Genomic DNA, 72089 nt, shown 5'->3' with positions numbered 1-72089 from the left:
CCAAATCAATACAGAAGTCAATATCTCTATCGGGTGGCATCCCCGACAAATTTGCAGGAAATACTTCTGGAAATTCACGAACAACTGGTACTGAGTCCATAGAAGGAGCATCCACACTGGAATCGTGAATATAAGCCAAATAGGCTAGACACCCTTTCTCTACCATACACCGAGCTTTCATATAAGAAATAACCCTACCGGCAGAATGACCAGGAGTTCCTTTCCACTCTAACCGAGGTAACCCTTGCATAGCTAGGGTCACTGTCTTGGCATGAAAATACAATATAGCATGATAAGGGGACAATCAATCCATACCCAAGATGACATCAAAATCTACCATATCAAGAAATAGAAGATCCAAACTAGTCTCAAGATTATCAATAGTAACCACACACGAATGATAGACATGATCTACTACAACAACGTCTCCCACCGGTGTAGATACACACACAGAAGCACTCAGAGAATCATAAGGCACAACCAAATATGAAGCAAAATAGGAGGACACATAGGAATACGTAGATCCTGGATCAAATAGAACTGAAGCATCTCTATGTCAAACTGGAATAATACCTATGATCACAACATAAGATGAATCGGCCTCAGGCCTAGCTGGAAAAGTATAAAATCGGGGCTGGGCCCCACCACTCTAAACTGCATCCCTGGGACGACCTCTGAGTGGTTGGCCTCCACCTCTAACGATCTGACCTCCACCTCTAATGGATTGACCTCCACCTCTAACTGCCTGACCCCTACCTCTAGCTGGCTAAGCAGGCGGTGAAGCAACCGGTGCTGGTATGATGACACGAGAATCTTGCCGGGATCTATTACTCGCCAGTCTAGGGAAATACCTCCTGATATGACCAATGTACCCACACTCATAACACCTATCCTGATGACGTGGCTGCTGAAGCTGAAGCTGACCCAAATGGGCCGGATAACCGCTGTAGTAACTCTGTAGTGGTGATGCACATATAGGAGCTGAATGTGCACTGAATGTTGGCTTCCCAAAGTAAGGCATAATAGGACCGTGACTCCCTGAAGCACCGGGAGATACATGAAGTGATGAATGAAACGGTCTAGGAGGATGTACCCTACCAAAAGTACCTCTGCCTCCAGATGAGGTACCACTGAAACTACCGAACTAACGAGGCCTCTTATCGGACCTCTGCCCTCTCTCCTGTGAAAGAACCATCTCGATCCTCCTTGTGACATTAGCAGTCGCTTGAAAAGAAATCTCACTTCCGGTCTCCTTGGCCATCTGAAGTCTGATAGGGTGAGTGAGTCCCTCAATAAACCTACTCACTCTCTCTCCCTCTGTAGGTAGTAAAAGAAGAACATGACGGGCCAAATCTAAAAAACGGGACTCATACTGAGTAACGGTTATACTGCTCTGCTGTAGACGCTCAAATTGCTTGCGGAATTCCTCTCTCAGTGTGATAGGGAGGAACTTTTACAGAAATAGCTGAGAGAACTGCTCCCATGTAAGTACAAGCGATCTGACTGGTCGGGTCAATGTATAATCTCTCCATCACCTCTTGGCGGAACCCGTCATCTCAAATATTAAAAAATCAACCCCATTGGTCTCAACTATACCCATGTTCCGCAGCACCTCATGGCAGTGTTCAAGATAATCTTGTGGGTCCTCAGAAGGTGTACCACTTAAGTGAACTGGAAAGATCTTGGTAAACTTATCCAGTCTCAATAGGGCCTCAAAAGACATGGCGGGCCTATCACCGATCTGTGCCGCAACAACTGGCTGAACTACCCCAACTAGCGGGGCTGCTAGAGCCTGATTCTGGGGAGCCATCTACTCCAGAACGGGAGTAGTGGGAGTTTGTGCTCCTCCCCCAACATGTGAGACGACTGGGGCCACTGGAAATGTACCATTCTGGGCCACGCCCTCCATAAGACTTACCAAACGGACTAGAGCGTCCTGAAGTACTGGAGTGGCTATGAATCCTTCTGAGACCTGAACTGGTCCAACTAGTACATTCTGAACTGGAACCTCCTCCTGAAGGTCAACCTAAGGTTCTACAACAGGTGCAGCTCCTCGAGCTATGGACTGAGCTCTACCTCAGCCTCGGCCTCTAACACGACCTCGGCCTCGACCTCTACCCCTAACCATAGTTACCACCAGGGGTCATGCTCTCTGTCCATCGATAGAGGTATTACGTGTTCTCACCATCTGCGAGAGAATAAGAGTAGAATGGTTCAATCATCGATGATGGAATAAAATCGCACGACAGAATAAGAAAGAAGTGATATTGTTACTAAACTTCATAGCCTCTGAGAGATAAGTACAGACGTCTCTGTACCGATCCTTCAGAGTCTATTAAGCTTGCTCGTGACTCGTGAGACCTATGTAACCTAGTGCTCTGATACCAACTGTCACGACCCGAAAATTCCACCTTCGGACCGTGATGGCGCCTAACATTTCACTTGCTAGGTAAGCCAGCGTTAGAATAATATTATCCATATTTAAAATAATTTTAAATTTATTAATAACAAGGAAACAAATGCGGAAGCAAAGTTTGAAATATAGTGAAATAATCCATAAAAATAACGGTGTCTAATTACCATCCCAGAATTGATGTCACAAGTGCACGAACTTCTAGAATAAATACAAATAAAGGTCTGAATAAAATAAAGTTGTCTGGAAATAAACACACAATAAAAGTAAAATAGATGGGGACTTCAGAATTGTGGACGCCATGCAGTTATACCTCAAGTCTCCTCTTGTAGCTGAAATCCGAGCAAGTCTATGGTACGCCACTCGGACCAACTCCAAAATCTGCACAAGAAGTGCAGAGTGTAGTATCAGTACAACCGATCCCATGTGCTGGTAAGTGTTGAGCCTAACCTCCACGAAGTAATGACGAGGCTAAGGCGGTTCACTTACATTAACCTGTACGCAATATTAATAACAACAACAAATAATAGAAATAAATCAGGTAACTCATTTATAATAATTGAAACCAACCCAGTAGTCATAATCCATTATTATTTCAACCAATTCTGTTGCAGCATTCAACCCGCTCTCACAATATATTCACATTCAATTATGTTACAGCGTTCAACCCGCTCTCCCAATATTTTTCTTTTAATCAAGTCTGTCATATATTTATTTCAATCAAGTATATATATAGACTTTTAAATAAGTCTGTTGCAGTGTGCAATCCGATCTCCCAATATTGAATTTTCAATAAGTCTATTGCGTTGTGCAATCCGATCCCCCAATATTGAATTTTCAATAAGTCTATTACGTCGTGCAATCCGATCCCCCAATATTGACTTTTAATAAGTCGGTTGCGACGTGTAACCCGATCCTCCAATATGGACTTTTTAATAAGTATGTTGCGGCGTGCAACCCGATCATCCAATATATCATTTTCAATCAATTCTTATAGAAGAAATTTCCCCAATAAATGCAACGATTAATATAAAATTATAAGACAACAAGCATACAACAATTATGATTTAATTATGAAATAAATAATGACAAATAGCAAATTATTATAGAAATCAGGGAAAAAATAGGCAGTTTAATATTTAATATGCTAAATGTAAAAATAATAATTAAAATACATAATTCAAATAACATGTAACAATTAATGCAGGAATTCAAGAATTAATATTTGGCAAAGAATAGGAGAGAAACAACTATTATAATAATTAATTTATGATTTTTCAAGTAGCAGGCAAACAATTAATTTGACGACGTATAGACACTCGTCACCTCGCCTATACGTCATTCACATGCAATTCACATAACAAATAATTTAAGGGTTCTATTCCTTCAAGTCAAGGTTAACCACCATACTTACCTCGCTTTGCAAATTCCAATCAATTACTCGACCACAACTTTTCCTTTTAAATTTATCTCCAAAAGCTTCAAATCTATTCACAAATAATTTGATATACTCAATACGAATCATAGAAATTAATTCCATATGAATTTATAAATTTTCCGGATAAAAATCCGAAATTCAGTAAAATATTCGGCAATGAGACCACATCTCAAATCTCGGAAAAACTTACGAAATTCGAACACCCATTCCGAGACAATTTCAACCATACAAAATTTGTCCAATTCCGATATCAAATGGACCTTCAAATCTTAACTTTTCATTTTTGAAAGATTTTATAAAAAATCCAACTTCTTCAATCTAAATCCGAAATAAATGGTGAATATAGACATGTATTTATGAAATATAATCACTTTTGGTTAAAGAACACTTATCCAATTCAAAGTCGTGAAAATCCCCCTTGAAATCGCCCAAATCCGAGACTTGAAACTCAAAATGAGTAAAAATGGCTAAGACCCGATTTTATGTAGTCTGCCCAGCATTTTCGCATCTACGGGCTTTTTTTTCCGCACATGCGGTCATGCATTTGCGAGAAAAATCACGTATTTTGCGAAGTAGGGCTGCCAGGCGAGGTTCCGCATCTGCGAACATTTCTATCGCACCTGCGACGTCGCAGAAGCGAGCAAACGACCGCAAAAGCGGTCTCTTCCACATAAGCGATTCAGCCATCGCAGAAGAGGACGCGCATTTGCACCCCATTTCTCCGCAGACACGACCCAAATGGCCAGTTCCTAGGTCGCAGAAGATACCAACTTCTCGCAGATGCGGTTGCGCACCTGCGATCACCATTGCGCAGGTGCGATTACACTAGGTTCTGCCAAGAACCTGTTGCTTTCAACATGCTCTAAACAATCCGAATTTCGTCCGAAACTCACCCGAGCCCCTCGGGACCTTATCCAAATATCCCTACAAGTCCCATAACATAATACAGACTTACTCGGGGTCTCAAATCACATCAAATAACATTGAAATTGTAATTCACACCTCGATTCGCACTTTGAGTTTTTCAACTTTTCAATTTGCAAACCTCGTGCCAAAACATATTAAATGAATCCGGAATGACTTCAAATCTGGCACACAAGTCATAAATGACATAACGGAGTTGTTCAAATTTCCATAATAGGATTTTGGTTCCAATATCAAAAAGTCAACCCCGTGATCAAACTTGGAATCTATAGCCTTTAAATTGCTAGTTCCGTTAAATGGTCATAACTTGAGTTAGGGACCACCAAATTAAATTTCGGGCATACTCCCAAGTCCCAAATCACGATACGGAGCTATCGAAACTATCAAAACACCGATCTGGGTCCATTTGCTAAAAACGTTGAGCAAAGTCAACTCAGTTGAGTTTTAAAGCTCTATTTCACACTTTAACCCATTTTTCACATGAAAACTTTCCGAAAAATTCTATGGACTGTGCACGCAAATCGAGAAATGATAAATGGTGCCTTTTCGAGGTTTTAGAATACATAATTATTTATTAAATTTAAATATGATATTTTTGGGTCATCACATAGAAACTTGTGACTTATTTCTACCGGATTTTGGGAGTTGTAACTATTTTGAATCGCGGTTTGATTTATTTTATATGTTGAGAATTGAGTTTCAGTTTTGTATTATGCTATTCTGTAAAAATTGTTAGGCTTGCCTAGTCTTAGAGATTAGGTGCCATCACGACATCCTATGGAGGAAAATTTGGGGTCATGACAATACCTTACCCCTACCTTATGAAGATAGAGAGACTGTTTCCGGTAGACCCTCGACTCAAGAATTGACGTAACTTAACCAGTTGTATCAAATTAATTAACATCAGCTTCAAAACTAAATATTTAATAGAAAAACTTACTAATGATGCACTATCTATATATCATATCTTGATTGTTTCATTCCACAAACACTGCAAGATTGGCTTTCTAGCTTCTTTTTTCTCCTTTTTTGTTTGTAAGTGATTGGAGCAATGTATAACAAGACTATGTTAATTGTTTCATTCATCATGTAGATGAATTGTTGCCACTATATATGGGAGTTGGGATGGCCAAACAACATCTCCATTCTTTACAAATAGAGATGGAATCATAAAAGTTTGTTCAACTTAACAATAACATGATTTAGATAGTTGTTACATATTGTATTGTATTCTATTTTTACTTTAAATATAATATTTATTTTGATTGTTACTTAATTTTTATTGTATTATATCGTTTAATCCGTTGTTACGTAACAACGAAAAGTGCTACTTTATGTAACTACTAATTTGGTGTGGTCACGTCGTTACCTTGTTTTTCTCTCATATTGTGTTTGCTTATTATTAAATAATCCTATTTTATCCTTTACCCTACCTTTTTATATAATAATTCTACCTCGCACCTTACTTTTATTTTTTGTAATATTGTATATTTATTCTTCATATTGTTGGTGCATAACATTATGAAGCGACGACAAACAATACAATCTATCCAAACATTATATACATCAAAACTATACATTACAATACTATACAATACGATACTAGATATTATGAAACGATACATAACAATCATCCAAACAAGCTATAAAGAGAGATTGTAGTAGAGCAAGATTAAGGATTCTCCAGGTACAAAGAGTAGATGAAATACTACTATATCCTTTAGTCATGTTGAGCTGCAAAACTAAGTTGCAAAGCTAATTTCCTAAACATCCATTCCACAATAACTTAACTCATACCTTGAAGACTAATACGAATGGGGGTATCTTTGTCCAATTTGATGAAAACAAGAGAGACACATTTGAAGTACGTGTTGCTAAGTTTTTCCATAGACGGGTGTTTTAATATGCTAAATTAGCTATATAATGCCATGAAAGGGCGGATGTAAAGGCTTAAAAATATGGGTTCAGCATAACTCAATTGCTTCAGCCGAAGCCTCTAATTTATTAAAAGATTCACTAAAATATGTAGAAAAATTAAATTTAGTGTCACACCCCAAACTCGGAAAGCGCGACCGGCGTTCAACCGAGTGAACCCGGCCGAGCAAGCGTATCTGATTTTCTTCTACCCAAACTCATCCATAAATAAGGATAATACATACTTTTGTTAATTAGACAGTAGGGAGATCATGTACACAATACTAAATCATTTCATTTGTTACCTCATTTAATAATTCTCAAAATAAATAAACACACACACACACACACACACTTTCATGGTTCAAAGTGGAACGAAGTAAGGACATAATTAGAAACAAAATAGGAAACAATCGCATCACACCAAATCGGTTGTTTCATAAAATGGGGTTTTTGGTCGTTCCGGAATAATGGATTTAACAATACGATACAATCAATTTTAAATAGACAATCAAAACAAACATTATTTTAGGATAACAATACAATACGATACAATGGGTAACAACCATTCAAATAAGCTGTTAGGGATACAGAAAAAGGGACTCGTTTTTTCTATATAAAAAAAAAACAATAGGCCATTGTATCAGGGGTGCGGTAAGATGATTGTGATATCTCTACTCTTAACTAGAAGCCAGGATTCGGCCTTAAAAACAAAGAACCTTTTGGTAGGGATGGTTTTACCCTCTTAGCGGACCTATACCATAGAGTTACAGATTAGTCAGGTTAGTGAGTTTTGAATATCGGGTATCTAGAGCAAACAAAAAATAAAAGAATTTTATTTAACATATTTTATCGGTCGGTCAAAAATAATTACAACCGCTAGTTAAATATACAAAAAAAATATTTACTGATTATGTGTAAAATATGTATATTACTGATTAATATATAAAAAATATACATTGACGACTATTATTTCGAGGAGCGGCTATATTGTCTAAATTTTTCAAAATAATTAAATAAGCCATTCGAAGGAAGTATATTATTATGATTCTCACTAACTTTCAAAATCTTTTCCTTAAACCCAACTCCTCTCGAGTAGTTTGTGGTCATATATATATAAGTTGGCACATGGCATTCTAAGAAATCTATCCCGCTATTCTCTCTCACTTCTAATAAACTTCACATGAACATCACATGTCTGTTTTTGACTATGAAATTAAATAGTAGTGTTCTAAATTCCACTGAAAAAATCACGTCCTGGTCACTAATTAAGACGAAAATAAAATACTTTCAAGTCACTCTTTGTCCAAACTCTCATTCCAACTTAACTAAAAATATTTACACTAATAAGTAATAATAGAAACAATATATGGACAATTAGTAGTGAAGGTTAAAGCACTTTTAACGACTGAATTTGCTATGGTAATTAAAAGATAAAACGACCGGAATGATAATTAAACAAAGGAAAAATTTGATCGCTAAAAGGTTGTATAACGACGGGATTTCTTGTTGTCGCTAAATGTTCTATAACAACTTAACTTTTAACGTTCTTTAGGGACCAACGACAACTGGATTCTTTTCATCGTTATAGCAATCATATTAAGACTTTTAGCAACCAGATATTCCCTCGCTAGAGGCCTAGTTTCTTGTTGTGACATGTCAAGAGATAATTTATTTTCCGCTCTTTATAATTAAAAGAAAAGAGGGGTGAAACGCCCGTTTGTCTTGTCTCCGCTGCATCAAAGAGTACCTATGCACTATGTTCCGATTCACTGATAAGGAAGGATTTTCTTTTACTTATTTGTACAGTATAGTTTTTCGATGAAAGATATTTAAAAACGGAGGAAGGTTATAGATTCTAGAGGAGGTGTTTCAAAGCTGATTACCAAAAATCCTTTTAAGTTCTCAATGAAAACAATCATATTTCATCAAAAAGACAATGCCAATAAAGTTTAACTCTTCTAAAAAGAAACTTGTTCTTAAGAAGAAGATTACGAGAATCAAGCTTTAGCACATGGTAATTAAGACTAATCATATCTAGGAAAGCGTTCAATTAGACTAATTTACATCACTATCCTTTCATTTTCCTCCTTTTTAAATTGTTTCTTCAATTATAATTCTTTGGTTGTACTTTTATCACACAATAATATTTTAATTAACAAGAGTGGCACTATTAATTAATCATTATTTCAGAAACTTACATGGCGAGTTTAACGGGTCTTGCACCAGATGAGCAATCAAAACTGCAGGACCAAAACACTATATATATTAGTAGTACAAATAATACAAAAAATATCAAACTCTACTTCCCTAACTATTACATCCTTAGCCCATTTTCAGCCATGAAAATCTTGAAAATCCTTTTGGTTATTTTTTCTATACTTGGTTGTTTTTCATGGCCTAGTATGCAAAGCGATTCGGAGATATACATAGTTCAAGTTGAATCACCAGAAAGCCGAATTAGCATTCAATCAACAAGAACGAATTTGGAAAGCTGGTATAGTTCTTTCTTGCCAAAAACCATAGCAACTACTGGCTCAAATGAAGATCAACCGCGGTTGATATATTCGTATCACAATGTGATGAAAGGTTTTGCAGCTAGATTATCTGTAGAACAAGTGAAAGAAATGGAGAAGAAACCAGGCTTTATATCTGCACGGCCGCAGAGGATATTGTTTTTACACACAACACATAGTCCAAGTTTTCTTGGATTGCAACAAAACATGGGCTTGTGGAAGGATTCTAACTATGGTAAAGGTGTGATCATTGGAGTTTTGGACACTGGGATTTACCCTGACCATCCATCATTTAGCGATAAAGGAATGCCTCCTCCTCCTGCTAAATGGAAGGGCAAATGTGAATCGAATTTCACTACAAAGTGTAACAACAAGCTCATTGGTGCGAGGACTTTTGCACAAGCTAGTGAATCGCCGCTTGATGATAATGGACATGGTACACATACGGCTAGTACTATTGCTGGACGTTTTGTGGATGGTGCTAATGTGAATGGTAATGCTAATGGCACTGCAGTTGGGATTGCTCCACTTGCTCACCTCGCCATTTATAAGGTTTGCGATTCTTTTGGTTGCTCTGATAGTGACATTCTAGCTGCAATGGACGCGGCTATTGATGATGGTGTTGATATCCTGTCGCTTTCCCTTGGGGGAAGTAGTAAGGCATTCTATAATGATCCAATTGCACTTGGCGCGTATAGTGCAACACAAAGAGGTATTCTTGTAAGTTGCTCAGCCAGTAATAATGGTCCGTATGATAGCACATTATCAAATGAAGCTCCCTGGATTATGACAGTAGGCGCAAGCACTATTGACAGAAAACTTAAAGCCACTGTTAAGCTTGGAAACAGAAAAGAATTCGAGGGCGAATCAGCTTTTCATCCAAAGGGTCACAATTCAGCATTTTTCCCTTTGTTTGATCCTGCATTGAATGCAACTGATTTCGACAGCCCTTATTGCGGAACAGGTACATTGAATGACCCTGATATTAAAGGCAAAATAGTTTTGTGCATGGCGGGTGGTGGTTATAGCAGGATTGAAAAAGGACAAGCTGTAAAGGATGCGGGAGGTGTTGGCATGATTATCTTTAGTTCACCTGATGATGGTTTTACCAAGTTCGCCGATGCTCATGTCCTTCCGGCTTTGTATATTACTTACAAAGATGGAATAGAAATTCTTGACTATATGAATGCAACATCAAAACCTATTGCAAGACTTGCATTTCAAGGAACAATAATCGGAGATAAAGATGCACCAGTGGTTGCTGCATTTTCTTCTCGCGGACCAAGCTTAGCTAGTCCTGGAATCTTGAAGCCTGATATTATTGGCCCTGGTGTTAACATTCTCGCGGCTTGGCCTCCCTCTCCTGAGAACAAACCAAACATAAAACCTAACTTCTTTCTTGCATCTGGCACGTCTATGTCTTGTCCTCACCTCAGTGGAGTTGCAGCATTGCTGAAAAGCGCGCATCCCACTTGGTCCCCTGCAGTTATTAAATCAGCAATCATGACAACGGCTAATACTGTAAACCTCGCCAACGATCCCATCTTAGATGAAAGGCTACTTCCAGCTAACATCTTCGCCGTTGGTGCAGGACATGTCAATCCATCAAGAGCTAATGATCCAGGGCTAGTTTACGATACACAATTTAAGGACTACTTGCCTTATTTGTGTGGTTTGAATTACACAAATCGACAGGTGGGAAATCTTCTACAACGTAAGGTGGATTGTAAACAAGTGAAAAGTATTCCTCAAGCACAACTAAATTATCCTTCATTCTCCATCACACTCGGGGCAAATTCTCAGACATATACGAGAACAGTGACTAATGTTGGGGTCGCTAAATCATCTTACAATGTGGAAATAGGTTCACCACCTGGAGTTTCAGTGATTGTTAAGCCCTCTACTCTAAACTTCTCGAAGTTGAACCAGAAGTTGAAATACCAAGTAACCTTTTCTATAAGAGCAAATAGCTCAAACAGTGGTGTTGTTCAAGGATTCTTGAAATGGACTTGTAATAAGCACTCTGTAAGAAGTCCAATTGCAGTTGTGCTAGACACTACAATTGGTTTCTAGTTTATTTTTCGATCTCTTTTTAGTAATTGGAACAATGTATAACAAGTCTATATTAGTGGTTTCAATAAAAACTCTAGAATAAGTGCCAAAAGTATTCACATTCTATTTGGCCACACAGATTCAGTTGTTCTGTGAAATGATAATCCCACCTTCTATATCTGGTAGGAAATACAAAGATTTTGGCTCAAAGTTTATACCGATATTAGCTAACACCAATAACTAAACGGCGGATCCAAATTTAATACTGAAATTAGTATCCTAATCCCAGTAACCAAACGACTCCTCAAAGTACTGGCCTAAGCGAGCATTGAAGAATGAAGGTTAAGATGGTCAGCTCATTTCTTTTTTTTGAAGAAGAAATCTATACCAGTTTTAAAGAACTAAGTATTACTTTAAATTGAATTGACATATTGTCTCCAATCTGGCGGTTGTTTTATGAAAACTAACTTTACTTTGTCAATCATTTTCCCCCACATGGTATTCAAGAACCACAACACTTCAATTAAAAAGCACATTGTATTAAGTATGCAGTATATGAATTATGAATAGAACCTAGAGAATAGAAAAATCCTAACAACTTCAGCAATCTGCATATGTTGTGCTTGATCTGCACTCAAGGGTGTAGTTTATCGGTCAATAAGGTGAGGGAAGTCACGAACGGAAAGCCAAGGTTCAAATTCTTGTAAATTTTTCAAAAATCGCTAGATGATCTCTTCTCATCGGTCTAAGTCTTGGTAGATAGAGTTAGCCGATATATGTACCGGTAAGAGCTTAAGAGGTAACATGTCGATGGAAATTAAGGTGCGTTCAAACTGATCTGGACATCTCTATTAATTTTTAAAAAAAAACCATAGTGCTTGATCTTTTACCATCATGTGACTATACTTGAGCCCAATTCAATTAATTTTGTTACATTAGTAAATTTCCTAGAAAATAAGCCATGTCACTTTACCAAAGAGTCTCATAGTCAAAACCAAGAAAAGCAACACTATATAACAGTTTCTGGGTATTAACTATATCGTGATATTTCTTTGGCTATAAAAGTATATCATTAAGGATAATGAGAAGTTTAAACTTTAAAGATAATTTTTTTTCTAAATATAGAAATATTTTATTATTTTCTGAACATACTAAAAAAGAAAATAGAGAATTAGAGCCACATAAAATGGAACAAAGAAGTAGTAAGTACTAAGAAGTCAACAATCACATGGCTGCTTGTTTCCATTTCTTATATACTTTCTTCCTTTCATCTAATATATGGCGGTGTTTAACCGGGACAATATTTAAGAAAAATACATGTCAAGACAATTATGACACTGTAAAAGTATGTCATTAAAGATAAAATAAAAAATTTATAAAAATATATTTTTTTAAATATAGAAACGTTATTCCTTTTTAAAATGGTAAAAAAAAAGTGTTACCTAAATAGCTCAATTTCTCATTTCATGTCTTATCTTTCTTGAGTTTTGCCCTTTCAAGTTAGTTTAGGGCATCTATCTCCCATATTATTATGGTAAAATACCCATATAATGTCTTACCAATTAGTTTTGTAATCATTCAAAATATCTCTAGTGCGGATAGTTTTATTAATATATTGTTCAATGGTTTTGGTTGTTAGTGAGATGATTATGCTTTTCTTATGTAGAATTTGCAGGAACCGACAAGTTACAAACAAAGAAAAGAACTAGGGTCCTTTGCAACTTGTTATTTGTCTAGTCAAAATCATAGAGAGGATAAATCAATTCAATAAATCACATGCTCCTATCTTTTCCAGTAGTAGGTAACGCTTAAAAAAGCATATGCGATTAAATCTTATATATATATATATCCGTGATCAAATTTGTGCACACCTCGACTAGTCAATTGGATACCTCGACGATATGTCACCAAAACACGCACCAGAAAAAAAGTTACTGTACATGCTAAAGCTTAAGCTAACTAATGGAAAGAAATCACCTAGTATTATTCGCCTTGAATTTACGCTCCCGCCAAAAACGATTCTATTCCAAAAGTGACAAAAACAAAAAATATCAAGAAAACCAGTCTTTGTGGCCTATATTGAGGGAAAATATGTTGACTCACCTGAGCTAGATGTATTTGCTCATTAGATGGAATACTTTTAACATGTTGTCCACTTGAGAATTCAAAAGAATTGAGTATTTTAAAACAGGTATATCAATAATACCAAAAAATAAGTCCAACATCAAATAATTGACTAAAGTAACATCAAATGCAAAATGAAGCCAAAGTTGTCAACTTTAGATCGTTATAATATGAAAAATATTGAGAAAGCATGGCGGCTAATTGGCGGGGTTCTTAATATATTAGTGCAACTTTATGTATTACAACTTTATCCAAAAAATAAATGATTTGAAGGCAACCAACTTCATTTAGGGAAACATAAAAGGAGAGACATTCTTTTAAATTTAATTTACAATCCTTAAGATTACAATCGAGAAATTCTCTAAGGTTAGTGGTCGCATTGTTCTGAATTTGGTAAATAATGAGCCGATCCTTCTATTTTCGCTTAAATATCAAATTTGTATGTATTCTTCAAATTTGTGACTTATAATTAACCCACACATCACGTGTTACACTATTAGTGTATTAGAACTCACTCATTTACGTCATTATCTTTTCTTCTCCTTTTTTAAAATCTTCCTTTTAACTTTAGTTCTTTTTCTTCTCATAATAATTGTTCTCCACTTTCGACCAAAAAAAATAAAAAATACAATTTGTAACATGAGGGCTTTACTGATTAAATAATTTAAAAGCCACCCAACTTGCCGCATATATCTTGAACATAGCCAGCCGCCAGAGCACTATATATACCACTAGTTCAAACAATGCAAAGTATCAACTACACTTTCCCTTAGTACAAAATGCTTTAGCTCAGATTATTTCATAATATCAAGAAAATAGAAATATCCCAACCCATTTACAGCCATGAAAATCTTGAAAATTTTCTTGGTTTTTTCCATACTTGGTTGTTTGTCATGGCCTAGTATTCAGAGTGATTTAACGACTTATATAGTACAAGTTGAATCCCCAGAAAGCCGAATTTCGACTCAATCTTTATCAGATCAGGATCTAGAGAGCTGGTATCGATCTTTTTTACCAAATACCATAGCGAGCACAAGCTCAAATGAACAAGAAGAGCCACGTTTAGTGTATTCATATCGCAACGTAATGAAAGGTTTTGCAGCAAGATTATCAGCAGAGCAAGTGAAGGAAATGGAGAAGAAAGAGGGGTTTATATCTGCATGGCCAGAGAGGATATTATCGTTACACACTACGCATACTCCAAGTTTTCTTGGATTGCAACATAACGAAGGTGTATGGCGACATTCCAATTATGGGAAAGGTGTGATTATTGGTGTCTTGGACACTGGTATTTCTCCTGACCATCCTTCATTTAGCGACGAAGGAATGCCTCCTCCGCCTGCTAAATGGAAAGGCAAATGTGAATCGAACTTCACTACTAAGTGTAACAACAAGCTCATTGGCGCGAGGACTTTCCCACAAGCCAATGGCTCGCCAATAGATGATAATGGACATGGTACACATACTGCTGGCACTGCTGCCGGAGGTTTTGTGAAAGGTGCTAATGTGTTTGGGAATGCTAATGGTACTGCAGTTGGGATTGCTCCACTTGCTCACCTCGCCATTTATAAGGTTTGCGATTCTTTTGGTTGCTCTGATAGTGGCATTTTATCTGCCATGGACGTAGCTATTGATGATGGAGTTGATATCTTATCGCTTTCACTTGGTGGAAGTACTAATCCATTCCATAGTGATCCTATTGCACTTGGCGCGTATAGTGCAACACAAAGAGGTATTCTTGTAAGTTGTTCTGCTGGTAATACCGGTCCATTTGAGGGAACTGTTGTAAATGAAGCCCCGTGGATTCTCACAGTAGGCGCGAGCACTCTTGACAGGAAAATTAAGGCTACTGTTAGGCTTGGAAATAAAGAAGAATTTGAGGGCGAATCAGCTTTTCATCCAAAAGTTTCCAAGACAAAATTCTTCCCTTTATTTAATCCTGGAGAAAATTTAACAGACGACTCTGATAACTCTTTTTGCGGACCAGGGCTAACTGACCTTAGCCGTGCTATAAAAGGTAAAATAGTTTTGTGCGTGGCAGGTGGTGGTTTTAACAGTATTGAAAAAGGACAAGCTGTGAAGAACGCTGGAGGCGTTGGCATGATTCTCATTAATCGGCCTCAGGACGGCTTAACTAAATCAGCCGATGCTCATGTCCTTCCGGCGCTGGATGTTGCTTCTTTTGACGGAAATAACATTATCGATTATATGAAATCAACAAAGAAGCCTGTTGCTAGAATTACATTCCAAGGAACGATAATAGGCGATAAAAATGCTCCAGTGCTTGCTGGTTTTTCTTCTCGTGGCCCGAGCACAGCTAGTCCTGGAATCTTGAAACCTGATATTATTGGTCCTGGTGTTAATGTCCTTGCAGCTTGGCCTACTTCTGTCGAAAACAAAACCAACACAAAATCAACATTCAACATTATTTCGGGTACCTCTATGTCTTGTCCTCACCTTAGCGGAGTTGCAGCATTGTTAAAAAGCGCGCACCCCACTTGGTCTCCTGCAGCTATTAAATCAGCAATCATGACAACCGCTGACATTGTCAATCTTGGCAACGAATCCCTCCGAGACGAAATGCTTGCACCTGCTAAAATCTTCGCCTATGGATCAGGACATGTCAATCCATCACGAGCAAATGATCCAGGACTAGTTTACGATACACAATTCAAGGACTACATACCTTATTTATGTGGTTTGAATTACACAGATCGACAGATGGGAAACATTCTACAACGCATAACAAGTTGCTCGAAAGTGAAAAGTATACCCGAAGCACAACTGAATTACCCTTCATTTTCCATTTCACTTGGAGCAAATCAACAAACATACACAAGAACAGTGACAAACGTTGGGGAGGCAAAATCATCTTATCGCGTGGAGATAGTTTCACCACGAAGTGTTTCCGTGGTTGTTAAGCCTTCAACTCTAAAGTTTACGAAGTTGAATCAGAAGTTGACATACCGAGTGACCTTTTCTACAGCAACAAACATCACAAACATGGAAATTGTTCATGGATACTTGAAATGGAGTAGTAATAGGCATTTTGTAAGAAGTCCAATTGCTGTTATTCTACAAGAGTCTGAAACACCAGAAGATTAGTGTCTTTCCTTTTTAATAATTTGTTGAATTTATAATAAACCTGTATTAATGGCTTGTATCCAAAATGTAGAATGAGTGCAAAAATTGCTCATGTTTTATTCTACTGGTGTTATTTTCTTTGTGGTATGGACTAATATTTCTATTTCAATCTTGGTTATTGACCTTTTTTTATTTAGGTGAATTTCACTTTTCCTTATCAAACTTTGTCTGCCGAGAACCAGTATTGGTCGTCACTCATCAGATATCACACTAAATTTAGCACAATATGGTTACTAAAACTATACTATGATTTTCTTTCATTTGCTGATTGCGACGGTTTAAACTTGTGGATAAGACAATTCACATTAATACAATAACATAGATTAACAAAATATGTATTTCTACGTATTTGGTTAAAAAGAGACCAGGTATTGATGAAAGAACATGTTAAAAACAGAAAATGAATATATAATTAAGAACAAAGGTTCTTTTTCAATTTTATTTCTCAATTCAAATGGAAGCTTACATCCTTTCCCTAACGGACAGCTAACACAAACAGTAGGAACTTTATTCCAGCACTTGACATCAATACACTTATTACTACTAAGAATCTCTAAAGATTCAAACTAGATGCCCTAATCTAGCATGCCAAATACTGTTTGTGTTCTTCCATTCCTTTGATGCAGATAGGGCATAGAAACTATTGTCCTCCAGTGCATACAGGTCATTCTTCTTAGATCCCTTGGCTAGAACTCTCCCTGAGCTTGTCCTTTACAACAAAATCAGATTCATCAAACTCAAGTGTACAAGAATTGTCCTGTGCAAGCTTACTGACCGATAACAGTTTCTTTTTAATCTCACTTTCCAGATTTTGTTGTATTTCCAATATGTGTGATGTCGAGTTTTTATCCATTGCCAACTATTATCTTATAACCCATAATAAGGTTGAAGGTTCGACATATTACCTGTTGAATTGGTTATGTGACTGCTTGCACCAGAGTCGACATACATGGTTTCATCCTCAACTGGTGTATTCTGTAGATTAATAGCAGAAAAGGCTTGTGGCAAGTCTTCTGCAGCCTGGTAGAAATAGTCACACCTGTAGAAGCATTTTAAGGTTGTGTGGTTGTTCCTTCCACATATTTGGCGATTTTCCTTACCTTTTGGTTGACTGGAATTTCCAATGTTCTGAGTAGACTGATTAGTCTGATTGTTACCTTGTCATGCAGGTCTGAAACCTCTTCCTCTTGAGGAGAAGTTTGAGTTTCCTCTTTTGTTAGAGTAACCCCCCACGACCTCTTCCTCTTTGAGCAGCAAAGGCCATGTTGTAGCCTTGTTGAGTTATTTCTTCTTCATCCTCTCTCATATCAAATCCTTAAGAGCATTAACAAACTAGTTCAGGGTAGAATATGGAGCCTTTCCCAATATGACAGTCCTAAAAGTCTTGTACTTTGGACCAAGTCCTCTAGCAAAGTTGATCACCTTGTTGTCCTCATCAACAGGCTTGTGTATGGCTGAAAGGCCATCACATATGCCTTTGAATTCTTTCAGATATTCATCAAGTTGTTTTTGGTTCCTAGCTTAATGTTCTGCAGTTGCTGCTTAAGCTAGAATTCCTTATCCTTAGTCGCCTGTAGGTATACTTCCTCTAAACTTTCCCACATTTCCTTGGAAGTTGAACATCCCACAATGAGGTACATGCTTTCCTCAGTCATTGTAGTAGAGTTCCAACTTCTGAGAAGTACATCCTTTTCCTCTCAGTCAGTATTATCATCATCTGTGTCAACAGCCTTATCAGTACCAGCAGAAGTGGATGAGCTGCTTGTGTTTGCCTTGCCTTCCTTTATAAGGTTTGTCACCTTCATTACCTAAATCAACTGGAGTATTTGTGTCCTTCGGATTAGATAGTTTGATGGTTTCAACTTAACTGGATAGGAGGCAATGAGATGGTGCAGAGAAGCAGGTGATAAAGACAAGGAGGTCGATGGTGATGTTATGGCCATGTTTGATCTGGTTTTTGTTGTGGGCAACGTAGCTTCAGAAAGCTCTGATACTATGTAGAAAATCACAAAGCAAAGAAATTATTGTAGTGAGTAATCAAGTGATGTTTCTGCATACTTTACAAAGCCACAAGTGACTGTATTTATACAAGTCACAAACGAGAGGGGAAAAGAGAGAAAGTATTCTAAGTGATGACTCTTAAAATGACTTAGAGTCCTGCTATATGGGTGACTATTACATTGAGTTGATTACAAACTCTACAATGGGATTTAATGTGATCTATACAAGCTTATCTTGTGTAAGCTTGTCCTTATCATTATCGACTTCTTCAGTAGTATATTTGATCTCTTTATGTATATTCCGAGAGTTTATGAAATTAATTGGGCCAGAGGCGAAGCCACCTTGTGCTAAGATCACGCTTCGTCGAAATATTATGAAACATTATATGGTATATTTAAGTAAAATATTGATTTTAGATGTATATAACATATATTGAACATCTTTTGTCGAATTAGCTTTTTTACTTCTTTCAAGTCTGAACACCTTTGTGGAAATTTCTGACTTCGCCACTGAATCGGGCGATCGAAAATAAAAAAAACACAAACTGAGCGATGGGAAATTAAACAAACTTGCACAAACTAACAAGTTGTTACTAGAAAAAATTTCCCACACCCAGTGTATATACCAAATCTAGTTAAGTTAATCATAGGAAATAAACTAACATCTACTAGAGTTGTTTTTAATAAAAAAAATAAGAAAATATAATAAAAATTCCTAATATAACTGATTGTTATCATTACTCTTTGTGTTTTTTCGATTTTAGATTTTCAAGTCTTTGGTTAAGCTTACAACAACAACATACCTAGTATTATCCCACACCATGGGGTCTGGGGAGGGTAGTGTGTATGTAGACCTTACCCCTACCTTGGGAGAATAGAGAGATTATTTCTAATAGACCCTCGGCTCAGGAAAGCATAGCACCACATTAATGAAAAAAATACCCAAGAAGGGGCAATACCAATATAAAAGCAGAATAGAAACAACAAGGCAGTAAGGTGATCAACAATGAAAGAAAATAACGGCTAGTCATAAAAACCTACTACCAATAGAAAGTGAGACTGCATGCCAATACTAATGTTATGAACACTCTAGACTACCTACTCTACTACCCTAATCCTCGACCTACATACCTTCCTATCAAGGGTCATGTCATCGGTCAACTAAAGTTGCGCCATGTCTTGCCTAATCACCTCTCCCCACCTCTTCTTTGGGCTACATCTACCTCTCCGTAGGCCCTCCAACGTCAACCTCTCACACCTCCTAACCGGGGCATATGTGTTCTTCCTCTTCACATGATCAAACCACCTAAGTCGCGCTTCTCGCATCTTATCCTCAATAGGGGCCACACCCACCTTGTCGCGAATAACTGCATTTCTGATACTATCTAACCCGGTGTACCCGCACATCCATCTCAACATCCTCATCTCTGCTGCCTTTATATTCTGGACATGTGCGATCTTGACTGGCCAACACTCAGTCCCATACAATATTGTAGGTCTGAACACCACTCTGTAGAACTTACCCTTAAGTTTCGGTGGCATCTTCTTATCACACAAAATACCGGAAGCAAGTCTCTATTTTACCCATCCCGCCCCAATATGATGTGTGACATCTTCATCAATCTCCCCATCCCTCTGAATAATAAACCCAAGGTACTTAAAACTCCCTCTCCTAGGGATGACCTACGATTCCAGCCACACCTTCCCTTCCCCTCCTTGAGTCTCGCCACTAAACTTACACTCTAAGTATTCTGTCTTGGTCCTGCTCAACTTGAAACCTTTAGTTTCCAGGGTCTACCTCCATACTTCTAATTACGTATTCACACCGTCTCGCATCTCGTCAATCAATACAATATCATCTGCAAATAGCATGCACCACGACACTTCCCCTTGGATGTGGCGTGTCAGTACGTCCATCACCAGAGAAAACAAAAAAAGGGTTGAGTGCTGACCCCTGATGCAACCCCTTCATAATCGGAAAATGGTCCGAGTTCCCACCCACCGACCTCATTCGGGTCTTTACCATATCTTACATGTCCTTAATCAACCTAACGTAGGCAGCAAGTACACCTCTAGCCTCCAAACATCTCCACAAAATCTCCCTCGGGACTTTATCGTATGCCTTTTCTAAGTCGATGAACACCATATGCAAGTTCTTCTTTCTCTCCATATACTGTTCCATCAATCTCCTAACAAGGTGGATGGCTTATGTAGTCAAACGCCCCGGCATAAACTCAAACTGGTTCTCAGCAATATACACACTCCTCCTCACCCTTAGCTTTACCACTCTCTCCGGACTTTCATAGTATGGGTAAGTAGCTTGATACCCCGATAGTTATTGCAATATTGGATATCACCCTTGTTCTTGTATACAGGAACCATCGTGCTCCACCTCCACTCTTCGGGTATCTTTTTCGTTCTAAAAATAACATTAAGTCCTTCTTTGGTTAAGCTTATTAAACTTATCTAGAGGGATAGTTGTATAATATGATGGTATTTATAAAGGAGCTCTTAGACATCTTAAATAACCTTATAGGATGCTTCCTTCGAAAGCTAAATTTTCTTGTAATTAACTTCATTCCTACGTGTTAGAGCTAAGTAGAAAAGTTATCTTGTAGGTTCCCTTGTTGAATGCCTTTAACAGTGATTAATTTTTTGATTTCATAGCTAATTTTTATGTTAAAGAAGAGTTGAATGATCTACTATAAGTTAGTGTGGGAAGGTGGAAGCTAAGTATATTTTTGGCTTTATAAAATTCTCGATAAACTAATAAAGATAGTATTGTACTTATCTTCTCGTATTGTACTTGTAAGCACCTAATTTTTTACTATATTTAAATTTTTATCATCTTCTACTATGTAAATATTTTAAAAACTTTAATATATATATAATTTATTTTTTAGCATTGTTACATTTCTTTAGGATAAAGATTAATAATAATTTAAAATGTCAATTATTACTATTAGTATTATTTTTATTTTTATCTTTATTTTAAATAAAATGAATTACAAAACCGAAAAACAATAAAAATTAATTAATTAATTTTTTTTTAAAAATAAATTTCGGATGGGAATTAAAAAAAACAAAAGTAATAGTAGAAATATAAAATTAAAAAGTAAAAGTAAAAGTAGGTATAAATGTTTTAATAAAAAAATTTAAAGAAAGTGGAAAATTAAAAAAATAAAAGTAAAAGAATGTGGAAATTTTAAAAAATGAAAAGTAAAATAAAGTTAGAATTAAAAAATAAAAATAAGGGTATCTGAATTTTTTTTTAATAAAAGTAAAAGTAGGTGAATTTAAAAAAGTAAAGTAAACTAAGTGGGAAATAAAAAAAAGTAAAAAAAGTGGGATTTTAAATATATTAAAAGTAAAACAAAGTGAGAAATTAAAAGTAAAGGAAAGTGGGGAATTGTTTTTTAAAAAAAAATAAGAAAAATGGGAAGTGAAAATTCTTTTTAATTAAAAACTAAAAAAAAAAGATCTGAGGAAAAGAAAAAGGGAGGAGAGAGAGAGAAGAAAAACAAAATAGGGAGGAAGGAATTGAGAGAAATTTATTTTCTTTTTCTAGGATAAGGAAATATCTACTCGTGTCATTCTTTCTTCGTCTTTTTTTCGAAAAATCCAGCAAAATCACCTTCCCTCCCCCCAAAAAATAGCTTTAAACCCAACAAAAACAAGCCACTAAATCACCGATTTTGTAATGTCGATCGGGGTTGCAAGTCACGATTTTTTGTTCGAGGTTTCGTGGCCGGTGAAAGCTCCAGTCAACACTCGTCAAATTGTTTAGCGCTCTTATAATTTCAACTCTGTTAATTTATATCAAAGGTTCGTTATTTCCCTTTCTTCACTGATTATAATTTTTTATTTACCTTCTTGTCTATTGGTGTGATCATTGGGTAGCATGAAATAGCAGTTCACTCTATTGATATTTGGATCATTTGAATCTGATTGTTTCCTTGTTCATATGTTTATTGGACCATGATGTTAATTTTAGAGTTACAAAATTTTGTTTTGAGTTGATTTAACCGGATAAAGGGTCTATTGAATCACTGTAATTTGGCTTGTTTACTAATTTTGTTCATGAGATTGTGGTGTCATTAGTTTTGTTTAAGAAATGTACAGAATATGGGATATTGGGTTGGATAATTTGCTTGGGCCACGATTTGTTTCTAAGAAAATTAGTTTTTGGGCTGTTGGAGAAGAAAAGATTTTAGGCCAAAAGATTTAGTTTCATCAGGCCCAAAGTAATAAATAACATAGCTGGCTCATCTTTCTCTAAACTAGCTCATTTTTCTATAAATAATAAATCCAATTCTTTCACAAATAATTACATACCTCATGACCTTACAATAATCTCAAAATTAGTAATTGAATAATATTCGAACAACGTAGCTTGCTTTAGGCGCGATTAATAATAAATTATCGTGATTGTGGGTACGGTTCCCGTGACATGGTCACGATACGTAAGCCCCAATTCGAGTGTGCGTTTCACGTGACTCGACCACAATTTCAAACAATAATAAATTAAATTAAACATGTTATAGATTGCGGGTGCATTTCACGTGACGTGATTTGCAATGTGTATAAACAACGAGTATACAACAACGTAACTCGTCTCATATTAATTCCATAAAAGTTTAAAATGCAGTAATGTAATATAAGTGGTAAAAGGAATAAAAATGCACATATAGGTTTAAAACATGTATTAAATTAGATAACTAGGCCAATTATTAATAGTTGAGCGACCGTGCTAAAACCACGAAACTCGGGAGTGCCTCACACCTTCTCTCGGGTTAACAGAATTTCTTACCCGGTGTTTTGTGTTCGCAGACCATAAATAAGAGTCAATTTTTCTCGATTTTGGATTCTAAAATAAATCGGTGACTTGGGACACCATAAATTATTCCAAGTGGCGACTCTGAATAAATAAAGAATTCCATTTCGAATAATGTTACTTAAATTGGAAAAACTCCATATCCCCTCGGAAAAAAAGAGTTGTGACAGCTTTGGCGACTCTGATGGGGATAAGAACCCAGAATTTCTGGTTTAGGGTTCAGAATTCGAGCTTAGAATAGCTGTTATACTCGGATTTTATTTATTTTCTGATTTATACGTGTTTGAGCCTAATGTGCTAAATGCCGCTTTTTACCGCTTTTATATCGCTTGAACTATATATAAATTGTTACGAAACCCTCTTCTCTTTGTGTCTTCTAAATCTTATGGGAAGCGTGCGCTTCACATGGCTTCTTTTCTGTTAGAGTCATACCCCTAATCTTAGAACGAGGATCGGATAAGTTAAAAAGCCGGTGAAGCTTCTGTATTCTCGATACGCTGCCCCCCCCTCCCGGTTCGAGTTGTCCGCTCGGATAAGCAAGGTCTAGAACAACACACCCAGGATCTAAACCTAGAATAACATAGCCTCATACCGGATCCCTAGTAGGAACGTTTATTTGCATCATGTGCATTTGACTTTGGGGACTCAACACAGGGGTTGGGTCCGTCTAGGACATGTGTACCCAATATAAAAGACCATCCTGATGCATTTTACGTGCTACTTGTGCATATATTTATTTCGGCTTGCATGTTGACTGGCTTCTAGAATAGGGAAAGGGAACCAAGAAAAAACAAAGAGTGAGGTAGGAGAGAAAATTGTTTTACCCGGTTTTGAAAATTCAGGTATTTGAAAAGTACTGAAACTGTGCCGAAAGTTTTAAAACAAAAAAAGTCATTTTCAAAATAAGTCGTATTTTCCTATTGCGCCAAAACCTATCGAACTACGTGGGTCTGATTCTCACCCGATGTGAGATACGTAGGCAACCCCTATCAGGTCCGGCTACATGTTTTTCAAAACTGACCAAAATAAGAACCTTTTGAAACATGATCATCACCCGAGGTCGTTCTTATCAAAAGAGCCTTAAAACATTCTCTTGGAGCGTCGAAAGTCTGTTTTCACAAGAATAGGCACAATGTAAACCTAAGTTGGTCTTTTCTCCTATTACGAAATTTACTGATTTGGATTTTTAAAATTAACCACTTTGTGTTTTTGGAAAATGTATCGGTTTTGATCTTTGTCCTCAATTTGTGTGCAGAATGAGCACCGTTGAGAATGTACCTTTTCGGCTTGTAGATGAGATTCCACTGGGACTCCACATGTGGTGGAATGATCTGAGGGAGGTCAACAAGCGTTATGTGACAAAGGCTTTAGGTGGACTCACCGGGCTTCTGAAAATTAAACCAAGGGTTGATATAATTAATACTTTGATACAGTTTTGGAACCCAACACACAATGTTTTCCACTTCTCTGATTTTGAGTTGACCCCTTTGCTAGAGAAGATGGCAGGTTATGTTGGTCTTGACAGGAATCTCAGGCACCGATATCCAGTAGCACCAAGACCTGTAACCCCTCATAAGTTTTTGGACCTTCTGAGCATTAGCCGACAGGTTAAAGATGGAAATTTGGCCAAAGGATTTTGCACATTCCATTTCTTATACAATCGGTATGGGGATCCCCGAGGATTTGAGGCTCCAGACACTGGTTTGAGTCATCAGGGAAATAAAAACAAATGGGAAGCACGTAGAGGTTTAGCCTTTGTAGTTGCATTTTAGGCACTCTGATATGCCCAATGAGTGACGGACATATAGAGTTGGGACTTGCAGGAATGACCGACTTTATAGTCAAAAAGGCCAACGACACTCTTATACCAATGATTCTCGCAGAAATCTAACGATTTCTAACTGCATGTCGAGCTGGGACAAAGTTTTGTGAGGGTTGCAACTTACTTTTGCAAATGTGGCTAGTGGAACATCTTTTCCATCACTCGAGGTACATGAACTACAGTCTAACCAGACTCGATTGCATTAAAGAATATAGAAATCGGGTAAATGGTCATGAGTTATTGGAGGGTACTGAGGCTTGGTTCGCGTATTTGGGTTCTTTGACCACAAACTGAATTGAGTGAACTTTCAGTTGGCTCTCGGTCAATGAGGTTATTTATATGTCCGTCGGAGTGTGCTTTCTTTTATTGATGGGATTTCGGAGTATTCAGCCATATGCTCCGCATCGGGTCCTACGCCAATTGGGAAGATACCAAACAGTCCCTTATGATGAAGATTTGAGTCTACAGGTTATTGAACTATGCCCAAAATCCGCATTCCCAGAAGAAAAGGTTCGCCAGATTTGGCACCAATGTAGGTTTCTGGAGCCACAGACTCAAGTATGGGATTTTTCCTCGGGTGAAGTAGAATCTAAATACACAGCCTGGTATGGTAAGAGAGTTCGAGTCGATCAAGAGACAGAACAGCCCGCCAAAAGACCCCATGTCCAAGAATTCACCGATGGAGCGCGAGAAAAGTGGGTTTGGTTAGATAAGGAGAAGGAATACCGGACCACCATAAGCAAGATAGAGGTTCAAATCAAAAACCTCAAATTTAACAGTAGTTTGTAGGCTGCCGATGATGAAGAAGAAAAGAAAAGGTTGGCCCGAGAAAATGAAGCCCTCCGAGCTCAGATTCAGAAAATAAAAATAGTCGCTGAAAACCCGGTAAGAAGCGAAAAGGATGAAAGACTCATAAGCAATCTGAGGCGGAAAGTTCATGATTATGGGTTTGATTTGACAAAGGCCAAGGATGAATTGGCAAAAGCTCGGAAAAAATTGGCGAATAATATAGAAGAATGGGCAAGGTGTGTTCAGCATTTAAAGCAAAAGTATGATAGAGAGGTCGCGATCTTAAGGGAAAAGCTGACTAATCTCGAAAATAAAATGGTCCAATAGACAAAGGATTTCAAAGCTGAAAGAGAGCATTGCTATACATTGATTTCCCAATTAGAAGAAGACATACAACAATTGCAAGACCAAAACCATACGGCCACGCATGTGTTGGAGGCCCGATCTCAGCAAATTCGAGTCCTGCTCCAAGAAAAGGGCGTCATTAGAATAATTATTAAAGAAATCGTTGATTACGTCGCAATGAAATGCCATGAATGCGAAGATATGACCAGGTCCATGTTCTTTGCTTTTGTGATGACTTTTTTCTGTCAGGTGATGGATGATTTAGAGTACCTTTAAGAAGAGATTACATGTAGGCCCGCACCGAGACCGACTGATGTACCGCGGGCCCCTAGAGTAGTATTGGAGGCTTTTATGTATTCCTGATTTTTGTTTTTATTTATTATATTTGGCTTTGAGTCTGTATTTTACCTTTTCAAGTCTGTTTTTTCTGTTTTGAGTATGTATGTTTAATCGTCAGTATTTCCAAAGTCTTTGTAATAGAAAAACCCAAAAAGATTTTATTTAATGAAATATTGAAAAAAAAACAAAAAAAATCTTTTCTTTTATTCTGCGTTTATTTCCTGAACTACGTAATGATTTGATTCATGAGGCGTCATGATACGTAGGAAATCCCCATCGGATTCGATCGTAGCTATAGACAATCTGAGTGAAAAATAAAGTAAAAGAGAGAAAATGAAGGAAAATTGAGTGAACAAGAAAGAAAAAAAGAGTGAAAAATAAAAAAGCGAAAACAACAAAAAGGGAAGGAAAAAGAAATTAGGATTTGAAATTTGAGAAAAGAGATAGTAAAGCCGGGATGAAACATACAACCGTTGCAATGACATTTAGAAATATTTAACTGTTTAACTGCATTGCATCCCCAATATGTGATTCCTTATCTGTTAAATATCTCAAACTAACCAGGTTGTTGTGTGTGCAAATATCAAAGGTCATATTTAGGTGGTTGGTTTTGTGGTAATCTGGCTTCCCATCCTTACTTCACAAGATCTAAAGGCAGTGTTCCTATGGCCTCCGAAAGTCATCTACCAATTATTGAGCCTGAGGATAGTCCAGTATCAGCTATTCCATAGTCAGAGTCCACAACCGCGGAAGAAAATAGGAGGTTGCGTGTCCGCATGTTAGAAATGTGGGACGCTTGGTCTAATGGCAAAGAACCTCCCAGTATAATTCCCGGATTTCCTAAAATGCTTCCCAGGACGAGTGGAACCTCCAATGTCCCCATCCCCGTAACCAACCCATTCATCCCGTTTGGGTACCCCACTATATCAGCCAATTTCACTGGTATGCCTTCTAAGGTTCGCCCCCAGGCACCGTTTTTAGGGGTACCTTCTACATTATTCACCGCACCACCAATCATTACTACGGCACAACCAACAGTTCTCAGGCCATGCTTTAAGCCTTCAGCTTTCACTTTTCAAGTCCCGCAATTTCAGCTAGACAACGCTCATGTTACCCCAAACTCTTACCCTTAGTACCCGCGATTTGAGTCTCCTATGGAACAGGAAAGAGCCATGAGAAACCCCGAGCAAGAATAGATGGTTAGGAAGATGAAAAACCTCGAACAAAGTATGAAGAACATGCAAGGCCTGAGTGGCCAAAAGAGTGTCTCCTACTCTGATCTGTGCATGTTTCCTCATGTTCATTTTCCCATTGGCTTTAAAATGTCAAAATTCAAAAAGTACGACGGGCACGGAGACCCGATCGCTGATTTGAAAAGATATTGCAATCAGATGAGAGGGGCAGGTGGAAAAGAAGAACTTTTGATGGCTTATTTCGGGGAGAGCTTGAGGGTAATTGCATCAGAATGGTACATAGACCAGGACATCTCCCATTGGCATATATGGGATGACTTGGCCCGATATTTCATCAGGAAATTTCAATACAATGTTGATATAGCTCCAGATAGGAATTCACTGACCAATTTAAAGAAGAAAACCGCGGAAAGCTTCTGTGAATATGCTATCAAGTGGCGTGATCAAGCAGCCAGAGTGAAACCACCAATGGATGAGACGGAAACGGTCAATGTTTTCTTGCAGGCCCAAGAGGTCGATTACTTTCAGAACATGATGTCTGCCATGGGCAAACCTTTTGCAGAGGTCATAAATATCGGAGAAATGGTAGAAAATGGCCTGAAAACTGGCCGAATCATAAGTCAATATGCTTTGAGAGCCACCTCCCAAGACATCCAGAACGGCTCGGGAGGTTTAGCAAATCGAAAGAAGGGGGAAGAAGGAGCCATGATGGCTTCATGTATGAGAGGCCCCCGTTGATCCCGCGATCATTCTTAGCTGCCTTCCAGAACCCCACAACACTACTACCCCCATCAAGATGTAGCATATGTCGTGGCACTGCCTCCCTATGCGGTGATGAATGCCCAACCTTATACACGACCACAACAACACTACAATCAAAATTGACCTCCACCTCCCAGAAATAACCATCCTTACCAAGCTCCATATAACCCCCGTCCGCCACAAAATAATTACCAACATAATACACGCCCCCGTGAGCATCCTAGGAGAAACGAATTCACCCCTAATGGTGAGACCTACTCTAGCTTGTTTCCAAAATTAGTCCAGATGGGTCTATTGCAACTTGTGCCTCCAAACCGGAAAAATCCGGAATCTCTATCATAGCGACCCGGTACCGGGTGTGCCTATCATTCGGGGGCAGAGGGTCATGATAAAGAGGATTTTTGGACTCTCAAGAGGGCCGTTGAGAATTTGATAAAACAAAAACGAGTGGTGCTGAGGGACGAGGAAGTCCCCAATGTGACTAATAATCCATTACCGGCTCACAACAATGGACCAGTCATTGGAATGATTTATGATGATAAAGATTTTTATCCAGCTTTGAAAGCAATCATCGCCATTGCCGATTCAGAGGCAAGACCTAAAGCAGCGGCGAAACAAGCCAGAAATGAGAAGAAAATCACTCCAACTCCTCAAGTTGCAGAAAAAGATGTGGAAACAAATACGGGGGCAGGACCTGCTAAGGACACAATTCTCTATGTTCCTAGGTCCCCAAGGAAAGAACAACTCATGTTGAACACTCCCAAAATATTTGAGCAGAGGAAAGTCACGCTAAATGTGCCAAAAGGGACTTATGTGGCATGGGGGCCGGTAATTTCACCAAGGCTAACTGAGCATGTGGTTATCAGCCGCACACCACAAAGCCCTATGAGAGACCCCACAGCAGTCCCTTGGAATTATAGCAAAACAGTGGTTACTTACAAGGGGAAAGAGATTATGGGAGAGGTGAACGAAATGAACCAACCTAGGAAATACCACAACCCAGAAGAGCAAAAGAAGTTAAAACTGAGCAAGGATAAACGGTTTCCGCCCAAGAAGCATGCAAGCGCTGAGGAGCAGAAGAGTTTTTTCGAAAAATGAAAACTTCGGAATATGCAATAATTGACCAACTCAGGAAGACTCCTTCCCAAGCTTCAATTTTATCTCTCTTTTTTTAGCTCAAATGAACATCAGAAGGTACTCCTGAAAACATTGAACGAGGCATATGTCCCGGTTGAAACTTCAGTTGAACAACTGGAGAGAATAGATGAACGATTCTTCGAAGGTAATAGGATTTCCTTCAGCTGTGATGATTTTCCCCAAGAGGGAGCCGCCCACAACAAATCCCTTAACTTGAATGTCAAATGCAAAGGTTATTATATGAAAAGAGTCATGCTAGATGGCGGGTTTGGGGACGACATTTTCCCTCTCTCAACACTCCATAGGATGAAAATTGGAACAAAAAGAATTCGACCAAACAATGTCTGTGTGCGCACTTTTGATGGTGTCAAGCGAGACACAATAGGGGAAATTGACTTGATTTTAACCATTGCCCCTGTGGATTTTGAAATAACTTTCCAGGTTCTGGACATGGATACTTCATATAATTTTCTCCTAGGAAAACCATGGATTCACGCTGCAGTAGTTGTGCCCTCCACTCTTCATCAAATGGTCAAATTTGAACATGAAAAGCAAGAAATTGTTGTCCACGGGGAGGATGAACAATCCATTTACAGGGACCATTCAGTCCCATGTCTCGAAGCTAGAGAAGGAAGTGAGCACATTGTCTACCAAGCCTTCGAAATTGTGGTCGCCAACCAATGCGAAGAAGGGGCCCCATTCCCTCAACCTTGCTTATCTAATGCCTCGATCATGGTCGCTACTGAAATGATTAAACATGGGTACAAGCCCAAAAAGGGGCTCGGGGTATCTCTACAAGGCATCATAGAGCCCGTTACTTCAACCGCCAATGAGAAGTTCTTCGGCGTAGGTTTCTGAGCTACAGAGGCCGATAGAAAATGGGCTGATGAGCGCAAGAAAAATGGATGGGTCCTTCCTCAGCCCGTTCTGCATCTCGCCAAGTCATTTATTGATACCAAATATGTAGTAGTAGTAGTAGTAGTAGTAGTAGTAGTAGTGGTAGTAGTAGTAGAAGAAGAAGAAGAGTAGTAGTAGTAGAATAAGAAGAAGAAGAAGAAGAAGAAGAGGCCTTCACGGCAGAAAAGATTGAGGATATTTGTGAAGCCATGAAACAAATGCTGTGTGAGTCCCACATGGTCTAGCCGGGGGAAGGAACGAGCACTGCTGAGGTGTTATATATGGGGCCAAATGCCAAGCTTCAAAATTGGAAAGCTACCTCATTCCCTGCCAGGCAGGAATCCCGGTAGTCCAATATTTCCATCTTTTCTACATTACGAGTTATTTCAGGGCGTAACTCGAATGTTTTTATTTTATTGTCTTTTTATTTCGATGTAAATCCTCTTATATTCAATTCAATTTAATGAAATCAATATTTCATCATCAATGGATGTTTCCTTTTTCTTTATTCTAATTTTTCTATTTTTCTTATCTTTTCCTTTTCAGTTCTAATAATGTGGACTTAAATAACATGACATGCTTGCGGACTTCATTCCCAGATCCTAAAATGCTGTCTAACTGTGAAATAATGAATCAAGATCCAGAATATGATGAAGATGAGGCTTTAGGGAAATAAATCGAGAATTGGAATAATTTGAGAATAAGCCTAAGCCAAACTTAAATGAAACAGAGCCAGTTAATTTGGGCAGTCCAGAAGAGATCCGAGAAACCATAATAAGAATTCACGCCGATGAAAGAACTAGGGATGCATTGATCCAACTTTTGTTTGAATTCAAGGATGTGTTTGTATGGTCCTATGATGATATGCTAGATTTGAGCATTTATTTTGTAGTACATAAATTGCCAACTTATCCCGATTACCCACCCGTACAACAAAAGCAAAGAATGTTTAAAATGGAAATCAATGATAAGATCAAAGAAGAAGTCACCAAACAATTAAAAACTGGTGTGATTCGGATGGTCCGATACACCACGTGGTTGGCTAATGTGGTCCCAGTACCGAAGAAATATGGGAAACCCGAGTGTGTGTTGATTATCGGGATTTGAATAAAGCAAGTCCCAAGGACAACTTTCCACTACTAAACATTCATATTCTTGTTGAAAATTGTGCCAAACATGAGATACAGTCTTTCGTGGATTGTTATGCTGGGTACCACCAGGTTCAGGTGGATGAGGACAACGCAGAAAAGATGGCTTTCACCACGCCGTGGGGTACTTATTATTACAAAGTCATGCCATTCGGTTTGAATATGTCGGGGCAACCTACATGAGAGCCATGACTTCCATCTTCAATGACATGATGCACTGGGAAATTCAGGTGTATGTGGATGATGTGATCATTAAATCCAGAACACAAGAAGGCCATGTACGAGATCTGAGAAAGTTCTTTGAGCGTCTGCACAGGTATGACTTGAAATTGAATCCAGCCAAATGTGCATTTGGAGTTCCATCTGTGAAACTTCTGGGGTTTATAGTCAGTCGGAGGGGTATTGAGTTAGATCCGACAAAGATAAAGTCTATTCGGGATTTTCCATCTCCGAGAAACAAGAAAAAGGTCATGAGTCTGGTTGGGAGATTGAATTACATCAACAGGTTCATTGCTCAGCTTACTACCACGTGTGAGACCATATTTAAGTTGTTTAAGAAAGATGCAGCGATCAAATGGACAGATGAATGTCAAGAGGCTTTTGATAATATCAAAGAATATTTGTCAAATCCGCCAGTGTTGGTTCCACCCGAGCTAGGAAGACCTTTGTTCTTGTATCTGACAGTCTTGGAAAATTCCTTTGGTTGTGTCCTGGGGCAAAATGATGTGACCGGGAAGAGAGAGAAGGCCATATACTACTTGAGCAAGAAGTTTACCAGTTATGAAGCCAAGTATACTTTGTTGGAAAGAACTTGGTGCGCCCTAAATTGGGTCGCCGAGAAGCTCAGACATTATCTTTTGGCCTACACCACATATCTTATAACTAGAATGGATCCTCTAAAGTGCATATTCCAGACACCAATGCCCACGGGAAGGTTAGCAAAATGGCAAATCCTGCTCACTGAGTTCGACATTTTCTACGTCACCCATACAACGATGAAAGCTCAAGCCTTGGCGGATCATCTAGCTGAGAACCCGGTTGATGATGAATACCAACCCCTAAGTACTTACTTTCCGGACGAGGAAGTAAATTCAGTTGAAGTAATTACAGAAGACACCAATGCTTGGAAAATGTTCTTTGATGGAGCTGTAAATGCAAAAGGTGTCGGGATTGGGGCAATTTTGGTTTCGCCCACCGGTCAGCACTATCCGGCCACAGCCCGGCTTTGGTTTTTCTGTACCAACAACACCGTTGAGTATGCAGCCTGCATTATGGGCATGAATATAGTAGTTGATCTGGATGTGGATGAATTTTTAATCATGGGAGATTCAGATTTGATCATTCGGCAAGCCCAAGGTGAATGGGAAACTCGAGCTATCAAACTTATCCCATATATGCAACATGTGGAAGATCTTAGCAAATGATTCAAGTCCGTCGAGTTCAGGTATATTCCTCGATTCCACAACGAGTTAGCTGATGCATTAGCTACGTTGGCCTCAATGCTTCCGTATCCGGGCAATGTCCATATTGACCCACTGGAAATCCAAATTCGAGAAAGGCATGGTTATTGTAATACAATTAAAATAGAACCATATGTTCATACATAGTATCATGATATCAAAAGGTTTTTGAAAATAAAGAAATATCCCGAGCAGGCTAGTGGAGACCAAAAGAGAACCATTAGAAGGCTTGCCATCGGTTTCTTCTTGAGCGGAGAAATCTTGTACAGAATAACTCTAGATCTGAATCTTTTGAGGTGTGTAAATTCCCTCGAAGCTGAAAAGATCATGAACGAAATGCATTCGGGAGTATGTGGACCTCACATGAATGGATATGTCCTTGCAAAGAAAATCCTTCGGGCAGGTTATTACTGGATAACCATGGAAAAGGATTGCTTCAGTTTTGTCCGGAAGTGTCATCAGTATCAGATACATGGTGACCTAATTCATGCACCGCCTTTAGAGTTGCATCCTATGGAAGCACCTTGGCCGTTCGTTGCCTGGGGTATGGATGTCATTGGGCCAATCGAGCCGAAAGCTTCAAATGGGCACAAATTCATCTTGGTTGCCATTGATTATTTCACAAAGTGGGTTGAAGTAGTCACTTTCAAAGTCTTCACCAAGAAAACAGTGGTGGACTTCATGCATTTCAACATTATTTGTCGTTTTGGCATTCCTAAAACTATCATTACAGACAATGCTGTAAATCTGAACAGCCACTTGATGAGGGAGGTATGCGAACAATTTAAGATTATGCATCGTAATTCTACCCCTTATCGACCCAAAGCTAATGGCGTTGTTGAAGCTGCAAACAAGAATATCAAGAAGATCCTCACGAAAATGATTCAAAGTTCTAGACAGTGGCATGAAAAGCTATCTTTCGCATTATTGGGATATCGCACAACCGTGTGCACATCAGTTGGGGCTACGCCTTACTTATTGGTTTATGGAACTGAAGCCGTAATACATACAAAAGTTGAAATTCCCTCTCTTCGAATCATTTTTGAAGCCAAAATCGAGGATGATGAATGGGTCAAGTCCCGGTTGGAAAAATTAACTGTGATTGATGAAAAGCGAATGGCCGTAATTTGCCATGGGCAGTTGTACCAGCAAAGAATGGCCCGTGCCTACAACAAGAAAGTGCGGCCCAGGAAATTAGAAGTGGGGCAACTCGTTCTGAGACGTATTCTCCTGCATCATGAGGAAGAAAAATGAAACTTTGCTCCAAATTGGAAAGGTCCGTACATTATAAGAAAATTGTTGCCGAAAGGAGCATTGTACTTAGGAGACATTGAAGGAAATGACCCCGAAACAGCTGTCAATGCAGATTTTCCAACATAGGGTCTCCACTCCCTAGTTGATGATTATTTTAGACAGAGGGTCTCCACTCCCTAGTCGCTTTTCCAACATTGGGTCTCCACTCCCTAGTTGATTATTTAAACATAGGGTCTCTAGTCCCTAGTCATTTTTCAAACATAGGGTCTCCACTCCCTAGTTGATGTTTTTAGACATAGGGTCTCCACTCCCTAGTCTTTTTTCCAATATAGGGTATCCACTCCCTAGTCATTTTTCCAACATAGGATCTCCACTCCCTAGTTGATATTTTAGACATAGGGTCTCCACTCCTCAGTCGTTTTTCTAACATAGGGTCTCCACTCCCTAGTTGATTATTTTAGACATAGGGTCTCCATTCCTTAGTCATTTTTCCAACATAGGGTCTCTACTCCCTAGTTGATGTTTTTAGACATAGGGTCTCCACTCCCTAGTCGTTTTTCCAACATAGGGTCTCCACTCCCTAGTTGATATATTTATACATAGGGTCTCCACTCCCTAGTTTCTTTTCCAACATAGGATCTCCACTCCCTAGTTGATGATTTTTAGACATAGGGTCTCCACTCCCTAGTTGATGATATTTGGACATAGGGTCTCCACTCCCTAGTTGATGTTATTTTGGACATAGGGTCTCCCCTCCCTAGTATCTTTTCCAACATAGGGTCTCCACTCCCTAGTTGATGTTATTTTAGACATAGGGCCTCCACTCCCTAGTCTCTTTTCGAACATAGGGTCTCCACTCCCTAATTGATGTTATTTTAGACACAGGGTATCCACTCCCTAGTCTCTTTTCCAACATAGGGTCTCCACTCCCTAGTTGATGTTATTTTAGATATAGGGTATCCACTCCCTAGTCTCCATTCCAACATAGGGTCTCTACTCCCTAGTTGATGTTATTTTATACATAGGGTCTCCACTCCCTAGTCGCCTTTCCAACATAGGGTCTTCACTCCCTAGTTTATGCTAGTTTAGGCATAGGGTTTCCACTCCCTAGTCTCCTTTCCAACATAGGGTCTCCACTCCCTAGTTAATTTTTATTTTAGACATAGCATCTCCACTCCCTAATCTGCTTTTCCAACATAGGGTCTCCACTCCCTAGTTGATTTTATTTTAGATATAGGGTCTCCACTCCCTAGTCTCCTTTCTAACATAGAGTATTCACTCCCTAGTTGATTTGATCTTAAATGCAGGGTACACCACTCCCGGATATATTTGCCAATATAGGGTATCCTATTCCCTGGCTACATTTTCCCAACATAAGGTACATCAATTCTTAGTTGAGACATACTTTTGACAATAAAGGGACACCATCCAAACAAAACAAAAACATGACTTTTTCGGGGTACACCACTCCCGACCTTTTATTGTTTCAATAAAGAAGTAGATTAGAATTTTGTTACAATAACTCACAAAATTTTTCCAGTGCAAACTGGGGCAGAATAATTTTGCTCATTTGTTTGTTTTGGTGTCTGAGTAGGTTTTACCTCAAGGCACAAGGTTCGAGATGACCAAAAGAAGAAGTCTCAATTCAGAATAAAAGAAAAGAAAAAAATAAGTGAATCCAAAATGCAAAAGTATTTGAAAAGATGTGGAATGCTCAAGACATGACTAAAGCCACGAGCATTGGAGTCCCGTTTTGATTAGAAGAAGCTATAGAATAATAAACTGGAACCCACAGCTAGTGAGTATCAAGGTTTAGATCATAGTTTGCATGCAGAACCAGTCAAGACTCATGATCAAGTTTCAGAAGACTCATAGATAGGAATCTTGTAACTCATAACTGATAGACTTGTTTAGTTTCTTTTTTATTTTGATATAATAGCAGGACAACGGACCGGAGCCTCAACAGAACCTCACTTGACTCCTCAACTCTTCATTCCACCATTCTCCTTAAACAACACGCGACTTGATTCCCCTATAACCCAGGATATGTCGGCTGTCCAAAATCAGGACTCGGTTGCACCCTATCTTTTATTTCTTTTCCTTTTCAATAATGGTTTGGTCAAAAATTAGTCACATGACTCACTTATTCTTTGACTGAAAACTCTTTATATTTCCAAGCAAAGAGGAGCAGCTGTGAGCACCTAAGTTTTGACTATATTTGAATTTTTATCACCTTCTACTATGTAAATATTTTCAGAAATTTAATATATATATATATATAGCTTTGTTACATTTTGTATAGGGTAAGAATTAATAATAATTTAAAAACTCAATTATTACTATTAGTATTATTTTTATTTGTATCTTTATTTTAAATAAAGTGAATTAAAAAACCGAAAATTATATTTTTTTTATAAAGTGGGAAATTATATATTTTTTTAAAATAAGAAAAATGTAAAGTGAAAATTCTTTTTAATTAAAAAATAATAAATAAATAAACAAATCTGAAAATTCCGAATTTTTTTCTATAAATAGAAGAGAAATATGAGGGAAAACAAAAGGGAGGAGAGAAAGAAGAAAAACAAATAGGGAGGAAGGAATTGAGAGAAATTTATTTTCTTCTTCTAGGTTAAGAAAATTTCTACTCGTGTCATTCTTTCTTCGTTTTTCTTTCGAAAAATCCCCCCCTCCCCCAAAAATAGCTTTAAATCCATCAAAAACAAGCCACTAAATCACCGATTTTGTAATGTCGATCGGGGTTGCAAGTCGCGATTTTTTGTTCGAGGTTTCGTGGCCAGTGAAAGCTCCAGTCAACACTCGTCAAATTGTTTAGCGCTCTTATAATTTCAACTCTGTTATTTTATATCAAAGGTCTGTCATTTCCCTTTCTTCACTGATTATAATTTTTCATTTACCTTCTTGTCTATTGGTGTGATCTTTGGGTAGCATGAAATAGCAGTTCACTCTATTGATATTTGGATCATTTGAATCTGATTGTTTCCTTGTTCATATGTTTATTGGACCATGATGTTAATTTTAGAGTTACAAAATTTTGTTTTGAGTTGATTTAACCGGATAAAGGGTCTATTGAATCACTGTAATTTGGCTTGTTTACTAATTTTGTTCATGAGATTGTGGTGTCATTAGTTTTGTTTAAGAAATGTACAGAATATGGGATATTGGGTTGGATAATTTGCTTGGGCCACGATTTGTTTCTAAGAAAATTAGTTTTTGGGCTGTTGGAGAAGAAAAGATTTTAGGCCAAAAGATTTAGTTTCATCAGGCCCAAAGTAATAAATAACATAGCTGGCTCATCTTTCTCTAAACTAGCTCATTTTTCTATAAATAATAAATCCAATTCTTTCACAAATAATTACATACCTCATGACCTTACAATAATCTCAAAATTAGTAATTGAATAATATTCGAACAACGTAGCTTGCTTTAGGCGCGATTAATAATAAATTATCGTGATTGTGGGTACGGTTCCCGTGACATGGTCACGATACGTAAGCCCCAATTCGAGTGTGCGTTTCACGTGACTCGACCACAATTTCAAACAATAATAAATTAAATTAAACATGTTATAGATTGCGGGTGTATTTCACGTGATGCGATTTGCAATGTGTATAAACAACGAGTATACAACAACGTAACTCGTCTCATATTATTTCCATAAAAGTTTAAAATGCAGTAATGTAATATAAGTGGTAAAAGAAATAAAAATACACATATAGGTTTAAAACATGTATTAAATTAGATATCTAGGCCAATTATTAATAGTTGAGCGATCGTGCTAAAACCACGGAACTCGAAAGTGCCTCACACCTTCTTTCGGGCTAACAGAATTCCTTACCTGGTCTTCTGTGTTCGCAGACCATAAATAAGAGTCAATTTTCCTCGATTTGGGATTCTAAAATAAATCGGTGACTTGGGACACCATAAATTATTCCAAGTGGCGACTCTAAATAAATAAAGAATCTCATTTCGAAAAATGTCACTTAAATTAGAAAAACTTCATATCCCCTATCCCTATTCCCGGAAAAAAAGGAGGTGTGACGGTACTTATTAGAATATATTAAAAAGTTATTTAAGTAATACAATGAGGGTGTACTTGCAGCAAAAATTTATTTAAGAAGAAAGAAGAAGAATTTGGGTGCTTAATGGGAAATGTGTTAGCCCTGATTTACTCGCTCAGGGATAGTGTCTTCCTTTCGATATATTTGTCGTGGAACAATGGAAATTTCTAGAAAATATTTAAAATTATTATTATTATTATTATTATTATTATTTAAGATTATATAAAAAAAAATAGATGGAGTAAACTATGGTTAAATACTACTACTAGTTATATAAGTAAATAAGGTGGCAAGTGTCATTCAATTATTGGCTTGATGTATATACCGGGTTTGGGAAAGTTTTTCCCGTTGTTACTTGTCATCAACTCATAATCATAGATAAAATATAAATCACATTCTCCTATTTCATAGCTGTATACTGGGTAGGTGGATTTAATTAATTTGGGGTCTACCTAAAACTCTTTTGACAAAAACATAATCCTTATAACTAGATTTACTCTAATTTAACCAAATAAAAATTGAAAAACAATTTAGATATAAAAATAACTAATCTTTTATGAATTTAATCAAACCTAATCTAATCCAATTCATTTTTCATCCTAATTGCTTCTTCTTCTCCTCCTTTTTTTTTTTTTTGCATTTTCCTCATGATTATGAAATTTTTTACAAATTATATTCAGACTACAACAACTAATACAAATTGTGAGGTAAAAAGGGGAAGAAAAAAAAGTGCGCTATCACCAGAATGCTACAATCAAGCACCTTCGGAAATTAGAAGGAGAATGTTAATATCCAATAAAAGGAGGATCAGAAACACATAAAAGGAAAAAGATCTAATTTTGAATTTGTACTAAATCAAAATTGCTCAGTTTTACTCTCGATTAGACTTTTAGTCCATTTATTCTCTTATAATTAGCAAATCGACTTGTACATGCTTTGCTATTAAGGAGATCTAACGTGAAATGGTCGGACTCCAGCCGTCCAAAGTTTTCAAGATAAAGGCCCAAATTTACCATTAAACTTTTGTCGACTTGAACTCGGGAAAAATTCAAAATTAGTCAGATTTACAAGTGGTAATTGAAAAATAGTCACAATTTTAAAAGCAATCGAAATTTAGTCACTTTTCATGTAAAGATAAATCTAAACGAAAATACTATTCAAAATCCGGAAAATATTCCAGCATAATATACTCGAGTTCCAGCATAATATACTGGTCTAGCATAATATGCTGAAAGTTCATATACAGGTGCTTCAATCTCCAGTATATTATGCTGGAACTTTCCGTGTATTGGAGTTATGTTGCTCCCAAACGCACACGCAAGTATACGTGGTCGTCCAAGTAATAAAATGATAAGTCGAGTATCGAACCCACAGAGACTTATATCAACAACCCACTAGATTCACCAAGATTGTTATTCAGTCAAGCCAAATTCGAGTTCAAGAATGTGATTATATTAAACTATACTTCTAAATAGTAACTAAATTATCAAGCAGTAAAATGGTTGTTGTGTATTCAGTAGAGACAAATATTCCAGAGTTGTGATCAATTCACCAATCCTATTGTGTTCTAGTTAACTCTCCATTTCATACAATTTACTCATGGTTGCTAATTAATCGATAATTGCTCTCATAGCCTTCTCCCGAAGTACTACTCGCCTATTCAAAATAGATTAACGCCTATATTTCTATGGAATCAATCTATCAAGAATGCATTAAGATTACGATATTAAATTAAGCACGGTGACTAGGTATATTCCTATCCTAATCACAAATCCGCCTCCTCCTAAGAGTTAAGATCATGTTATCTTCAATTCTTCTCTAGCATAACATAGATAGTAAATAGAACCTAACTGCTGGCCAGACAATTAAGCAATTAATCACAGAATTGAAGAAACAACCATATATTAGTGAATTATAATCAAGGTTAAGTCAACGTTAAACAACAATATTCATGGCTAAATCACAACCACAGAATTATAGGTTTTAGCCACTCTTGATAATAGCAAACAATTTCATAAGTGTTGGATAATTGAAAATACTAAGAAAAGATGAAAAAACCTGAGATCTCTTCGCTCCCGGATGTTTCTCGTGTGTACTCTCCCTTCAAAGTGGCGTCTCCCCTCTAAAAATAAGTTTAGTCTTGCTTTTCTACGTGTTGGGTAGGTCTAGGGCCGAAATAACCTTGTCCCGGGAAAACTTGGACAGGATTCACGCCACCGGCGCCCAGCCCAGCACTCGATGTCCCTGGCGCTGGCAAATTGGAGCATACTGCCTCTGGTGCCACAAGTAGCGCTAGGCGCTGGCTGTGGCGCTGGAAATTCCCTTTTTTTGCTTTTTTGTCCGTTTTAGCTCTAATCTCGCACCTTTCGCCCCCAATTGCTCCCGGATCATTTCCACATATAAAAACACCTCAAATTAATATAAATCAACATATTTTACACCCTAACTCCACGAAACAAAAGTAAAACATGAGGTGATATACATATAAATATATATACTTTAAGCTAAATATCAACACCCCACACTTAGACTCTTGCTCGTCCTCGAGCAATGGGACTATCAAATAAACCCCCAACTAGATACAAGTCTCAACTATAGATGAGCAATTCAACTTTTAACCATACACTCTACCCTTTACTATGATCAATACCGGCACACAAGCATGAACATACAAAATTTCACATTCTTCCCGTTTAAGCATGCCCAAGTATAACATTTCAATTCAATCAATTCCAGCAACCTATTTGTCACCAACCAACCTCAAAAGCTGACTTAAAACCATTAAGCACCCTCAACTCACGTACTCGCCCAATAAGAAAGTTTACAATATTACCAATCATTCATGAGATCATGTGCACTCACCAACAAACAAAAGAGTGAATATAGACTAGTCCACACATTCAAATATACTTTTGAATATAGATTAAGTACATCACACATTTGAACAAAATTCGATCACTCTCACAAAGAATTCATATGCATCTCGTGGTCATACCATAAGCTTTCCCGTAGTGTATATCTCTACTAATTTAAGCTAGCCAAATCTAGGATCAATTAGGACTTTAAGGTTGTAATATACGCTAAGGGAAGGGTATGATACATTTAGAAATAGTGACTAACCCTCCTAAGCACTTTAATACACTACACTCACAATTCAAACACATATTCTTCTCAACCAATTCACTTGCCACAAACCACATGCAACATAGCCCTTACTTTCATTAAGCACTTCTATACTCCCACTAGCACAAATTAATAAGGATTGGAGGTGTGTATTTTTTCTACATACTTTGACTATATTGTTTTCTTTTTTTCTTCTTTCTTGCAATTTTTCTTTTTCTTTCTCTCTCTTTTTTTTCTTTTCTTCACACTCCATACATTAAAGTTCATCGGCTAGTGACTTTTGATTTCAACTTTTGTGCACCAAAGAGCCCTTCCATGGTTCCACTCAAAAGCTATTCTCTAATCTCTAACCTTACCTCTTTTAGCGACTAAGTGTCTTAGGAGGTAAAGGCTCAACAATCTCAATTTAAGAACAAAATAGCGTTACGACTTGTAATATGGATGCCAAAGAAAAGGTCTATAGGCTCAAAGGGGCTAGCAATGGAAAATTTTATTTTTATGTGACAAACACATCTATGATCAAGCAAGAAAACGCCTACGTCATCTCCTAGATTAGCACAACTTACAATTTCGCTTCAATTAACACACGGGGCAAGTTCTAGACTACACAGGATAGCACAGAAGATCACAAATCCCCACACACACATTGCACATGACTCAATCATGACGGTTTTTGTCACGACCCAAAAATCTAACCTGTCGTGATGGCGCCTATCGTGGTACTAGACAAGCCGACTCATTCCAAAACAAACCGAGAGATCAAATCAAAACAAAAGTGCAGAAAAGAAAAGCCCGGCATCGGGGTGTCACTAGTCATGAGCATCTACTACAATCTGTCTAACAATATCAAGACTAACTCAGTCTGAAAAATAGCTAAATACAACTAAAGGAAGATAAAAGGGAGAAGAGCAGGGCTGCGATCGCCAGGCAGCTACCTTGCTATCCCCGAAAAAATCTGCAACCAAAATAATCAACAACCGCTACCGTGTCTAGCTACACCAGGATCTGCACACAAGGTGCAGGGAGAAACGTGAGTACGCCAACTCAGTAAATAACAACAATAAATAAAGACTGGGCAGTAGTGACGAGCAATAAAGCATATAACGTTCATATTAGGAAATCTCAGTAAAATACCACATGCTTTTAAAATCAGGATTTGAATCAAAATATCTCGTTTAAACCAGTTCCGCTAAAATCATTTAAAGATATTTTTCAACAGTTTTCAAATAGAGAAAAAATGCAAAGGTTAGCAAAAATGATGAAATCATAAACAGCCCCTCAGGCAAACCTCACAATCACTCTTACCACTCGGGCATACCTCACAATCACTCTTGCCACTCGGGCATACCTCACAATCACTCATGCCTCCCAGTCACTCAGCACTCGACACTCGACACTCGCACTCAGTAGGTACCCGCGCTCACTAGGGGTGTGTACAGACTCCGGAGGGGTTCCTTCAGCTGAGGCGTTATATCAAGCCAAATCATGGCATAAATCACTCAGGCCCTCAGCCTATATCAAACATACTGCGGCGTGCAGCCCGATCCCATAAATATCCTCACAAATCATACCCTCGGCCTCACTCAGTCATAAACCTCTCAAGCCACTCGGGCATTTCAGTAAAAATAGGGTGCTCAACCCAAAATAACATATATATACATCAAAATCGAGTAATAAAAACTGAGTTATGCAGTAAACAGGTATAACCATGACCGAGTATAGATTTTCAATCGGAAACAGTATGAGGATAGTAAGAAAAGGCCCCTAAGGGTCCAAACAGCACTGGCACAAGGCCCAAACATGGCATTCAGCCCAATTTAGAGAATCTCTTTCTAAAACACATAAGTATCATATAGTTTTAACAAAATATACAACTTTACAGTTGTTACGGGACGGACCAAGTCACGATCCCCAATAGTGCACGTCCGTCACCTAGTATGTGCGTCACTTAAAAATAATAGAATAATACAAAATCTGGGGTTTCATACCCTCAAGACTAGATTTACAATCATTACTTACCTCAAACCGGTCAAATCTCTACCCTGAAATGCTCTTGCCTCTCAACGCGCCCTCCAAATGCTTCAAATCTATTCACAATCAGTACAATACCATCAATATACGCTAATGGAATGAATTCCATAAGAAAAACTATTAAATTATCCCAAAACCCGAAATTGGCTCAACCCGGCCCCCGGGGCCACGTCTCGAAATCCAACAAAATTTACAAAACTATAAAGCTCATCCACTCACGAGTCCATACATACAAAATTTTTCAAAATCCGACCTCATTTGATCCCTCAAATCCCCAAATCAAACTCTCCAATTCCCAAGCCCTAATCCCCTCATTCTCATCCCTAGTTTCTACTAATTACATGATTAAAACATGGGAAATTACCATAAACACGAGTATTAGGGCTCAAGTAACTTACCTCAATGAAAACCCCCTTGATTCCCTCTTCAAATCTCTCCCAAAAGCACCCAAACCGAATAGAAATGGTGAAGAATGCACCAAAATTCGCGAAGTTGCAATACATACCTTCTGCCCAGGCTTCTCGCACCTGCCGCATTTTACTCGCACCCACGCGATTGCACCTGCGTTCCAAACAACTGCACCTGCGCAAGTCATATAATCGCCCAGACTCCGCACGTGCGCCTTATTCCTCGCACCTGCGGGCTCGCAGGTGCGGCCAAGCTTGCGCACCTGCGCTCGATCCCCAGCTTCCAAAATTTTGTGTCTGCGACCACTTTCTGTGCTTGCGACCCTCGCACCTGTAGCTCCCATTTTCCGCAGGTGCGGAAACACCAGAAAACTCACACCGGTAGAGTTTCAGCAACTCACCAACACAAAAAACAAATCTGCTAACCATCTTAAACACACCCGAGGCCCTCGGGACCTCAACCAATAATACTAACGAGTCACATATCAATATACTAACTAAGTCGAGCCTTCGGAACACTCAAAACGACATCAAAACACCAAATCCACCTCGGATTCAAGCCTAAGAACTTCCCAATTTCCAAATTCGGCAACCTATGCCGAAACCAACCAAATCACGTCCGAATGACCTCAAATTTTGCACACACGTCACAAATGACACTACAAACCTACTCCAACTTCTAAAATTCCATTCCAACCCCGATATCAAAATTTTCACTACCGATCGAAATCGCCAAATTTTTAACTTTTGCCAATTCAAGCCTAATTCCACTCCGGACCTCCAAATCACATTCCGGACGCGCTCATAAGTCTAAAATCACCTAATGAAGCTAATAGAACCATCAGAGGTCAAATTCTAAAAAGTCAAATTTGGTCAACTCTCCTAATTTAAAGTTTCAACAATGAAATTCTTTCTTCCATTCGGTTCCGAAATACCTGCAAATCAAAACAGACGATTCACACAAGTCAAAGTACATCATACGGAGCTACTCATTCCCTCAAACAACCGAGCAAAGTGCAAATGTTCAAAACGTCCGGTCGGGTCATTACATCCTCCCTCACTTAAACATACGTTCGTCCTCGAACGTGCCCAGAGTTATTCCAAAAGCCATCAAATCGCTATGTAACTTTTGCATGCATATACCCGAGGGTGATCCCATGTCACCCTATCCCATACAGGTCTGATAGCACAACATAACTAAAATTTCTCAATTCAACCTAGCCCACAAGCCTTCGAATCAAATTTTCGACATCCGAAATTTCCTATAAGATTAGAAGTTCGCATCTACATACTGTATAAGTTTGAACAAGTTGTACCAAAAGTCGTAACCATAACTCAAATACTCAAATTCAAATACTGCATAGCTCGAATACTCGAAGCAATGATTTTTAATTACAGTATCGACCCAAATCAACCCAGTTCCAGTAATAAACCTCATATCAGACAAAACCTCGTTCTAAAACCTTCGTACATTGCCGATGATGAAGGAAACATACCGGATTCATAACCATTCATTAGACCAACAGGTCATGGAGCTCTTGTTCCTTTTGCAAGAACTATAGCCAATTTCAAAGTCGGCTTCCGATATTATCCTCCCAATTATACCACAATCAAATCCTATAGCATCCATTCTAGTCCCAATGACCTCGTCTCATCCAACACGACCACTCTAGTGACATGACACATCAATATAATCTAAATCCATAACTCGTGCAATCCGTGCACCAGATAGCAACATTCCAAAAGTACCCAATCGTAACAATGACCCAAACAGGAGAACCGCTCCGCAAGCTCGACGGCTAAGAACCCATCACACACCGCATAACCATAACACACGAATCATACACAAAGGATCATATTTCCAGATAACTCTATTGCAATACGTGACCATATCCAAATACTGGTCCATATGAATCACCTCAAGCCACCCTGCTAAAATCAATAACCATGCGCAATTCGACATCAAGTACCCAAAGTGCATTACCATAACCACGGAGAAGCAAACGACACCATGCCACACAAAACCCGAAAGAATATGACCAATACGCCATCAACCAAGCAATATCCAATATTATTCTCGCTCAAATTCCGCTATAAGGCCACAATAGAACCACACCATATGTGCATATCACCAACGAATCACAACTCCTCGTAGCATAGAAGAGTAAATCACAGATCATTCCAGAACATGAATAAGCTTCACATCAACCGAATGGCACATCCTTCAACAATAGTAGTATGGAGCCAATCAATCCGGCTCGGTGTAGAATACACATCCTAATTGGGCCCACCAATGGTCTCCAAATCAACTATGGTCAGCCACCAATAGATAAATAACCTCCGAAAGTCCACAATGACTGAATCATAACACATTCTATCATCTGGCTAGCTTCGGCCACAATTTCACAGTCCACAACCATGAAACAGTCTGCTCATGAGAACTCCCAATCTCCAATTCCATAGAACACATAAATCACCATATTTGATTCCACCTCCACCATCCAAATGTCTAACACCTCTCTCATATAGAATCATCCCACGAGAAATACTTTAAAAATTCTTCCATGCCACCTGGCAAAAATTTGAATATCAACAGTCGATCAACCGGGAGAGTGTCACAATACCAGCGAAGTACCCATAAATCAAAACACACTGCCCTTTCTGAAATGTACACTCTCATCAAGCCATACCAAATAGTAATATCATTTACCTAGTCATCGGAAACCGTCCATGCTGCCTAAGAATTTATGTCCTTCCCTTCAAAACTGAACTGTGACCTTGTACATGTAAATCCTATTCCCTCACAACACCACATCTATTATGTCATCGTGTGACAAGCATAAGAATTCCATTAACAACTCTGAGTCACTAGCAAATTACATACCTTATTAAATCAGAAACCTCTTTCTTGCTTCTTTCTAGGAGGAATCATAACACACAACACGTTCCGTACATCGGTAGAAAATATCCGGTTCAAACCATGGTAGAAACCATCATGAACATTTTGAAACCCATTTGCACATAACCAAGTTGTCCTATTTCTCCAAGTACTTTCCAAATTGCCTTCAAATTGCTACTTTTTCCTTGTTAGAACACTACTATCCTTAACTAAAACTTGCCCCACGAACTCTAGCATAGAATCACACCGCCCTAAGGCTTATGAGCCGTTGAATTCCCTTTTCATGTACCCCATAGGTACCACAACAAAAAATGCTTACTCCGAAGAGACTTTATGTGAACCTAAAACTGTTTCCTTCACCTTCTTGATACTGAAATGCATAATTCACAATGATATAAAATGCCACGAGTCTCGACATTGTTCAATGCAACTCCTAGTTTTCTAGCCATATATATAAATCTTGAAAATTCCAAATCGCTACATATAAATATTAAATCCATTAGAACCATTCTTGAGAGTCATCCATTCTACTCAAATCTCGAATTAACCGACCAAACGGACCAAAACGACCTGTGCCCCATTAGCACACCAACACCCACGGGAAATAAAGAGTAACCCACACTCCTACGCATATGAGAAAATCCCCTCTCCATGTACCCTACATTCTTCATGAATAACCACTTAATTATTTTATGGTCCTCGTATAACCATAGAGTGTAATACAACTTGTGTTCAGAAATTCCTTTTCCAGAGTCATCATCGATCTCGACCTCTGCAAGTCATAACTAATTCATTAGTATACCCTACACCGAAACTAATACGACACATAATTGTGCAATCAAATCGTCGATAGCAGACTCCCCGACTTAGCCTCAAGCTGCAATTATATAAAATTAGAACCCGCAAAGATTTCTCCTTCTCAATTGCCAAAATCTCGCACCATTAACCCGCCAGACTTCTCGAAGTCTTTTGTTAAGCTTCTCATAAACATTCTGAATCGCCAGCAACAATCACATACGTTGAAATCCGTAAATTCTCCTGAGTTCATGCTCTCCCACCATTTGTATAAGTATGTACTGTCCCTATTGACATCAACTGTACATTCAACAATACTTTCCGAACTCAAGTCATATTGCACCTGACACGATAATCAGATCTCCACGCCTCTCTTCATTTCAAACACACTCCTTTCTACCCTATTCAATCTTCCTTTGTTCAGTAACCATCACTCCAATGAGAGTCTACAGGCCAAATCACATACTAACACGATTCCAAACCATTCTACACTTTCTCAAGGCGCACGACTACCCTACCAGTGAATTCATATGCTAATCTGCCACTCTTACTTCGGTTAAATCATCTCCTTTAAGAAACTTCTCAATATCTAATTCTCCTACTTGACCCGCTAGTACTTCAACCACCGTGAAATGCTTCCCGTCATGTCTTCCCTTATTCCTTGCTGCCCAATTGCTGCATCAACTCGAAATGCATCTCTGTCGTACCAGAACCAATAGAATGCTACCGACTCTAAGTCTCTTCGAAGATTATCTTTCTCGAGCCATCAACATCAAAATGCCCATTCGCAACCACCATTACTACCCAACCACTTACTTTTCTTGAGTCCAACTCATTGACAGACATGAGAATTTAATTTGCCCCAAAAGTTAACAACGTGAAAGATCCTTCAAAACATTCACACTCGAGACCGTACGTCACATCAAAACGAAAATCAAGCACCCAATGGCCTTCCTTTACATTTCAAGAAAACACTTTTCATCACATTCACATCGTCTTAACACCTCCCACAGTTATGTCATACTCACTACAAAGCCATTCCACAGCTCATCGAGCCACAAATTCCACTCGTTGAGACATTATCAAACATACGAGTCCAAATATATAGGTTACAACTAAAGCTACCGAGCCTAAGCTGATGTCTAACCATGGCCTCAAGTCCTCCAGACCGGCCCACTACCACAAACACATAATACACATATCAACCTTGTTCATAGAATCAAAAGTCGGCGATGCACAACCGATATCGAGCGCTCATGTGCACATACGAATGAGTGGAAGGAATTCAAGGAGTTATGTTCCAAGCTGAATCAATTCCGCACGAAAGAATACAAGAAAGTGAAATTTTTCCTAAGGGTTCTGCAGCCTCTCGAAGATAAGTACAGACGTCTCTATACCGATCCGCAAGACTTTACTAAACATGCTCATGACTCGTGAGACCTATGTAACCTAGGCTCTGATATCAATCTGTCACGACCAAAAAATCTAACCTGTCGTGATGGCGCCTATCGTGGTACTAGGCCAGCCTACTCATTCCAAAACAAACCAGGAGTTCAAATCAAAACAAAAGTGCGGAAAAGAAAAGCCCGACATTGGGGTGCCACTAGTCATGAGCATCTACTACAATCTGTCTAACAATATCAAGACTAACTCAGTTTGGAAAATAGCTAAATACAACTAAAGGAATATAAGAGGGAGAAGAGCAGGGCTGCGATCGCCAGGCAACTACCTTGCTATCCCCGGGAAAATCTGCAACCAGAATAATTAACAACTACTACCGTGTCCAGCTACACCTGGATATGCACACAAGGTGCAGGGAGTAACGTGAGTAAGTCAACTCACTAAGTAATAACAATAAATAAAGATTGCGGTAGTGACGAGCAATAAAGCATATAATGTTCATATCAGGAAATCTTAGTAAAATACCACATGCTTTTAAAATCAGGATTTGAATCAAAACATCTCGTTTAAACCCAGTTCCAGTAAAATCATTTAAAGATATTTTTCAACAGTTTTCAAACAGAGGAAAAATGCAAAGGTGAGCAAAAATGATGAAATCATTAACAGCCTCTCTGGCAAACCTCACAGTCACTCGAGCCACTCGGGCATACCTCACAATCACTCTTGCCACTCGGGCGTACCTCACAATCACTCTTGCCACTCGAGCATACCTCACAATCACTCTTGCCACTCGGGCATACCTTACAATCACTCATGCCTCCCAGTCACTCAGTACTCGACACTCGGCCCTCGCACTCCGTAGGTACCTGCGCTCACTAAGGGTGTGTACAGACTTCGGAGGGGCTCCTTCAGCCCAAGCGCTATATCAAGCTAAATCATGGCATAAATCACTCAGACCCTAGGCTTATATCAAACATGTTGCGACGTGCATCCTGATCTCATAAATATCCTCACAAATCAGGCCCTCGGCCTCACTCAGTTATAAACCTCCCAAGCCACTCGGGCATTTCAGTAAAAACAGGGTGCTCAACCCAAAACAACATTTATGTGCATCAAAATCGAGTAATAAAAACTGAGTTATGCAGTAAACAAGTATAATCATGACTGAGTATAGATTTTCAATCGGAAACAGTGAGAGGATAGTAAGAAAAGGCCCTTAAGGGTTCAAACAGCACTGACACAAGGCCCAAACATGCCATTCAGCCCAATTTGCAAAATCTCTTTCTAAAACACATAAGTATCATATAGTTTCAATAAAATATACAACTTTACAGTTTCTACGAGACGGACCAAGTCACGATCCCCAATAGTGCATACCCATACGCCCATCACCTAGCATTTGCGTCACTTAAAAATAGAAGAATGATACAAAATTCGAGGTTCCATACCCTCAGTACTAGATTTACAATCGTTACTTACCTCAAACCGGTCAAATCTCTACCCCGAAATGCTCTTGCCTCTCGACGCAGCCTCCAAATGCTCTGAATCTATTCACAATCAGTACAATACCATCAATATACACTAATGGACTGGATTTCACAAGAAAAATAATCAAATTAGCCCAAAACCAGAAATTGGCTCAACCCGGCCCCCGGGCCCACGTCTCGAAATCCGAAAAATTTACAAAACTAGAAAGCTCATCCACCCACGAGTCCATACATACAAAATTTATCACAATCCGACCTCATTTGGTCCCTCAAATCCCCAAATCAAACTCTCCAATTTCCAAGCCCTAATCCCCTAATTCTCATCCCTGGTTTCCACTAATTACATGATTAAACAATGGGAAATCATCATAAACACGAGTATTAGGGCTCAAGTAACTTACCTCAATGAAAACCCCCTTGATTCCCTCTTCAAATCTCTCCCAAAAGCTCCAAAGCCGAACAGAAATGTTGAAGAATGCACCAAAATTCACGAAGTGTGCAATACATACCTTCTGCCAAGGCTTCTCGCACCTGCGGCCTTTTACTCGCACCTGCATTCCAAATAATCGCACATGTGCAAGTCACTTAAACGCCCAGACTCCACACATGCACCTTATTTCTCGCACATGCGGGCTCGCAGGTGCGGCCAAGCTTGTGCACCTGCGCTCGATCCCCATGTTCTAAAATTCCGCGTCTGTGACCACCTTCCGCGCCTGCGACCCTTGCACCTGCGACTCCCTTTTTCCGCAGGTATGGAAACACCAGAAAACTCACACCAACAGATTTTCAGCAACTCACCAACACCAAAAACAAATCCGCTAACCATCCGAAACACACCCGAGGCCCTCAGGACCTCAACCAATAATACTAGCGAGTCACATATCAATATACGAACTAAGTCGAGCCTTGAGAACACTCAAAACGAGATCAAAACACCAAATCCACCTCGAATTCAAGCCTAAGAACTTCCAAATTTTCAAATTCGGCAAACGATGCCGAAACCAACCAAATCACGTCTGAATGACCTCAAATTTTGCACACACGTCACAAATGACATAAGACCCTACTCCAACTTCCGAAATTCCATTCCGATCCCGATATTAAATTTTTCACTGCCGGCCGAATCGCCAAATTTCCAACTTTCATCAATTCAAGCCTAATTCCACTCCCGACCTTCAAATCACATTCCGGATGCGCTCCTAGTCCAAAATCACCTAACGAAGCTAATGGAACCATCAGAATTCCAATCCGAGGTCAAATGCTAAAAAGTCAAATTTGGTCAACTCTCCCAATTTAAAACTTCAACAATAAAAATATTTCTTCCAATTTGGTTCTGAAATACCTGCAAACCAAAATCGACGATTCACACAAGTCAAAGTACATCATACGGAGCTACTCATGCCCTCAAACAACCGAGCGAAGTGCAAATGTTCAAAATGACTGGTCGGATCGTTACAGTTTTGTTCAACTCTCAAGTCAAACAAGCACACATAATTGAGAAACATTAAGCAATATTGCACTATGTGGCATACAAGTCAAACAACTGAGAAAAGGCATCACAAAATAGTCTATTTACTTTACTTAGACGTCACAATTCAAACCAAATATCCGGGACGATAGAATGTATGTCATAGCCTAATATGGCAGCATCTACCATGTCACTAGGTAGCTCCGAGCAACTCAGTTTCTTCCTATACTACTCCTAAAAAAATAACAAAATAATAATTAAAAAAAAGTACCCGGTTCGAGCTACACCCTTGGAAAAGAACCGGCGTCCAAAGAAAAACCAAGGGATACTACCTAACTATCCTTAAAAAAATCTTTTTGGTGTTTTGTTTTTTCTCGGACTTTATCCATCAAGAAAATTATCCAAAAGATCCATCGTCGGGAAAAGTCCTCGCTTTTTCTCATTTTTGTTTTTGGTTTAAACAAACTAAACTAACACTAGACTCAGTAGAACTAATAAAAGAAACAAATTAAAATAAATTGATACAAGATATACAACTTCATCATAGGTAGTATTCCTCCCACCCCACACTTAGTCTATGCATAGTCCTCGATGCATATATAAAAATGTAAAACAGAGTAAGTGAAAAGAAAACTCCTTGATAGTCGGAGTGCTCCTCCTCAGCATGCCTTCCATCGGTAGCTCCATGCAATTCATTATCCGGTCCTAGAGGTACCAAATCCATGGGCCCCGTAACATCATCATCAACCTCGTCCCCTGTGTCTGAGCCCTTGACAGTGTTTACGTCCTCCAACGAATGAACAGGGCTGCCAGGTGCAATCCCCAACATCTCCTTGGACGAACTTGAAAAGTCACTGCGTAAGTGCATACGCTCCTCGTCTGTGATACCAGCCCTGCTCATGAGTAAATTCAAAGAGTTACAGAGGTACCTGTTAAAGTTCACGTCTCGTTCATTCCTTGCTGCCGGAGTGACCTTAGACGACGTCTCCCACAATGATGTGATGTCTAATAACTCTGTAGGTGCCTCCACCACCTTATCATATCCTGGATATTTAGGCACCCCCCGGGAGAGCATGTATTGTGTGAGTAAGTTGCCGAAGAAGAACCTCTTAATCTGTTGCCCAAATCTCGTGCGAGCCATCTCACCGAGCATAATCTCACCCAAATTAATGGGTTTGCCAGTCATCAAAAAGAATATGACACACACTCTAGCTCGAGTGCAGTCGTTGTTGTGCTCCACTGGCATGAGTTTGGCTTGCACAAAATTCTGTCACACTTTGGCAGTCTTGTTAAAATCAGAGCGAACCATGTGATTGTGAATCTCGCCTTGCTTCCTGGCCCACTTGGCATTTGAATCCATGCCACAAAGAGTGTGACGTATCAATGTGTATTTTGGGCTTCTGATATATTTCTGGAGTCTCCTCGAGTCAACATTCTCAACCCCTAAAAACTTACATAAGGGCCTCCTACCCAATGGCACGTCCTACCCACGTACATATGACATAGACGATTTATAATCCCAATTGGCGTATAACTCCCTAACCATTCTCAAATTTGTATGCCCTGGTGGAGGACTTTCCAGGGCATTCTACGAGTTTGTCCATATTTAATGCGCGTAATAAGCCAAGGACATCCGGGAAGTTTCGTTCCAAATATTTGACATTTATCTCCATCTCGGATACATACCGCCCATATGGCACGAAATCACTGTGCCATGCAATAGATACATCAGATACTAGTTTCAACCGAGGCCTTGGTGGCAATGAAGCCTGTTGTGATGCCTCAGAAACCTGTTTTCCTTTTGCTTGTCGCGAAGAGCCTTCTCTCTGCTTGCACTTTTTGGGTGTGGGGGCAGTGGTGGAGGACTTTCCTATTCCCTTGCCTTTGCTAGTACTATCACAAGCCATAATATCTTGCACACAAATAAGCATGAATATGAGAACTCATCAAGAATAATGCCTAGAGTTGTCGCGCAAGTCATAAATGACCCACACTTACAACCGAAGGCGCAATGTACAATACTTCACAACTTTGGTCTAAAATGCTCAAGTGTTGTACTCCAAAACTATGGGTACTCAAGACTTCCCCATGCCACACAATAGTTAAAAAGCACTAATCAATGTTATACACACAAGTGATTGATCATGGCTTAGTGAATTCACCTTAATGTAAGCAAGAGGCATATGTTACTTCCCTTCCTACCACTACTACACTACACTAAATTAGCTAAATCTACATAATTCTACAACATACATTATATAAGATACATGGTTTAGGAACATGTTTGCATCGAAGCCAAGCTCCCTAGCATGTAAACGCATCCCTACACACCTCACACCTAGCCCAAATTCATATACAAATATACTCGGTTACTCAGACTTCACCGGTAAACCAAAATCTTCATTCAAGCATTTTAACAAACACCTTGTGAGCATAAAGTGTGTACATTCTAGTTCAACAATGGTGGAACATGGTGTCCCTCCCAGATTTCAACGTAGTAGAGAGAATTGTTTTTTACTACTTCGTATACAAGACAACCAAACAATTTTCGACCAATGTGAACCACCCACCATAAAAATTTCTTAAGAGCTACATAGGGGAAAATTTGAGGAGTAGGGAACGTGAGAGATGGGATGTACATTGTTATCTATCAATTAAAACACAAAAAGTAGAAGAAGAAGAAGAAGAAGAAGAAGAAGAAAAAAAGAAGAAGAAGAAGAACATACCTGTAGAGGTTAGGATGATAGCAAGAGACAAACTTAAGAAAACTTGAGAAAAGAGAAGCGAAATTCGCGGCAGAACAGAGAGAGAGAGAGAGTGTGTTAATTTTTTCCTTTTTCTGATTTTTGAATTTGGGTTTTTGGGTTTAATTGGGTTATGGTTTAAGTTGAGTTGGGGATGGGTATGGGTAGTAAGATGGGTTATAATGTTAGTGTAGATGGGTATTTGGGTTGGGTTAAATGGGTTTGGGTTTATTTAGTAAACAAAAACGAAAATAAATAAAAAAAAATAATATATATATATATATATATATATATATATATATATATATATATATATATATATATATATATATATATATATACACCTGGATACCCCCCATCCCAACGCTCAGCGCTATGCCTGGCGCTGGGGGGTCTTGCACATTCTGCCTGTAGCGCCCCAGGCAGCGCTAGGCGCTGGCTTGGGCGCTATTTTCGAGAAATTAACATCCCGATCCCCCGAGCCTTTTATATACCCAATTTACATGTCCTACACCATTCTACTTATAATTTCTATGCCTACTAAGAAAATGCAACTCTACTCTACTCTAACTAAAAATTTTGAAAGCTAAAATATGAAAGCAATAAAAATTGGGTTACCTCACAACAAGCGCCTAATTTAACGTCGTGGCACGACGCAGGGCCTCGCTTATTTATCAGCGAGTACAACTTTGGTCTTCTCACGATCAATGATTCCTCCCCAATAGTGCTTGACTCTTTGTCCATTCACCATAAATTTTCTTTCACCATTTAAAGCTCGCAGCTCCACTGCACTATAAGGAGTGACTCTTACCACCTCAAAAGTGCCTGACCATCTTGATACGCTTGCCATGCCATCTTTTAGTCTTCTCTTTATATATCTTAGCATTTTCATAAGAGTGCAGCCTGAACTCATCTAATTCATTCAATTGCAGGAGTCTTTTCTCACCCGCGACGTCAAGGTCCATATTCAACTTTTTAATGGCCCAGTATGCTTTGTGTTCAAGTTCAATAGGCAAGTGACATGCCTTTCCATAAACAAGCTTGTATGGCAATGCCCCAATTGGCGTTTTGTAAGTAGTTCTATATTCCCACAAGGCATCATCTAACTTTGCATCCCAATCCTTCCTATTTACACTCACCGTATTCTCTAAAATTTGCTTCATTTCTCTATTAGACACCTCAGCTTGTCCACTCATTTTAGGATGATACGCTGTGGCAACTCTATAGCGGACCCCATATTTAGCTAGAAGGTTATTCAACAATCGATTGAAAAAATGTGTCCCTTCATCACTTATCAATGCACGTGGAGTCCCAAACCTCGAAAATATATTTTTTTTCACAAACGTAGCTACCACCATGGCATCATTTGTTGGCAATGTGATCGCCTCTACCCATTTTGATATGTAGTCAACTGCTAGCAAAATGTATTTTTTTCCTCTGGATAATGAGAATGGTCCTATAACATCTATCCCCCATACATCAAAAATCTCAACCTCCAGGATGTTATTCAAAGGCATCTCATGCCTCCTAGTGATTGTTCTTGTTCTCTGACATTGGTCACACTTCTTAACAAATACATGAGCATCCTTAAATAGAGTTGGCCAGAAGAAACTGGATTGTAATACCTTTGCAGTTGTTCTATCTCCTACATGATGGACTTCATAAGGTGATGCATGACAATCATACAATACTAATTCTGCCTCCTTTTCTGGAATGCATCTCCTCATAAATTGATCAGCACATTGCTTATATAAATATGGCTCATCCCAATAGTAGAAGTTCACATCATGTAAAAACCTCTTTCGAGTTTCAGATTCAATTTCAGGAGGAAGTACCCCACTCACAAGATAATTCACATAGTGTGCGTACCATGGGGAAGGGTCTTGGGTGATAGCAAAAAGTTTCTCATCGGGAAATACTTCTTTAATTTGTCCACCCTCCTCCACGTGGTCGCGATTTTCCAACCTTGATAGATGGTCAGCTATTTGGTTCTCTATGCCCTTTGATCTTGTATTTCTACATCAAATTGCTGCAACAACAAAACCCAGCGCATCAATCTAGCCTTGGATTCTTTTTTTGTAAATAAATATTTGATTGTTGCATGATCCGTATGGACTATGACTTTTGTTCCCACCAAGTATGCCGAAAATTTCTCAAAGGCCCACACAACGACTAACAACTCCTTCTCGGTGATGGTGTAATTCAAATGTGCATCATCAAGAGTCTTGCTCGCATAGTAGATGGAATAAAATACCTTGTATTTTCTCTGGCCTAGCACTGCCCCAATAGCATGGTCACTCGCATCACACATAAGTTCAAATGGTAAGGACCAATCTGGTGCCACAATAATGGGAGCAGCCACCAACTTCTTTTTGAGTTCTTCAAATACTTTAAGTGAGGCGTCATCAAAATTGAAAGTTATATCTTTTTCAAGCAACCTTCACAAAGGAGTAGCAATTTTAGAAAAATCTTTAATAAAGCGCCGATAGAATCCCGCGTGTCCCAAGAAACTACGGACACCTTTCACAGAAATAGGTGGAGGTAATTTTTCAACCGCCTCCACCTTCGCCTTATCAACTTCGATGCCGCTCCTAGACACCATGTGACCCAAAACAATGCATTCCTGCACCATAAATGATACTTCTCCCAATTCAATACCAGATTTGTTTCTTCTTAACGGGCTAACACCTTGCTCACATTCTTCAAACAATCATCATAAGAAGACCCAAAGACTGAAAAATCATCCATAAAAACTTTCACAAATCTTTCAACCATATCAATGAAAATAGCCATCATGCATCTCTGGAAAGTAGCTAGTGTATTACAAAGACCAAACGGCATTCGCTTGAACGTGAAAGTGCCATAAGGACAAGTAAAAGTGGTCTTCTCCTGATCCTCTAGGCATATGACAATCTGATTGTATCCCGAATAACCATCAAGGAAGCAATAATATTCATGCTCCGCTAATCTGTCCAATATTTGGTTAATGAATGGAAGTTGAAAGTGGTCCTTGCGAGTTGCTTTGTTGAGCCTTCTATAATCAATGAAGACTCTCCACCCCGTCATAGTGCGAGTAGGAATTAGCTCATTTTTCTCACTCTCAATTACAATCATCCCCCCTTTTTGGGCACACATTGAACTGGGCTTACCCAATTGCTTTCAGAAATAGGAAAGATGATACATGCATCGAGCAACTTGATTACTTCCTTCTTCACGACCTCTTTCATAATGGTATTTAACCTCCTTTGATACTCAATACTAGGGCGGTGTCCATCTTCCAAGAAGATTTTATGCATGCAAAATGATGGACTGATTCCCTTGATGTCAGCAATTGTCCACCCAATAGCCTTTTTATGTTTGCGAAGGACTTTGAGCAATTTTTCTTCTTGTGTGTTAGTCAAGCTGGATGAGATAATCACGGGCAATGTCTCAGAGTTCCCCAAATAAGCATAGCGTAGATGCGCTGGTAGGGGCTTAAGTTCTAGCTTTGGAGTTTCTTCAATAGATGGCTTAGGCGGGGTCAGGGAAACAAGCATGTCCAACTCCTCAAATTTTCCAAACCCATGGACATAACTGTAGGACATATCAAGTACTTGCTCAATTTCTCCCATCATTTCATCTTCACTGTCTTTTTCATCCCCAATCAAAGCTCGTTCAAGAGGATCTATAGGACTCGTATAAGGCACTAATGATGTAGCATCACTTTCCACCACATAAATCATGGACATCTCTTCATAGTGGGCTGGCAATCTGAGTGCTTTATATATATTGAATACCTCCACTTGGTCGCCTACTCTCATCGTCATCTTTTCTTCGAAAACATCAATAATAGCTCGGCCCGTGGCTAAAAATGGACGCCCCAAAATAAATGGGACTTCTTGATCATGCTCGTAGTCCAAGATAATGAAATCAGCAGGGAATATGAAAGAACCCACTTGAACTAACACATCTTCAATCACTCCTTCAGGATGAGCAAGGGAGCGATCAGCCAACTGTAAGATTACCGTTGTTGGGTGTGGATCACCCAACCCCAACTATCTGAACGCAGATAACGGCATCAAATTAATGCTCGCTCCAAGATCACATAAGGCTCGCCCGACTCTACGCTTACCAATCGAGATTTGGATAGTGAAACTACTGGGATCCTTCCATTTCTGAGGTAGCTTGCTTTGAATTCTTGAGCTACATTCCTCAGTGAGAGCCACAGTCTTGAACTCGGTCAACCTCCTTTTATTTGCCACTATGTCCTTGATGTATTTTGCATATTTGGTCACTTCTTGCAAGATGTCTACCAAAGGAATATTAATTTGCACTTGCTTCAAAATATCAAGAAACCTTTTATACGCGGCATTATCCTTCACCTTCTTCAATCTTTGAGGGAACGAAGGTGGTGGCCTTGCAATCAACAGTGGAGGTTGCTTAGCCACCGCCTCTTCAGCTGGCTTCTCAAATTCCTTTGATTTTTCTGATTCTAACTCTATAGTGATTGACCTCTCATTAAAAATCACTTGTTTTCTCTTTTTTGACTGGACTTCTTCTAATTGTCTCCTATTTCTCAATGACACGGCATTAACGGATGCCTTAGGATTAGCTTCAGTGTCACTTGGAAGAGTTCCAACTGGTCTAGTATTTTGGGCACTGGCCAGTTGTCCCACTTGGAGCTCCAGATTTCTCATTGCTGTGGCTTGGGCCTGCTAGTCAGCCATCAATTTCTCCATCATTTCCTCAATGTGACTTGTTGAGATTGCATGTTGTTCAGTCTGAGGTGGTTTATATTATTGTTGAGGTGCTTGTGGTCTGTATTGATTTTGAGCACCTTGATTTCCACCCCAAGAGAAGTTTGTGTGGTTCCTCCAGTTGGGATTATAAGTGTTCACATATTGGTTCGTCTGTCCCCTATTTGCATTGCCTACAAAGCAGACAGATTTTGGATTAACTGGGCATAAGTCACTCGTGTGACCCTCTCCACATACTTCACAAAATACTTGAACATGTTGCACTGGTTGATCTTATTGCTTGTTAATAACTATGTTCATCTGACTGACTTGGTTGGTTAGTGTAGAAATCTGCGCTGATAATGCCGAGACGACATCTAACTCGAGAACCCCTACATATTTTTGCACCGTGTGTCTGCCCATTTCTCATTGCCAATCCGGATTAATTTTGGAGAATTTGTTCAATAATGCATATATATCGTCAAAGCTTTTCTCCAATACTTGACCTCCAGCTGCAGCATCTAACATAATTTTTGTTTCAGGATGTAGCCCTTCTATGAAAGTGTGAGCTAACACTTCGTTTTTCTGATTGTGATGAGGACAATCTCTGAGTAGCCCCTTGAACCTCTCCCAAGATGAGTATAAAGACTCTCATGCTTTCTGTTTGAAGGTAACTATTTCACTTCTGATCTTTGCAGTTTTGCCTGAAGGGAAAAACCTTGCCAGAAATTTCCTTGCCAATCATTCCATAATGTAATAGAATTAGTTGGTTCTGCCTTCAGCCATCGCTTTGCTTCGCCCAATAGAGAGAATGGAAAAAGTGTGAGCCTCACATATTCTGGAGTGACCCCATTAGTTATATACGTATCACTATTCTCCAAAAAGTTCAGGATATGTTGTTGTGGATCCTCATATGGAAGACCCATAAACTGCCTATTCGTATGAAGTAGCTCGATCATGCTCTGTTTCAGCTCAAAGTGCCCAGTGATTCTGGGCTTCACTATACTGGAGGTGACATTAGCAATGCTGGAGGTGACATTAGCAATGATGGGCATTGCCACCTCCTAAACAACCATATGTTCCTCTGCCATGTTAACAGGAAATTGAACAAGTGCCTGAATATTATTCGTGTCCCTCGCTTCCCTCAACCTCCTATGAAATGTTCTCTCAGGTTCGGGGTCAAAGCCTTCAAGTCGGTCCTGGCTTCTGACCTTGCGCATTCAATCAAAGTTCCTGAGATCAGAGCAACAATCAAGTAACGTTAGACTTGACGAAATAAACAGCGAAAGAAAAAACTAGAAAGTAGTCAATATTCAAGTGCCCGGCAACGGCGCCAAAAACTTGTTGCTCCCAAATGCACACGCAAGTATACGTGGTCGTACAAGTAATAAAATGAAAAGTCAAGTGTCGAACCCAGAGAGACTTATATCAACTACCCACTAGATTCACCAAGATTGTTATTCAGTCAAGCCAAATTCGAGTTCAAGAATGTGATTATATTAAACTATACTTCTAAATAGTAACTAAATTATCAAACAGTAAAATAGTTGTTGTGTATTCAGTAGAGACAAATATTCCAGGGTTGTGATCAATTCACTAATCTTATTGTGTTCTAGTTAACTCTCCCTTTCATACAATTCACTCATGGTTGCTAATTAATCGATAATTGCTCTCATAGCCTTCTCCCGAAGTACTACTCGCCTATTCAAAATAGATTAACACCTATATTCCTATGGAATCAATCTATCAAGAACGCATTAAGATTACGATATTAAATTAAGTACGGTGACTAGGTATATTCCTATCCTAACCACAAATCCCCCCCCCAAGAGTTAAGATCATGCTCTCTTCAATTCTTCTCTAATCTAAACATGGCTTTCCCAAGCATAGCATATATAGTAGATAGAACCTAACTGATGGCCAGACAATTAAGCAATTAATCATAGAATTGAAGATACAACCATATTAGTGAATTATAATCAAGGTTAAGTCAACGTTAAACAACAAGATTCATGGCTAAATCACAACCTCAGAATTATGGGTTTTAGCCACTCATGATAATAGCAAACAATTTCATAAGTGTTGGATAATTGAAAATATTAAAAAAAGATGAAGAAAACTGAGATCTCTTCGCTCCTGGATGTTTCTCGTGTGTATTCTCCTTTCAAAGTGGCGTCTCCCCTCTAAAAATAAGCTTAGTCTTGCTTTTATACGTGTTGGGTAGGTCTAGGGCCGAAATAACCTTGTCCCGGGCAAAATTGGATAGAATTCATGCCACCGGCGCCCAGCCCAACGCTAGGCGTTGTCCCTAGCGCTGGAAAATTGGAGCATACTGCCTTTGGCACCACATGTAGCGCTAGGCACTGGTTGTGGCGCTGGAAATTCCCTTTTTTGCTTTTTCGTCCGTTTTGGCTCTAATCTCGCATCTTTCGCCCCCAATTGCTCTCGGATCATTCCTACACATAAAAACACCTCAAATTAATATAAATCAACACATTTTACATCCTAACTCCACGAAACAAAAGTAAAACATGGGGTGATATACATATAAATATATATACTTTAAGCTAAATATCAAGTTCCAGCATAATATGTTGGAAGTTCGTACATAGGTGCATCAATCTCTAGTATATTATGCTGGAACTTTCTGTGTTAAAGCAAAATAGTGGCTATTATTCAATGACTTTGCAAACGCTAGCTATTTATCAATTACTAGTCCGAAAACTGGCTAGCGTGTGCTATTTTCACCTTGAATTTTCATTACGTACGGGTCAAGGGTGTGAGACTTTATGCTAATGGCAGGGTTAAGATTAGACCTAAAAGTTTAGTGGATGGAAAAATTACTTATTTTATATCGTATATATGACAAATTTGACCACGTTCCCAACATAAAGCTAGTGTTTGGACATAAATTTGATTGAAACTTGAAAAAGAAAAATTGAAGTTGTATTGAAAAATAATTTTTGAAAGTTGAAGTTGTGTTTGAACATGCATTTTATTTGAAGAAAAAATTGAAGTTCTAAACCAGTTTTTAGGAACTTGAAAAGTTTTGAAATATTTTTCCCCAAAACATGATCATAATTCATAAACAAATGTAGTAATATTTAAAAAAAATAAAAAATGATCTATGCCAAACGGGAGCAAAATATCAAGAAAATAACCCTTCGGGGTTGCCCAGTTGGTTTGGAGGGCGGTCATCCATACGGATGACCTGCGATCGATTTCCCCCTCAATGACTTCTGGGTTGAGCCTGTCGCACAGGGCTTGCCTAGTGCGGTTTACATCCCCTGTGTAGTTTGCAGGCTATTACACAGGGGGAGGTTTACCCAGTGCGCACAAAGTGCTCACCACAGAGTGTTCACCCGAAAAGCAGAGGCTGTGACAGATGTTGTAACGGCTGCGGGTTTCCCCTCTTACAAAAAATAAAAAATCAAGAAAATCAGTCTTTGTGGCCTGAATTAAGTAACATTATTTTGACCCTATCTAGGTTCTTGAAAGACGTAATTATTCATTAGGAGATGTAAACTTTAACATGTTGACAACATCCATAAGTCAGATACATAAGTCCAACATCAAACAAAAAATTAAAGCAACATCCACATGGTATATGTAATATGTGTAAAAGAAGTTAAAGTTCCCATCTTTAGATCCTTATAATATGCGCATAATTAAGGAAAAAGGGAAAGCATGACTGCAAATGGTCTGGCACTTAAGTTTCTTTTCATAAACAAATCTGCATTTTATTCATAATTAGAATTCTTCAAAGCCAATTGGGAAAATTTAAGTTTCAATGCAAGAAACCTGGCACTTAATTTATTAGTACCTTTTATCATGACAAGGATAGCTTTAATAATGTGCTACATCTTTTATCCAAAAATAAAAGATCTTAAAGATAAGCCAAGTGCATTTTGGGGTAATAATAATAATAATAATAATGATGTATTAGTTGGTTCTGCCTTCAGCCATCGCTTTGCCTCGCCAAACATAGAGAATGGAAAAAGTGTGAGCCTCACATAGTCTGGAGTGACACCGTTAGTTATATACGTATCACTAATCTCCAAGAAATTCAGGATATGCTATTGTGGATCCTCATGTGGAAGACCCATAAACTGTCCATTCGCATAAAGTAGCTCGATCATGCTCTGTTTCAGCTCAAAGTGCCCAGTGATTCTGGGCTTCACTATGCTGGAGGTGACATTAGCAATGATGGGCATTGCCACCTCCTGAACAACCATATGTTCCTCTGCCATGTTCACAGGAAATTGAACAAGTGCCTGAATATTATTCGTGTCTCTCGTTTCCCTCAACCTCATATGAAATGTTCTCTCAGGTTCGGGGTCAAAGCCTTCAAGTCGGTCCTGGATTTTGACCCTGCACATTCAATCAAAGTTCCTGAGATCATAGCAACAATCAAGTAACGTTAGACTTGACGAAATAAACAGTGAAAGAAAAAACTAGAAAGTAGTCAATATTCAAGTGCCCGGCAACGGCGCCAAAAACTTGTTGCTCCCAAATGCACACGCAAGTATACGTGGTCGTACAAGTAATAAAATGAAAAGTCAAGTGTCGAACCCAGAGAGACTTATATCAACTACCCACTAGATTCACCAAGATTGTTATTCAGTCAAGCCAAATTCGAGTTCAAGAATGTGATTATATTAAACTATACTTCTAAATAGTAACTAAATTATCAAACAGTAAAATAGTTGTTGTGTATTCAGTAGAGACAAATATTCCAGGGTTGTGATCAATTCACTAATCTTATTGTGTTCTAGTTAACTCTCCCTTTCATACAATTCACTCATGGTTGCTAATTAATCGATAATTGCTCTCATAGCTACTCGCCTATTCAAAATAGATTAACACCTATATTCCTATGGAATCAATCTATCAAGAACGCATTAAGATTACGATATTAAATTAAGTACGGTGACTAGGTATATTCCTATCCTAACCACAAATCCCCCCCCCCCCAAGAGTTAAGATCATGCTCTCTTCAATTCTTCTCTAATCTAAACATGGTTTTCCCAAGCATAGCATATATAGTAGATAGAACCTAACTGATGGCCAGACAATTAAGCAATTAATCATAGAATTGAAGATACAACTATATTAGTGAATTATAATCAAGGTTAAGTCAACGTTAAACAACAAGATTCATGGCTAAATCACAACCTCAGAATTATGGGTTTTAGCCACTCATGATAATAGCAAACAATTTCATAAGTGTTGGATAATTGAAAATATTAAAAAAAGATGAAGAAAACTGAGATCTCTTCGCTCCTGGATGTTTCTCGTGTGTATTCTCCTTTCAAAGTGGCGTCTCCCCTCTAAAAATAAGCTTAGTCTTGCTTTTATACGTGTTGGGTAGGTCTAGGGCCGAAATAACCTTGTCCCGGGCAAAATTGGATAGAATTCATGCCACCGGCGCCCAGCCCAACGCTAGGCGTTGTCCCTAGCGCTGGCAAATTGGAGCATACTGCCTTTGGCACTACATGTAGCGCTAGGCACTGGTTGTGGCGCTGGAAATTCCCTTTTTTGCTTTTTCGTCCGTTTTGGCTCTAATCTCGCATCTTTCGCCCCCAATTGCTCTCGGATCATTCCTACACATAAAAACACCTCAAATTAATATAAATCAACACATTTTACATCCTAACTCCACGAAACAAAAGTAAAACATGGGATGATATACATATAAATATATATACTTTAAGCTAAATATCAAGTTCCAGCATAATATGTTGGAAGTTCGTACATAGGTGCATCAATCTCTAGTATATTATGCTGGAACTTTCTGTGTTAAAGCAAAATAGTGGCTATTATTCAATGACTTTGCAAACGCTAGCTATTTATCAATTACCAGTCCGAAAACTGGCTAGCGTGTGCTATTTTCACCTTGAATTTTCATTACGTACGGGTCAAGGGTGTGAGACTTTATGCTAATGGCAGGGTTAAGATTAGACCTAAAAGTTTAGTGGATGGAAAAATTACTTATTTTATATCGTATATATGACAAATTTGACCACGTTCCCAACATAAAGCTAGTGTTTGGACATAAATTTGATTGAAACTTGAAAAAGAAAAATTGAAGTTGTATTGAAAAATAATTTTTGAAAGTTGAAGTTGTGTTTGAACATGCATTTTATTTGAAGAAAAAATTGAAGTTCTAAACCAGTTTTTAGGAACTTGAAAAGTTTTGAAATATTTTTCCCCAAAACATGATCATATTTCATAAACAAATGTAGTAATATTTAAAAAAAATAAAAAATGATCTATGCCAAACGGGAGCAAAATATCAAGAAAATAACCCTTCGGGGTTGCCTAGTTGGTTTGGAGGGAGGTTATCTATACGGATGACCTGCGATCGATTTCCCTCTCAATGCTTTCTGAGTTGAGTCTGTCACACACGACTTGCCTAGTGCGATTTACATCCCATGTGTGGTTTGTAGGCTATTACACAGGGGGGTTTATCCAGTGCGCATAAAGTGCTCATCACAGAATGTTCACCCGAAAAACAGAGGCTGTGACAGAAATTGTAACGATCGCAGGTTTCCCTCTTTGCCAAAAAAAAAACAAGAAAGTCAATCTTTGTGGCCTGAATTAAGTAACATTATTTTGACCCTATCTAGGTTCTTGAAAGATGTAATTATTCATTAGAAGATGTAAACTTTAACATGTTGACAAATTGAATATTATAAAGAGATAGTATATTTTATATAGGTCATAGGGTATATCAAAATGCTAGATACATAAGTCCAACATCAAACAAAAATTAAAGCAACATCCACATGGTATATGTATTATGTGTAAAAGAAGTTAAAGTTCCCATCTTTATATCCTTATATATATATACCCGGTGATGTGGCAGCATCTTTAATGATAATACACATTTTCCTAATTTTTCAAATTTTTGACTTTCATTCATGGTTTCACCGTTTAAGTTTAGGTGCTATATGCCTTCCGGAAAATGAAAGAGTGCGTCCATTCAAAGTTAAAGCATCTACATGCATATTAATTAAGAGTAGTTGCCTATGGGGAAGTGAAAGAATGTGTTCGTTCAAGTGTCTCTTAATAAATTGAAGACTACTAAATGTGAACCCAATTTGGCTTTCTCTTCCTTTTCCAGTGCCAATTCTTCATTTTACTTCCTTTATCCGCTGATTCAATTGTAAATTTGCAGCCATCATTCTGAAGATGCTCCCAAGAAAGTCAAGCATCAACCCAATCCATTTTGAAGGCAATTAACAATATTTTATTCCATTTATTGACAATTATAGAATACAGACCATAATTTATGCACTAGATTTTTGTTTGTGTTATTGTAGATAATTGAAATCGGTCTCATCTTCTTATGAGGAAAAGAGAGAAAATATAACAGTTTACTATATAGCATTAGTATACTGTGAGGCAACAATCATTTTTTAAATTATAGTATTTACACAAGATTAGTTTTGATTATTTTTCTTTTTTTAAGTTTGTAACTAATATTTTATAAACCTGAGTGGTATGTAAATACTTTCTGGTTTTTATTCCTTAATGAGTGTGTCATTTTCTTTAATATAATGTTGTAGTTACTCAATAAGATAAGCATCTCAATGAATGCATTTTTAGAATAATACAGTATTTATTTTTTAACTTTAATTTGAGTTTATAAACAAAGGTTCAATTAACAAATAAATAATATATATGTATGTGTGTGTGTGTGTGTGTGTGTATATATATATATATATATATATATATATTCTAATTTCTGATTGAAAGAAAATTTATCGATATATAGACTAGACTATTAGTATATAACAAAATTAAAGGTTACTTTCACGTTCATAAAGAAGAAAAATAAGGAGAGAGAGAGAAGGAATATTTGACCCTTCTTGCATTTTTTGTCCCTCAATAAATATATTGATGTTTTGATTCAAATTTTAATTTCATTTACAATTATCGTTTACAAGAGATAATGTAAGAGTTTGGCCTCTTTGGCCTCTTGGTTTTCTCAATCATAATATTCTATTCTCAATTTTATAGTTATCTTATATACTAGAAATCTATGTACCCTCCAAGAATATGAATACAACACAAAGGTTTTCAAAATATGTTGCAATGACAAGATGCGGTAGTCTTTCCTAATGATTATTTGGTGCTAATAAAAAACTTTGTATTTCATTTATATGATCTTCTAATATAGAACTAATAAATTCAAATGTTTTTATTTGTGTAATTAGTAGCTTTAAAATGAAATTTATGCAATTTTAATTATAATTTGATTTTTTTATTGTTTGAATCTCCTTAAATCTTTGTTAATTAATTTTCTTGGTAATGTATAATAAACTATATATAGCATTGCATATAAGTATTTTCTTGGTAATGTATAATAAACTATATATAGCATTGCATATAAGTATTTTCTTGGTAATAAATAAATTTATGAACTAACATGTGAATTAACCCAAATGTATTGTTTAAAAGTGTTTTCTTTCTCTCAGAAAAAAAAAAAAAGGGATGAATTTAGTCTGCTGATCTCTTTGTAAATACGTTGATGTATAGGGAGATTAGGGCGAAGAGCGAGTGATTTTACTAGTATGCACATAATTAAGGAAAAAAGGAAAGCATGACTGCAATTGGTCTGGCACTTAAGTTTCTTTTCATAAACAAATCTGCATTTTATTCATAATTAGAATTCTTAAAAGCCAATTGGGAAAATTTAAGTTTCAATGCAAGAAACCTGGCACTTAATTTATTAGTACCTTTTATCATGACAAGGATAACTTTAATAATGTGCTACATCTTTTATCCAAAAATAAAAGATCTTAAAGATAAGCCAAGTGCATTTAGGGATAATACTAATAATAATAATAACAACAACAACAACAACAAATTATCATTTGCTTTTCCATCACATGATGCTTCTCTTTTTTCCACACACAATAATACATTAAGTAACATGAGGAGATCTATTGATTAAACAATTCAAAAGTTCCAAGCAGAATTTACTGCATCTTGAACCATATATGTTAGTACTTCAAAGAATGAAAAGCATAAACTCTTCTTTAATTTCCTAAATACATAAGTAGCTCATGTATTACTTCAAAATATCAAGAACTTGGAGTTTTTTTAGCTCATTTGCAGCCATGAAATTACTGAATATCCTTCTTGTTTTCTGCATATTTGGCTGTATATTATGGCCTAGTAGGCAAAGCAACTTAGAGACTTACATAGTTCAAGTTGAATCTCAAGAAAGAAAAATTTCCACTCAATCATTATCTGAGGATCTTGAGAGTTGGTACCAATCTTTTTTGCCAAATACTATTGAAAGTACAAGCTCAAATGAAAAACCGCGGTTAATATATTCATATCACAATGTGATGAAAGGTTTTGCAGCAAGATTATCAGCAGAGGAAGTGAAAGAAATGGAGAAGAAACCAGGCTTTGTATATGCATGGCCTGAGAGGATATTGTCTTTACACACTACACATACTCCAAATTTTCTTGGATTGCAGCAGAACATGGGAATGTGGAGGGATTCCAACTATGGAAAAGGTGTTATTATTGGAGTTTTGGACAGTGGGATATTTCCTGATCATCCTTCGTTTAGCGACAAAGGAATTCCTCCTCCGCCTGCTAAATGGAAGGGCAAATGTGAATCAATCTTCACTACAAAGTGTAACGACAAACTCATTAGCGCGAGGACTTTCCCACAAGCCAATGGTTCGCCAATAGATGACGATGGACATGGTACACACACTGCAAGTACAGCTGCTGGAGGTTTTGTGGAAGGTGCCAATGTGTATGGAAATGCTAATGGCACTGCAGTTGGGATAGCTCCTCTTGCTCATCTTGCGATATATAAGATTTGTGATTCTTTTGGTTGCTCTGACAGTGGCATTTTAGCGGCTATGGATGCAGCTATTGATGATGGAGTTGATATCTTATCCCTTTCCCTTGGTACAAGTACAAGTCCATTCCATAATGATCCTATTGCACTTGGTGCGTATAGCGCAACACAAAGAGGTATTCTTGTTGTTTGCTCTGCAGGTAATAGTGGTCCATTCGAAAGCTCAGTTCGAAATGAAGCACCGTGGATTCTCACAGTAGGAGCAAGCACTCTTGACAGGAAAATTAAGGCCACTGTTCAACTTGGGAACAAGAAAGTATTTGAGGGCGAGTCAGCCTTTCATCCAAAGGCTTTTAGTACAAAATTCTTCCCTTTGTTTGATCCTGCACTAGATGGAAGTGAGTTTGACAGTTCTTATTGCGGAACAGGTACACTGATTAACCCTTCTATTAAAGGCAAAATAGTCTTGTGTATGGTTGGTGGTGGTTATTCCAGGATTTCAAAAGGACAAGCAGTTAAGGATGCTGGAGGTGTTGGCATGATTCTAATAAATAGCGTAGATGATGGTTTTACGACATCAGCTGATGCTCATGTTCTTCTGGCTATGGATGCAACTTATGATGATGGAATGAAAATCACTGAATATATTAACTCAACAAAAAAAACCTGTTGCGCGTGTTACATTCCAAGGAACTATAATTGGAGATAAAAATGCTCCAATTGTTGCTGGATTTTCATCCAGAGGACCAAGCATAGCGACTCGTGGAATTTTGAAGCCTGACATTATTGGTCCTGGTGTTAACATTCTTGCTGCTTGGCCTACTTCTGTTGAGAACAACACCAACACAAAATCTACCTTCAACATAATTTCCGGTACCTCTATGTCTTGTCCTCACCTCAGTGGAGTTGCAGCATTGCTTAAAAGCGCACACCCCACTTGGTCTCCTGCAGCTATTAAATCAGCAATCATGACAACTGCTGATACAGTAAACCTCGCCAAAAATCCCATCTTAGATGAAAGGCTTCTTACGGCTAATATCTTTGCCATTGGTGCAGGACATGTCAATCCGTCAAGAGCAAATGATCCAGGACTAGTTTATGATACCAAATTCAAGGACTACTTACCTTATTTGTGTGGTCTGAATTACACAAATCGCGAGTTTGGAAATCTTCTACAACGCAAGGTGAATTGCTCGGAAGTGAAAAGTATTCCTGAAGCACAACTAAATTATCCTTCATTTTCCATCACATTTGGAACAAATTCTCAGACATATACAAGAACAGCGACTAATGTCGGGGAAGCTAAATCATCTTACAATGTGGAGATAGTTTCACCACCAGGAGTTTCTGTGACTGTTAAGCCCTCTATTCTAAAGTTCTCAAAGTTAAACCAGAAAAGGTCATATCAAGTAACCTTTTCTAGAACAGCCAATAGTTCAACCAGTGGTGTAGTTCAAGGATTCTTGAAATGGACTAGTAATAGGCACTCTGTAAGAAATCCAATTGCAGTTGTCTTAGAAGAAAGTGCAACATTGGAGTTTTAGTCTCTTTTCCTTTTAATAATATGTTCCGTGTGTAATAAGTCTGCATTACTGGTTTGAAAGTACTCACATTCTATTATACTAGTGTTACTTTCTTTTTAGCAAGGACAGCCCCCGGTGCACTAAGCTCCCGCTACGCGCGGGGTTCGGGGAAGGGCCGGACCACAAGGGTCCATTGTACGCAATTTTACCCTGCATTTCTGCAAGAAGTTGTTCCTACGGTTCGAACCCGTGACCTCCTGGTAACGTGGCATCAACTTTACCGGTTAACTCCCCTTTTGTTACTTTCTTTTCAGTGTGGGCTAATATTTCTACTTTATTCTTTTACTTTGTTTATGTAATTGTTTTTTACATCTTTTCAGTTTATGTAAAAATTTCACTACATCAGTTCCTTTTTTCTTAATCGTCAGTAATATGTTTATACTTCGACTTATTTTCGTTACTTCTTTGTATATTGAATTACTTTCTTATATCCTTCACCTTTAGCTGCATCAGAATTTATGTTGATTCTAATTTATAAACATTCTTTTAATTTTGATATATATTTCAAAAGGTTTGGTATCGATTTACTTGAAAAGTAAATTGCTTGTTCTTGTAATATGGCTTAATTATGGATACACTTTCTGCATTTTAAATCAGGCACTTAGATCCTCTATAAATGGCCTATATAAATTTACAGTTGCAAGCCATGTCTTCTAAAATCACATACTCAAAACCCCCTATACATTGAATTTCTATTATATATGGAGTTTAATGTGTACGATTACATAGTTTTAAGTTATAAGAGGGATGTATCCATGATACAGTAATTTTTATAGACTGAAACAAAAGATGATTGAAAGGCAAAATGCATTTGAAAAACGACTCTTTGAATTAGACAAACCATAAAATCTAATAACATATTGTCACATGCTTATTGTAAAAGGATCAAATTATAAGAAAGGTAAGGCAAATAAACGTGCAATTTTACCAGACTAGCACAACTGCGATTGGACTTCGTACAGAGTGCCTATTACTAGTCCATTTCAAGAATCCTTCAACTACATCACTGTTTGAGCTATT

General features: G+C 38.2%; 5 protein-coding genes, 1 non-coding gene and 1 pseudogene across 6 annotated transcripts in view; 5 read left to right on the top strand and 2 right to left on the bottom strand.

Annotated features, from left to right (window-relative positions):
• The first annotated feature begins 9000 nt into the window (after positions 1-9000).
• LOC104107064 (subtilisin-like protease) lies at positions 9001-11381 on the top strand. Its single transcript, XM_009615765.4, has one exon. It carries the CDS (start codon positions 9032-9034, stop codon positions 11276-11278), a length of 2247 nt encoding a protein of 748 aa, XP_009614060.1. The 5' UTR covers positions 9001-9031; the 3' UTR covers positions 11279-11381.
• A 2750-nt stretch (positions 11382-14131) lies between these two features.
• On the top strand, positions 14132-16634 carry LOC104107063 (subtilisin-like protease). The gene has a single exon (XM_009615764.4). It carries the CDS (start codon positions 14225-14227, stop codon positions 16484-16486), a length of 2262 nt encoding a protein of 753 aa, XP_009614059.1. The 5' UTR covers positions 14132-14224; the 3' UTR covers positions 16487-16634.
• An 11342-nt stretch (positions 16635-27976) lies between these two features.
• Positions 27977-30604, top strand: LOC138902179 (uncharacterized). Its single transcript, XM_070190017.1, has 3 exons — positions 27977-28565; positions 29166-29649; positions 29785-30604. The coding sequence occupies exons 1-3, from the start codon at positions 27977-27979 to the stop codon at positions 30602-30604; spliced, it is 1893 nt and encodes a 630-aa protein (XP_070046118.1).
• A 27445-nt stretch (positions 30605-58049) lies between these two features.
• LOC138902178 (uncharacterized) lies at positions 58050-59615 on the bottom strand. The gene is made up of 2 exons (XM_070190015.1): positions 59051-59615; positions 58050-58900 (listed from the first exon to the last, which is right to left on the bottom strand). Exons 1-2 carry the CDS (start codon positions 59613-59615, stop codon positions 58050-58052), a joined length of 1416 nt encoding a protein of 471 aa, XP_070046116.1.
• Positions 59616-60242: 627 nt separating this feature from the next.
• On the top strand, positions 60243-60347 carry LOC117274694 (small nucleolar RNA R71). Its single transcript, XR_004504855.1, has one exon. It is a non-coding gene; the product is annotated as a small nucleolar RNA R71 (small nucleolar RNA).
• Positions 60348-68716: 8369 nt separating this feature from the next.
• Positions 68717-71498, top strand: LOC104094820 (subtilisin-like protease; annotated as a pseudogene).
• Positions 71499-71879: 381 nt separating this feature from the next.
• The window catches only part of LOC104094819 (subtilisin-like protease), a 2415-nt gene continuing 2205 nt past the window's right edge, over positions 71880-72089 (bottom strand). Inside the window, exon 1 of the mRNA XM_009600816.4 lies at positions 71880-72089. This exon is cut by the window's right edge and continues 2205 nt beyond it. Within this exon, the coding sequence (XP_009599111.1) occupies positions 71994-72089 (96 nt within the window). The 3' untranslated portion in view covers positions 71880-71993.

This window comes from Nicotiana tomentosiformis, chromosome 12 (genome assembly GCF_000390325.3).
Source record: "Nicotiana tomentosiformis chromosome 12, ASM39032v3, whole genome shotgun sequence".
Classification (NCBI taxonomy): Eukaryota; Viridiplantae; Streptophyta; class Magnoliopsida; order Solanales; family Solanaceae; genus Nicotiana; species Nicotiana tomentosiformis.
The sequence above is the reverse complement of the archived record's forward strand: the minus strand, read 5'-3'. Positions and strand labels throughout refer to the sequence as shown.

What these genes read in the sequence shown, in the direction of transcription:
- LOC138902178 (XM_070190015.1), bottom strand. Translation starts at nt 59,615, where the DNA reads ATGAGAAATCTGGAGCTCCAAGTGGGACAACTGGCCAGTGCCCAAAAT. An exon ending in CACTATCCAAATCTCGATTG is followed by an intron (nt 58,901 to 59,050) that starts GTAAGCGTAGAG and finishes CTCATCCTGAAG; the next exon opens with GAGTGATTGAAGATGTGTTA.
- LOC104107064 (XM_009615765.4), top strand. Translation starts at nt 9,032, where the DNA reads ATGAAAATCTTGAAAATCCTTTTGGTTATTTTTTCTATACTTGGTTGT.
- LOC104107063 (XM_009615764.4), top strand. Translation starts at nt 14,225, where the DNA reads ATGAAAATCTTGAAAATTTTCTTGGTTTTTTCCATACTTGGTTGTTTG.
- LOC138902179 (XM_070190017.1), top strand. Translation starts at nt 27,977, where the DNA reads ATGTCAAAATTCAAAAAGTACGACGGGCACGGAGACCCGATCGCTGAT. An exon ending in AGGAGCCATGATGGCTTCAT is followed by an intron (nt 28,566 to 29,165) that starts GTATGAGAGGCC and finishes ATTTTTATCCAG; the next exon opens with CTTTGAAAGCAATCATCGCC. An exon ending in AAACTGAGCAAGGATAAACG is followed by an intron (nt 29,650 to 29,784) that starts GTTTCCGCCCAA and finishes CTCTTTTTTTAG; the next exon opens with CTCAAATGAACATCAGAAGG.